This window comes from Coregonus lavaretus, assembly GCF_964263955.1.
Source record: "Coregonus lavaretus genome assembly, chromosome: 18".
NCBI lineage: Eukaryota > Metazoa > Chordata > Actinopteri > Salmoniformes > Salmonidae > Coregonus > Coregonus lavaretus.
The window spans coordinates 24772134-24841505 of NC_140005.1; the positions used below are offsets into that span (position 1 = coordinate 24772134).

The window sequence follows — 69372 nt, forward strand, 5'->3', positions numbered from 1 at the left end:
AGTATTATTCTTGCAGAATAAATCCTTACAACAGCCTCGAGTGCTGCCAGGAAGTAGTAGTTATTAAAGCTAAGTAGTATAGTGCGTAATATAAATTATGGTAATTATTGTAGGAAATATGAGCTGCTAAGGGCACTGAATAATAAGGAAATGGGATTTGATGTCAATGTGCAAGTCAATGAACTGACATATGATGCGATGAGGGTGATGAGAAATACTTTCAAGTCATACAGTATCTTTTCTTCTTTACATATATTTTTTTATTTACTCTCCTTTCAGACAAATATGACATTTGTGTTGTTATTCCCAGTCAGACACAGAGGGCACAAAAACTCATTGTCTAGATAAATGTATTTATTCAGACAGCCTGGTTATCATACAGCACTGTCAAGCAACGCAAACGAGGAAAAACAAAACCCATACAGTATATGCACAAAACTTCATTTTCCTGAAAAGTCTGATGTAATATCAAGTGTATTTTTATAGCGATTATTATTTTTCATGTAGCTACTCCCCCATAAAATGTACATAATTGTAGTCTTAAATACACTAATGTAGTAGTGATGTGCTATTATTTACTTGTTAGATTAGTCATGTGTACAGAATATATTTCGTGTTGCTGGTATGAACCTTTTTGTCCCCGTTAGCTACAATATGATCTATTTGAATGTCATTTTCACAGCAAAAATAATAATTTCTAAAACAGTTGACAATGTTCCCATACACAATTATTTGAAGGAGTTACGACAAAAGAAGCATTTAATGAGTATCAGGTTGGCAAAATAGGGAATTTCAGTGAAGACTTACAGAAGACCGACTCTTTTACATGTACATATATTGGAAACTTAAGTCATTTTATTTCAAAAGTGCTTTTAGATTAACATTTAATTGCCATCTAATTCATTCAGATTACAAGCAGCAATGTTTGTACAGTAAAAGTTTCTCTTCATATACTTTTGCATTTGACAAGTATAGTAATTGCTTGTATATCTATTCATACAGTGCCTTCATAAAGTATTCACACCCCTTGACTTTTTCTACATTTTGTGGTCCTCTGTAGCTCAATTGGAAGAGCATGGCGCTTGTAATGCCAGGGTAGTGGGTTCGATCCCCGGGACCACCCATAAGTAAAAATGTATGCACACATGAATGTAAGTCGCTTTGGATAAAAGCGTCTGCTAAATGGCTTATTATATTATTATATTATTACAGCCTGAAATTTAAAATGGACTAAATGTAGATTTTTTTTGTCACTGGCCTACATACAATACCCCCTAATGTCAAAGTGGAATTATGTTATTAGAATTGTTCTTTCATTAAAAATGAAAAGCTGAAATGTCTTGAGTCAATAAGTATTCAACCCCTTTGTTATGGCAAGCCTAAATAAGTTCAGGAGTAAAAATTTGCTTAAGTCACAATCATTTGCATGGATTCACTCTGTGTGCAATAATAGTGTTTGGCTTGTTTTATTTTTATTGCTACCTCATCTCTGTACCCCACACATACAATTATCTGTAAGGTCCCCTCACTCGAGCAGTGAATTTCAGACACAGATTCAACCACAAAGACCAGGGAGGTTTTCCAATGCCTCGCAAAGAAGGGCACCTATTGGTAGATGGGTAAAAAAAAAAGCAGATATTAAATATCACTGTGAGCATGGTGAAGTTATTCATTACACTTTGGATGGTGTATCAATACACCCCGTCACTACAAAGATACAGGCGTCCTTCCTAACTCAATTGCCGGAGGCCAATGGTGACTTTCAAACAGTTACGAGTTTAATGGCTGTGATAGGAGAAAACTAAGGATGGATCAACAACATTGTAGTTACTCCACAATACTAACCTAATTGACAGAGTGAAAAGAAGGAAGCCTGTACAGACAAACAGTATTCCAAAACATGCATCCTGTTTGCGACAAGGCACTAAAGTAATACTGCAAACAAATTGGAAAACCTAGAGGAAAACCTGGTTGTCTGCTTTTCACCAGACACTAGGAGATTAATTCACCTTTCAGCAGGACAGTAACCTAAAACAAGGCCAAATATACACTGGAGTTGCCTACCAAGAATACACTGAATGTTCCTGAGTAGCTTGGTTACAAGTTTTGACTTTAATCTGCTTGAAAATCTATGGCAAGACTTGAAAATGGCTGTTTAGCAATGATCAACAAACAACTTGACAGAACTTGAAGACTTTTAAAAAGAATGTGAAAATATTCTACAATCCAGGTGTGCAAAGCTCTTAGACACTTAACCAGAAAGACTCAAAGCTGTAATTGCTGCCAAAGGTGATTCTAACATGTATTGACTCAGGGGCGTGAATACGTATGTAAATTATACATTTCTGTATTTCATTTACAATAAATTAACCAAAAAAATTAAAACATGTTTTAACTTTGTCATTATGGGGTATTGTGTGTAGATGGGTGAGAAAAAACAATTTAATCCATTTTGAATTCAGGCCGTAACACAACCAAATGTGGAATAAGTCAAGGGGTATGAATACTTTCTGAAGGCACTGTACATTATCTGGGTCGTTCCACGAATAGAGTGCCTTTTGCGTCCCTTTAATATTTAAACAAACTGTGCACCAATATTGAATTTTAAAAGCATGTTATATTAAATGTGCCATTTAATATAGACCACATAGAAAATTCAATAAATCCGGTTTTTATATTAATAAAGACTTGCTAAAGTGCCAGAAGTCACAGTTTTGACATGTCCCTCTTCATGTTTTTCCGACTTCTAGGAAGGTTTTAACCCACTTAACCACAAAATGTCTCCAGGTTCTCACCATCATTGTAAAGCCATAGTTATGTTTTTGCTTTGACAAAGTCATTTCTGAAGATTATTATTTATTTAATGTGATAAGTGATTAATCACGTCCCTCATTTTAAAGTCAACCCTGGTGAGTGAACAGAACTCTCGTTTTAATATGGTGAAGTAATTCCTTTAATTTTTCCCCCGAAATAAACATTGAATAGTCAAATTATAGTGTAAAACCAGGTGAGCTGGTTCTACTCTTTTTGGCCATTTTCTGGTGTTTTGTGGTGGAAAACTGAGCCCTTTGAGCATACCACGTCAAACCTGTTATCCGTAGACAGATAGGCTTGAAATACTTTAACAGCTCAACATTTTTTGTGCCCCTCCATGTTGCACACAACAAGCTTCCATTCCCCCTGTCACAAGGGGATTTATGGCTGATTTAAGATGAAAACCTCAACCCTGTTACTCTGATGGCACTTTATTGGCACTTACTGTAGTCCTTTTTTTATTTAACTCCTTGAGATGGGAAAACATGTTTTTTTTTTTATTAAGTTGAACATGTTCTTTATGTCAATGTTAAAATTAGGTGAAAGTAAAAATGTTTTATCAAGTTACACTACCCAAAATGTACTCTATTCGTGGAAAGACCCATCTATTTATATAATTAAAGAAGGGTGATGGTCAGTAACATGGGCTAGGTGCCATGCAAACAGTCTACTGTGACAGAAAGCAAATAATATAGAACAGGAAACATGATCCCAAAGCCATTTGCAAAAGAGTAAACTCAACTCCCACACTGCAAGACTCGCTAAAACCCATGTTTTATCATCTCTATAAAGTCTTAAAACAAAAGGAGATGGCAGATAATTCACAGCACCACTTGGGAGAGATTTTATATACACAAGCTGATGGCATAAAGATATTGGGGTGTTTGATAGATGTATTTTCCTTTAATAAGCTTCTCTATGGAGAAGGGAGACGTTATTCCTAGCATTACTCATAGCCCTCTCACAGCAGACAAATTCAAACAAGGCGACTTCAGTTTCCAACCACCACCTCCTCATCGCTCTCTGTCCTATCTGCACTCCCTTTGGGATCCTGGGGAGGAATGGCTGCACAGGGGCGTACCGCTCCCAACCAGGACATATGTAGGTGGGCGTGTGTGTGTGAGTGTGTGTGTGTGTGTGGGCTGTGCCCCCTGGCTGTGGCCTCCAGACCTTGGCCCTACCCAGCAGCACACATAACCTGGTCTTGGGCTCACAGCATCTGCCATTCGAAAGCAAACATGACGTTGACCACCTCCAGGCTGCGGGCGATCTCCTCCAGGATACAGTGCTGCTGCCACAGCTGGTGGAGCTTCCGGTACCGCTCAGGGCACAGGTGCAGGGGGTTCCCCCTCCTAATCTCACATTCACATACAGTCCGTCAGTGACACAGGTCTCACATAACATTTGCTTTAAAATATGCTATTCTTCTACAGAACGACATCAGAGATACATGTAATGAATGTTTCAAAAGAGAGGAGATGTGGCCAGCTTACCCCAGCTGTGGGTCAGTCTCTCCGTAGTCATCAAGATAAGGGGCTGGGTAAGTGCTTCCTCGTGTCTTACTGGCCATCAGGACCATCTCACACTCTCTTATCCTAATCAGTGGGGGGAGGGGGAAACAAAGCAATCAGCAGAAGCTTTATAGAACATTTGAACATATTTAACCACATGCCCACCCTGTCCCTACAAGGAACCCTTGTCCCCGACCCACCTGAGGAACATGCCCACTCCAGCCCCACAGGTGGCAGCGTGTGCGGTGCAGGCGCCCACCTCCTCCCCGTCAAGCTGGCTATGACAGCAGGTGCTCTGGGAGCACAGGATGGTCCCACAGAAGAGGCACAGGGTGGGGTGCTTCCTCTCATCATCTGTGGAGTTAGGACAACTGCACAGGAGGGCAGAGAGAGAAAGAGGACTGTCTCCACTGGAACTCAACAGCTCTCCCATAATTTAACCAACGTTTATGAGAATCCAAGTAAGACAGTGGTGCCTACTTACTGAAAGTGACTGGCTTGATTGAGGAGCGCGCTGTAATCCTCAGGAAGCTCAATTAACCGATTCCTTTTCCTGGGATAACTGCAATAATCATTTTATCAAAGATTCAGTTATTCATAGGGCAGAAAGGAAAACAAATCTTAAATACTTCATTCAGTTACTAAGTGAATTTGAGCTTACCTGATTGTCTGCATTTCCCCTTTTAGTGCATTGGTTACAGCTGGGTGCCCACACCATCTGAGAGACAGAGGCCATCAGTAAAAAATATTTCTTACATTACATCAAACAATTACCTTAGAAACATAGCTACCATCACAAATCTGATAATAAGAACATCAGTTAAAGATGTATAAATGTTCTATTCATTTCAATGTATTTTGGCTGTGACTAACAGGTTATTGATATTACCTCTGTATTAAGGGAGAGACAGTCCCACGGTGCTCCTGGAAGAGCTGGAACACATTGGAGGGCAATGCCAGATAACTGCACAGCGCCTCCACCTGGCCTTGAGAGGTAACTGCAGCCGAAACAGCATGAATGGTTCAGTCAGTGAAACCCTAACCCATTCAATCCCCTTATACACCACAATAGTCTGAGCCCTGAGATACCTACCTGTAGTACTGGCGAGCTCCTCTGGAGGGGGCACCCCTGTAAGGCAATTGAAGAAGAGGGCAGCGCAGCGCAGGAAGGGCGTGACCCCTCTCCTCACTCTGTCTGCCACTGAGCACCCAGACACATCTGACCTCAGCCTGGACAATAAGACACACAGTCACATAATCTGCTTAGGAAAACAATGGACCTTTGACTGGATGAACATGAATGGAAAATGTCCAAAAACGACCCAATGCACAATTCACACACATACAGTATATTACATAAAAAAATACAGAGAAAAGGCAGGCAGCATTCCTTCTTACCCGCCGGTACATTGTGACACAGTGGCATAGAGCTCTGCTGCTGCCCTCGCCTCCTCTCCCTCCTCTCCCCCAGACACTGCTGTGTAATCTGTGGAGGAGAGGAGGACCTGCACCACGTGGGCCATGGTGACAAGATGGAGGATGTGGAGGTGGTTGTAGGCAGAGCTGACAGCAGAGGGCTGCAGGTCCACCGCCTCCTCCTGGTAGAGCGCTGGAATGGCAAGCACCAGCCCCACCTGACAACACACAGAGAAAGGTTGGTTATACCCAGAGCGTGTGGAAGACCTACTGTATGCAGCCAACAGAACATTAACTTCCTTCATTGGTGACTTACCAGAAGGTGGAAGAAGTCTACTTCTAGAATAGAAGGTGTGCTCTCTGAACTCATGGTGGGTAACAAGGCTGTAGGGAGAGAGAGCCAGAGGAGGCAACCAAATTAACTATTACATAAAATACCAAATCACACAAAATGAGATGACAATGTAAGGTGGATGGATATTGTGTGCTGGGTGGTGTTTGAACACGTACATCCTAACATGTCTGTGAAATGCTTCTGAATGACAGCCTGGGAGCTCTTGAGGCGTTGGGTTGCAGAAAACTGAACCACAGCCTTCAGGCCCGCAAGCTGAAAAGGAAAGCAGAGTTACTGTGATAAACCCCCCCGAGGGAATAGGTGAAAACCGGTCAAACACAGTCCCTCCTCTGTAATATATCTGACCTACCTGTCTGTTTTGTAAAGAGCCAAACAGTGTCTTATCCTCTTCCTGCAGCAAGTTCTCTGTAGGAAAACAAAAACAAAAAACATCCTGAGTAGTGGCACAATTAGTTCAGCTAGAAAAAGGATTGAAAAAGAAACAGATAGAGTAAAGAAGAAAGACGTGGGACTGACCAATGGCCTGGATGGTGAAGGCACAGGTGTTCCAGGACATGACGGGCACGCCGGGACACAGCTCGTTAGGGGCCGTCTGCAGCCCCACCCTGTGCACCGTGGTGGCACACACCACCAGCATCTCTGCTATGCTGTCAGAGTACTTCCTCCTGAGGAAGATCAACAGGGGGACATCTTTAGAATATCTCAAGTACTTATTACATTACAGAGCATGTGGTGAGTGGATACATAATATAGTACACTGTCAATAACATGGAAATGATGTTAGTGTGTGTCGTGCGCTACATTTGAATAAGCCATTGAGAGCTGATGGTTGTGTGTGTGTGACTCACGGCTCTTTCACTCCAAAGCTGAGGATGGAGCGGAAGTCTGGCTGGCCTTCCCCACAGAGGGCAGTGTCTCCATCACTGCTAGTCTGACTGCTGCTTTCTGGACCACAAACACAATGGAGTCACACCTGCAACAGCACTGGGCTCGCTCCACTAAAATGACTTTGTGAGATCACACAGCTGTCTTTACCTGGTCCCTGAGTGACAGACCGGAGTCCTTTGATCCTGGCAGAGAGGATCTGGATCCAGCGAGGGAGGGTGAGGAGCTGTCCCACCAGCTCTGCATTCTCACTGCAGACAGGACATAAGGGACAGGCCGGTTAAAACTGATATGTTCACTATTTGGCCATAAATCAGATTTAGTTTTATGGATACTCCAAAAACATATCTAAACTCAGTTAGTCATTTAGGAAGTGGCAATAAAGTACGGCATGGCGAAACGGCATGGCTAAAAGGAAGACATACTAGTTGAGTGTGAGTGGTTCCAAGGGGATGAGAGGAACCACAGTGTTGCACAGGGACTTGCAGAGCGGGCACATGTACTCCCCGTTCTCCAGGTCAATGATGAGCTCAGCATGGAGCCGGTTCCGAGTGGTGTTCTGGACTGCCTCAAAGTACCTAGAACACACAGACAAAAAAACAAAGATGTAGGTATAATCTTTCTTTAGGTCTTCAGGCCCAAGATAGTATGTTGGAATCATCATCCCTATGATTCATTGATAGACACGTTACTGCAGTGACTCACTTCTGCCAGCAGATGGCGTGCATGACGTGGCCACAGCTGCCAGTGTGAGTCCCCACAGCCAGGTCAGGTGGCATGAAGAGGGGGTACAAGGTCTCTGTCACACAGAACAACACATTAACATCTTTAATCATTTCAACAGTAATGCAAAAAGAGATGACAGTGGTCAGAGAGTATTGTGTACCACAGGACATCAAAAGGAGGAGAGTGTGAAAAGGGCACTAACCCTTGTTGGCCAGAGTCTTCCCCCGGCACTGTGTAAGCACGGTGGACCTCTGGACACAGGCGGTCAGCACCATGGCTGGGGAGCGGGCCTGGACCTCCTGCTCCTCCTGACATAGGATGCAGGTCAGCACCTCCCGCTCAGCCGGGGTGGAGCCCCGTTGAGGCCCCACAGCCACGCACAACTCTCCCAGCTCCATGGCACAGCTACAGGATAGGAGGAAGAAACATGACAACACACTTATCAGTTATACAGTTGAAGTCGGAAGTTTACATACACCTTAGCAAAATATATTTAAACTCAGTTTTTCACAATAACTGACATTTAATCCTAGTAAAAATTCCCTGTCTTAGGTCAGTTAGGATATACACTTTATTTTAAGAATGTGAAATGTCAGAATCCTACCAAATACTTCTGACCCACTGGGAAGTTTACATACACTCAATTAGTATTTGGTAGCATTGCCTTCAAATTGTTTAACTTGGGTCAAACGTTTCAGGTAGCCTTCCACAAGCTTCCCACAATAAGTTGGGTGAACTCCTGAGTGGCGCAGTGGTCTAAGGCACTGCATCGCAGTGCTAACTGTGCCACTAGAGATCCTGGTTCGAATCCAGGCTCTGTCGCAGCCGGCCGCGACCGGGAGACTCATGGGCGGCGCACAATTGGCCCAGCGTTGTCCAGGGTAGGGGAGGGATGTAGCCGGCAGGGATGTAGCTCCAATGGCCGGCAGGGATGTAGCGCAGTTGATAGAGCATGGCGTTTGCAACGCCAGGGTTGTGGGTTCGATTCCCACGGGGGGCCAGTATAAAAAAAATATGTATTCACTAACTGTAAGTCGCTCTGGATAAGAGCGTCTGCTAAATGACTAAAATGTAAATGTAATGTAAATGTGAATTTTGGTCCATTCCTCCAGACAGAGCTGGTGTAACTGAGTCAGGTTTTTAGGCCTCCTTGCTCGCACATGCTTTTTCAGTTCTGCCCACACATTTTCTATAGGATTGAGGTCAGGTCTTTGTGATGGCCACTCCAATACCTTGACTTTGTTGTCCTTAAGCCAAGCCAACTTTGGAAGTATGCTTGGGGTCATTGTCCATTTGGAAGACCCATTTGCGACCAAGATTTAACTTCCTGACTGATGTCTTGAGATGTTACTTCAATATATCCACATAATTTTCCTTCCTCATGATGCCATCTATTTTGTGAAGTGCACCAGTCCCTCCTGCAGCAAAGCACCCCCACAGCATGATGCTGCCACCGCCGTGCTTCACGGTTGGGATGGTGTTCTTCGGCTTGCAAGCATCCCCCTTTTTCCTCCAAATATAACAATGGTCATTATGGCCAAACAGTTCTATTTTTGTTTCATCAGACCAGAGGACATTTCTCCAAAAAGTATGATCTTTGTCCCCATGTGCAGTTGCAAACCGTAGTCTGGCTTTTTTATGGTGGTTTTGGAGCAGTGGCTTCTTCCTTGCTGAGTGGCCTTTCAGGTTATGTCGATATAGGACTCGTTTTACTGTGGATATAGATAGTTTTGTACCTGTTTCCTCCAGCATCTTCACAAGGTCCTTGGCTGTTGTTCTGGGATTGATTTGCACTTTTCGCACCAAAGTACGTTCATCTCTAGGAGACAGAACGCATCTCCTTCCTGAGCGGTATGACGGCTGCGTGGTCCCATGGTGTTTATACTTGCGTACTATTGTTTGTACAGATGAACGTGGTACCTTCAGGCATTTGGAAATTACTTGTGTCATGCACAAAGTAGATGTCCTAACCGACTTGCCAAAACTATAGTTTGTTAACAAGATATGTGTGGAGTGGTTGAAAAACAAGTTTTAATGACTCCAACCTAAGTGTATGTAAACTTCCGACTTCAACTGTAGATATCCTCCTAATCACTAACCTTCACTCAAGGAATCAACCCAATTCAAATTTGAATTCACTCTCCTTCCTGCAGTAAACTTGAGATACTACTAGGCAAGCTAGAGTATATTATTAAATAGATTTTCCAGTACTTTTGTATACTTTTCAGCCAGTAGTTCTGAAAGTAGCGCTCACGAACCAAAAATTGTGTACTACGTCATATATGTGCAGATATGTGCACCATGTCATTGCCCTTTCTCTCTGCTGCTTATGCATCTTGCTAGCAGTCACTCAAATGGCGAGGGGCTGAAGGTCATTGGCTAAAACTCAAATTGCTAGGGGGCTGGCCCACATGGGAGAAAATGTAGGGAAAATGGCACAGCACAGCTTTCAGAAAAACTGTAGCTTACAAACTAGGGGTTTCATGGCTAATTGAGGTAAGACGGTAATTCTGCTCATAGATTATGCATGTATGAACTACACATTGACATATCCAGCCCAAAGCGAGAGGTTTAAAAAATACTTAGTAGACGCCAAAGTTCCGGAGCATGTCTTTAAAGGAAGGGCAACACTCTGTAGTCTCCCTCATGGCCAACAGCTCTCCCTACCCCCTCCTCACCTCTCTCTGGAGGCCACAGGTTCCCCCTGGGAACTCTCTGGCATGTTGTCATACAGCATCTTGTGTGACTCAATGAAGTTCTTCTGCATGGCCGACATCTGGGCCATGATCTTCTGGCGATGGAGCTTGGCTGCCTCTGCCTTCCTCTTCCGCTCGGCTTTGTCTTTGTCAGGGATGATCTGAGTAAATCAGACAGAAGGTGAGGATTCTTCACTGCAGAAATGTTACATGACAAAAAAGGTGTAAAAATGACCCATGTTCTGTTTTTACCTCCTCTGGCTTGGTCTGCTCCACGCTCATAGAGGCTGCTGGACTGGATTTCTCCCTAAGGCACTTCACCATCTCAAACATCTACCAGAAAGAGAAATATGATCATTTAAACAAAAAGCTGTACTGTAAACTGTCTAAAATCTCAGTTGAAACGAGATGATCAAATCTCTTAACAGGACAATGAAGTTAACCCACCTGCAGTGTCCACTTAATCATATCCTTCTGGGCTTCCAGGGAAGGAAGAGCCGTCATCTTGGACAGGAGGTGGAACACAGATTTGCCATGCTCTGAGCCGATCTCTGAGAGAGTAGAGAAACAGAAAATGTCTCAAGAACAAATGTATATGAAGTGTACCCTAAACCAAGAATAATCCAAGAGACAAACATTTAAAGACAAAAAGTAGTATCTCTAGTACACTCACTGCGAGCCTTGAGGCTGAAGTCAAAGGTGACCTGCTCCACAGTGCTGGCTCCCAACTGGGTCTTCTCCTCCAACAGACCCTGGCCTATAAGGTGCAGGGCCTGTGGGGGGCACACACAGTTACAGTTCATATGGTTCATATAAAAAGGAAAGAGAAAGAGAGAGCGAGTGGGATAGAAATAAATGCGAAAGGTACCCTCTGGATCATGGCCTCTGTCCAGTAGGTGGCCCGGTCCTCCACAGCTCTCTGCAGGACTCGTCTGAGGATGTGGATGAGGATGTCACAGCACAGCAGACCCACTATGCTGGAGAAAGCTGGGCAAAAGGGAGGGGGGACAGGGGGACGCAGGGCTGGGCATGGACAGAGACAGACAGTGATGAATCATAAGCAAATAGTGAATCACCTACAGGGATTGGCTCATAATAACAGTGTTCCTTTCTATGTAAGTATGACGATAAGTTCCATCTCACCTTTGTCACAACCCTCCTGAGTTCTTCTCTTCTTCTGAGCATCTTCCGCCTGGAGCACAGAGTGCAGGGGTCACAAGATTACACATTAGCAAATGGCAGCAGCCAAGGGAAAAACAGCTTTGGAAAAAAATATATAATATGCATGTAGCCTCTGTACCAACATATACAGTGACTTGCGAAAGTATTCACCGCCCTGGGCATTTTTCCTATTTTGTTTCCTTACAACCTGGAATAAAAATAGATTTTTGGGGGGTTTGTATCATTTGATTTACACAACATGCTTACCACTTTGAAGATCCAAAATATTTTCTCTTGTGAAACAAAAAAGAAATAAGACAAAAAAACAGAAAACTTGACCGTGCATAACTATTCACCCACCCAAAGTCAATACTTTGTAGAGCCACCTTTTGCTGCAATTACAGCTGCAAGTCAATTGGGGTGTCTCTATAAGTTTGGCATATCTAGCCACTGGGATTTTTGCCCATTCTTCAAGGCAAAACTGCTCCAGCTCTTTCAAGCTGGATGGTTTCCGCTGGTGTACAGCAATCTTTAATTCATACCACAGATTCTCAATTGGATTGATGTCTGGGCTTTGACTAGGCCATTCCAAGACATTTAAATGTTTCCCCTTAAACCACTCAAGTGTTGCTTTAGCAGTATGCTTAGGGTCATTGTCCTGCTGGAAGGTGAACCTCCGTCCCAGTCTCAAATCTCTGGAAGACAGGTTTCCCTCAACAATTACCCTGTATTTAGCACCATCCATCATTCCTTCAATTCTGACCAGTTTCCCAGTCCCTGCTGATGAAAAACATCCCCACAGCATGATGCTGCCACCACCATGCTTCACTGTGGGGATGGTGTTCTCGGGGTGATGAGAGGTGTTGGGTTACCGCCAGACATAGCGTTTTCCTTGATGGCCAAAAAGCTCAATTTTAGTCTCATCTGACCAGAGTACCTTCTTCCATATGTTTGGGGAGTCTCCCACATGCCTTTTGGCGAACACTAAACGTGTTTGCTTATTTTTTTCTTTAAGCAATGGCTTTTTTCTGGCCACTCTTCTGTAAAGCCCAGCTCTGTGGAGTGTACGGCTTAAAGTGGTCCTATGGACAGATACTCCAATCTCCGCTGTGGAGCTTTGCAGCTCCTTCAGGGTTATTGTTGGTCTCTTTGTTGCCTCTCTGATTAATGCCAACTTTGCCTGGTACGTGAGTTTTGGTGGGCAGCCCTCTCTTGGCAGGTTTGTTGTGGTGCCATATTCTTTCAAAAAAAATTTAATTATGGATTTAATGGTGCTCCGTGGGATGTTCAAAGTTTCTGATATTTTTTTATAACCCAACCTTGATCTGTATTTCTCCACAACTTTGTCCCTGACCTGTTTGGAGAGCTCCTTGATCTTCGTGGTGCCGCTTGCTTGGTGGTGCCCCTTGCTTAATGGTGTTGCAGACTCTGGGGCCTTTCAGAACAGGTGTAAATATACTGAGATCATGTGACAGATCATGTGACACTTAGATTGCACACAAGTGGACTTTATTTAACTAATTATGTGACTTCTGAAGGTAATTGGTTGCACCAGATCTTATTTAGGGGCTTCATAGCAAAGGGGGTGAATACATATGCACGCACCACTTTTCCGTTATTTATTTTGTATAATTTTTTTTAACACTTTTTTTTTTTTCATTTCATTTCACCAATTTCGACTATTTTGTGTATGTCCATTACATTAAATCCAAATAAAAATCAATTTAAATTACAGGTTGTAAAGCAACAAAATAGGAAAAACGCCAAGGGGGATGAATACTTTTGCAAAGCACTGTACCTTGCTATGCTGAGATTTAGAATAGTGAAAGAAGAAGGGATTGAATTCCGGCAGGCACTCCTTTTTCACTTCATACAAGCCGTGTCCAGAAACACCTGGCTTCCTAAATAGGAGAATAAAGAGTCAGTGAAAAAGCTCCTCAAACGTTAGTCTCTGCTGAAGACGTTATTTATTATTTTGATTTGTATCATTATGGTCAAGATGACCTTAAGTGTTACACTTACTTGAAGGTGGCAACTTTTGGGATGACAGTTTCCAGGCCAGTTTCATGGCTCTCCTACAAACAAAGACAGTACATTGTTGCAGTATAAAAGGGGATGAAGAAGTGGTACCAGTATTAGTGCTTTAAGGCCTTCTCACACTGTACGTTGAATTCAGTCTTTTAGGATTATAACATGTGATTCAAAATGCAAAAAGGCACTCGCACATCTGAGCTATCTTTGTTGCATGGTAACAATTGAATAACATGAAAAAAAAGAAGAAACCTGCACACTGCTCTTGGTAGTATCACTGATCTTTATTAAGCTTTATAAGAGCTCTGACGAAGGCCCTCAGGCCGATACATAAAGCTTAATAAAGAGCAATGATACTAGCAAGAGCAGTGTGCGCGTTTCTTCTTTTGTCTCAGGATTATTACATGTAACACTGTTCGATGTTACCAAATTAAAATCTTGATATCAACCTGGCCAGATTGTACCATTTGCTTCAGTGTAGTCGTCACATTCAGCGATTGGTTTGCGAGGTTACGTCAGCCGACGTAGGTTACATCAACTGCAGTGGTGTATTTGATCTGTGCATGTGCCAGCACCAGCAGCGCTAGCCTTCCTCTTATCGTGGTCGCCACTAGTTAACACCGCCACAAAGTCATAAACCCTGCCTATACAAGATATCTTCTTAAAATTTGATTTTAATCCTAATCCTAACCTTAATCACACTGCTAACATTATGTCTAACCCTAACCTTAAATTAAGACCTCAAAGCTGTATTATCTAGTGGGAACCTCTTATGCGCGAGTGAAGTGAGTTCAGAAAAACTGAAAGTACGCATCTTAGAAATAGTTCACATGCAAATATTGCATGTCCGACTCAAAAATATGCTTCCCAAAAATAACATGGTCGCTGTGGAAGAAAGTATATTTTGATAGCCGATTTAGCGCATTTATCAAAATTCCATCAAATAGCTTGATTTCATGTGTCATGTAAAAGATTATTTGGGAAATCGTTCTTCTTGCAAAGCATGTAAACGTTTAAATTGAGCTATTACATTAATCTGACTATTCAATCGTATTATTCTGTGCATACTCAGTGTAAGCCGTGTTCCTATTGGTCAGTCACCGAGATCGGCTCGCAACAGCAGCCACAATACACAATAAAAGCTAAACATTTCTGACATTGCCAGAACTTTGTCAGAGCCTACGCCACACGTAGTGGTACTTAAAATCGGCAGACCTAGACCGTGTCACACAGAACCGGCCAAGATGTCTAACAATCGTTTACGACCTAAGAATTTGCTTGTGACATGGACATTCCGTCTGGGACGGCAAAATCCTGGTATAAGACGGCTAAAATCGTAGTCTGTGTGGGCCTTTAAAAGTGTAGTATAGGTCCACGTTCTCACGTTCTCTGGCAGGCCCTTGACCAGGCTGCTGTGAGCCATGGGCTGGATGCACAGCAGGTGGATCACCTCCCTCATCGTCACATCCTCTTTGGTCACCTGACTGATCCCTGGGACATACCGCTCCCCTGGGGACACATGGGGCATGACATACAGAATGAGACACCCCTCAACATAAACAATAACTGCCATATCATCTAGCCAACAAGATGTCACTATACAGTCAACTTACTAACTACACATTAGGATTTCGCCAGACATTTACTTTAGTAGATATGTTATTTAGAAAACAGCTTAGGGACGTACCAACAATGATGATGAGGAGGTAGAGCATCTCTTCTGTTAACCGGTTCCACTGTTTCAGCAGTTCCTGCACAGGAGGATTGGTATTTTATTAATTGACCATTTTGCCAAAATGTAATACTTATTTACTTGAACCAATAGCCATTAGTCGCTCTTACTTGGTCTTTGCTTGAGAGACTTCCATTGAACACATCAAAGAGCTCAAATCTCTGCAAGATCAGCATGATGAAGTGGTTGGGGTCCATTTTGGAAGCAGCAATCTGTACAAAGTTTTGAGAGGAGACTTCCAATTATGTAGTGGTAGTCAGGAGACTCCATAGAACAGGGGTGTCAAACGCCCGGCCCGCGGGCCGGATCAGTCCCGCAAACGGGTTTAATCCGGCCCGCGAGATGATAAAAAAAAAAATCAAAAAATGTAAAGTATAAAAATGCGCTGCAATTTTTCTAATAAAATAAACTGCTGTTCCAATTGCGTCCACTAGATGGCGCAATAGCAATTGTGTTAAGCAAGCAAACTGTTTATACCGGGGCAGAGCAAGTAGGTCAAGCACGTGCAGCCAATGAGCTACTTTGTTTTGCCCGCGATATTTATTACGGCTTCTACTTTTAACATTATGTGCTTTGGCACCCTCATTGCCCCAATATGTCTCTGTCAAAAAAGAGAAAAGTGGACGCAGAGTGCAGAGTGTTCCAAGAAAAATGGTAAATCCTATTTATTCACGGAATTGAATGGGAAAGCTGTATGTTTGGTGTGTTCAGAGCATGTTGCAGTGCTGAAAGAATATAACCTTTGTCGCCACTATGTGAGTCTTCATGCCGACAAATATGACAACTTTCAAGGACAGCGGAGATGAGAGAAGGTGAATGAACTGTTGGCGGGTCTGAAGAAACAGCAGTCTGTGTTTACTCACAGCCGAGACATCAGTGACGCTGCAGTGAAAGCTAGCTACCTCATTGCTAATGAAATCGCAGTGGCTTCAAAACCATTTAGTGAGGGTGAATTTGTAAAAACATGCATGATGAAGGCAGCGGAGATTGTGTGCCCTGAAAAGCGTCAGGCTTTTGCAAATATCAGCCTGACAAGAAACACAGTTGCAGACAGGATTTCCGATCTTTCAGTGGATTTGGACAGCCAGTTGAAGCAAAAAGTAAAGTCATTTATTGCGTTTTCGGTTGCAATTGATGAAAGCACGGACATTACAGATGTTGCACAACTGGCCATTTTTTCATCCGCGGAGTTGATGACACATTGACCGTCACCGAGGAGTTCGTGGAGTTGGTGCCGATGACAGATACAACGACAGCAGCTGATATTTTTACCGCACTCGTCGGCGCGCTGGACAGGGTCGGAGTGGACTGGTCCCGCGCGGTCAGCCTGGCTACAGATGTGACAAAGTTCAGAGAGAAAGTGCAATCTGCAAATGGAGGACGTGATCTTTTGACTTTTCACTGTATTTTGCACCAGGAGGCTTTGTGTTGCAAGTCATTAAAGATGGATAACGTCATGAAGGTGGTCATCAAACTGTTAATTTCATCCGATCCAGAAGCCTGAATCACTGTCAGTTTGACAGCCTTCTCAGAGAGAAAGACCACATCTATGGCCTGCCATACCACACTGAGGTAAGATGGTTAAGCCGAGGTGCTGTGCTGAGGCGTTTCTTTGATTTACGAGAAGAAATTGAACAGTTCATGGAAGAAAAGGGCAAACCAGTGTTAGAATTTCATTCCGCAGAATGGATGCAGGACCTTGCATTTATGGTGGATGTTACAAACTTGAACAAACAGCTGCAAGGGCGCAACAAAATTGTCACGCAGTATTATGACAGCATACATTCTTTCAAGTTGAAGCTGTCATTGTGGGAGACGCAACTTGCCGGTGGTGATGCAGCTCACTTCCCCTGTCTGAAAAATGTGTGCGCGACCCAACATGTGGCAGACATGAAGCGGTTCAAAGATAAAATAACAGGACTGTTACGGGAGTTTGAGCAACGCTTTCAGATTTATGTTTATATGTTTTTATGTTGATGTGCTATTGTTTTTAATTGATTTTATTTGTATATTTAACCTATTCTTGACTCTGTGGTTCTTGCACTTGTTTGGGGAACAGGATTTCATTATTTTTATCTACATTTCTGCCTGAGAAATGACACCCAGATATAGTTCTGTGATCTGTGAAACAGTTCTGTTAATCACTGAGGCATTGTGTGTTTGTGTGTTCTTTTTCTTTAGAATTTTCAAATAAACTTGACGTGTTTTATGATTAATAGTGATGTTGTGCTTGTACTATTTTGGACACACTGTCCTCAGGCTCCAGCTTTATGTTGTATGTTGATCGTATTAAAACAAAGAAAACAATCTGAAGTTGTTGTTTTTAAGTTATATATACCATGATTTTTCCGGTCGGGCCCACTTGGGAATAGATTTTCCTCCGTGTGGCCCCTGAGCTAAAATGAGTCTGACACCCCTGCCATAGAATAAAAAGGAGGTGAGTGCAGAACAATGTTGCTGTTGTTAAACACTAACCTGTAGCATGATGACATCCTTGTCAAACATCTCATCCCTGCATTTTACATCGTGATAATAATACACCTGGAAATGACAAATAATCATACTTTGAAACACATTAAAGCAATCACAAAATGTGAAATCAATCCGTGAAAAGTTCAGGTTTTAGCAACAGTTGACACCATCAGTCCATCCAAGCCATCACATCCCACCTCTCACCTGGCTGACGAGCGAGAGCCCGTTCCTGCGCCACATCTCAGCTGAGACTTGGGCAGCCAGCACCACACAGCGCAGAGGGTGCTCCGCAAACCAGGTGAAGTCACAGCTCTCCTGTAACACATAGACGGCTCTGTCTTTTAGCAACAGCAGTGGGAAGAAGATTGTCTGCAGTGCACAAGCTGGCAGGCTGACTGATGATACAAAGCTGATTCTTACAGACTTACGACAGATAAAAACACAAGAAAACTTGTCACAGATACTTACTGGATCCACAAATTCGTGGAGGCGTTTGACTGCCCCTGTACAACACAGCTGTACATACAGGCCTGGGGATCATAAGGAACAGGTATTAGAGGTTCCGCAAATCTCAAGATGCACCAAAGAACACAAGAGTGAAGGTGGAATGACAGCATAACCAATAGGGCTGGGATGATACCAGTATCGCGATAACTTCTTTAGGAAAGCAGCCCTAATGTTGGAAACAAACATCATTATGTTGTCATCCAGAGTCACATTTATTTATTTTTTCTCCAAGCTATAGCACACAATATTTTTCATACAACAGGTTTTTAAAGAGAGTCTGCTTTGTGTTTTCATTTTTGCCATGCAGAAAAAATTGCGATAGTGGTCTCGTCCTGGCCCTAATAACCAATAGGTATGCTGTGTCATCTTCATTTCCACAACCCCAACTACTGTCCCAACACATAGAGCAATTCCCCAAGGCCCATAGGGGCAGACAGATGGACAGTATGGTTCTTCTCACCAGCGAGCGCCCTGGAGATGGGCAGGTGTATGCTGACAGGCTCCTGGGACACCTTGTAGGGGCTGACATGGAGGATGTGTTTACACATGTAGTAGTCTGTGGCCTCGCTTTGAAAGGGTTGGTTATTGCAGCGCATCAGCGCCCTGTGGCACTCCTTGAAGGACAGGAGGAGAACAGTCTCCTGGGGGGCAGAGATACCGGTCAAGTACACAGGAACATACACTCTTAAAAATATTCAGCCATTCATTTATCAGAGATTATGAGGGATTTGGGGATTTTTAAAACCATCGCGTAAGGACTTACATCAGAGGAACACCATTCCTGGAACATGACGAGGATGTGTCGTAGCTGTCTCTGGATAGAAAACCCAGCCTCCCATTCAGGCTCGACCTCGATGTGCTGACCAAACTGCCGCTTCACCTCCTCCATACCCTACCAAGAGAACAACCATCTGATGTATTTCATGATGGAGGCAAAGACTGCAAGTAATTTCAAAATCCCTAATGCCGGACAGTTACCCCAGAGTGTAAAGCGACTGAGTGTACCTGCATGCAGTTGAGGAGCCCCAGGAAGACCCTGAACCCCTCCAGGAACTGGGTCCTCAGCTCCTCAGTCCACACCGAGGGCTTGCTGATCAGAATGTACCTGTGGAGTAGAACACATTCATATTACAGATAAGCATCAGGCAGCTATAGCAAGATACATATTCCTAATGTCAGAGACAGCGGTGGAAAAAGTTCCCAATTTTCATACTTGAGTAAAAGTAATAGAAAACGACTCAAGTAAAAGTGAAAGTCACCCAGTAAAATACTACTTGAGTAAAAGTCTAAAAGTATTTTGTTTTAAATATACTTAAGTATCAAAAGTAAATGTAATTGCTAAAATATACTTAAGAATTAAAAGTAAAAATAATTTTAAATTCCTTATATAAAGCAAACCAAAGGCATAATTATCTTGTTTTTTAAATGTACGGATAGCCAGGGGCACGCTCCAACACTCAGACATAATTTACAAACGAAGCATGTGTTTAGTGAGTCCGCCAGATAAGAGGCAGTAGGGATGACCAGGGATGTTCTCTTGATAAGTGTGTGAATTAGACAATTTTCCTGTCCTGCTAAAGCATTCAAAATGTAACAAGTACATCATTTTCTTTAGGAATGTAGTGAAGTAAAAGTAAAAGTTGTCAAAAAAATAAATAGTAAAGTAAAGTACAGATACCCCAAAAAACATTCAAGTATTTATTACTTAAGTACCTTACGCCACTGGTCAGAGATTAAGCTGAGTAGTATGTCACACCCACCTGAGGTCGTGGAAGATCACCTGGATCCGGAAGAACTTGTCTGAGTTGTATCCCTGGAAGTGGAAGCGATGGTTGGGATCCAGGTGCTCCCAGAGCAGCTCCATGACGGTGTCAACGATCACCTTGATCACATTCCCTTCCTCAATCAGCTGCCTGGCCTGAACAGAGGGAGAAGGATACAGTGGTATGTGAGCTAAGCCTGGCAGATTTTATTTTTTAAATCTTCACATTACATAAATCGCCATAGCTCTCACCAGAGTGGGTACGGTGAAGATCTGCACAGATAGAGCTGTGATGGATATGCTCCTCTCATGGTCATCAAGGATGTAGTCTTTCTGCAGTTGTTTGTAATGCTGAAAGACAGTGACGGCAGAAGGGTGGGACGTACAGCATATGTTAGCCACATAAATGTAATGTAAAGGTTGCATTTATTTTAAACATATCAGTGTACTACTGACTTGACATACCTTGGTGAACTCAATGGCAAAGAGCCTCTTGTACTCTGTCTCCATCAGCAGGCTACAGAAGATCAACTCATGGATGATCTTACGGGCTCCTGGTGGAAAGAAGAGAATGGGCTTGAATGTGATGGACTGGAGGCAAAACAGAGGTGCATCTTAAAGTAGAGAAAGATTGATCCATACTCCCAGGTCTACTTGCCTTTGTACAGCCTGGCGTCGTGCAGCATGAGTCGGCTGATGAGGCTGGGCTGGTCCCCCTCTGAGCTGGGCTCCAGAGCCACCTGGCAGAACACCTGCCTGAAGCCCACTGAGTAGCCGATGATCTGCGGAAACCAGGTGCCCAGTCGCATGGCGAAGCTCTGGTGGGCCATGACCGCTGAGTGGAGGATCTCCACACGCAGGGGCTGCAGGGAGATGTGTTCTGAGTGGGACTAAAAGCACAACACAGAATACTGCAGGGGTTAGAGGTCAGAGGCTGCAGGGAGATGTAGTCCAAAGTGGGACTACAACACAACACAGCGTTTAGCAGGGGTAAGAGGTCTGACTCAAAACACTGGAGGTGATTAAGTTCTATGGCAACATTTGCATATTGTAGTTTTATAAAAGGCTATAATTTACCCTGATGAGGTCCTTGGCTTGTTGGCAAGACCGGAGCTTCCCTCGCTTCACTGCCCGGCGACCCTGCATTCAAAACAGAATGATCAATTTCAAGTGCAAAGCTATAACAACAACCAGAGTTCAACGTTGCAGCAGAATACATTTGTTTTCAGTTTTTTCCCTTTATTGACAAATCTAGATGCTTTAAATGAAAGTAATGAAGAATGCCGGAGAATGACTGCAGACAGTACCTCTTTGTCAATGAGGGCTGTGTGAGTATGTGCCTCACTGTGGTCACACTGAACAGAGCGCTGAAGGGTGTAGATCACGTGATCATATGAGTGGTGCTCATCGTTGTACAGTACACAGTAGTATGTGTCCTCCTTCACCCTATGAGAAATCACATTGAATGTCATTCTGGATTTAAAACTACTGGTGTAGTGTGGATACGTTTAGTGCTATGGTTATCAATAGAAGTAGGCTAGTACCTGGGCTGCAGTTCTGCTGCTAGCTCATAGCTCTCCTCCCACACCAGCAGATCTGTAGCGTAGCGCAGGAGAACCTGGAAGAGCTTCTGGGCACGCTCACGTAAACCAGGCTCTAACACACACTCATCCTACAGAGACAAAAAGTATGCATTATCAGTCACACGAATTTTGTACATTTACATTTGAGTCATTTAGGAGATGCTCTTAACCAGAGTGACTTACAGGAGAAATTAGGGTTAAGTGCCTTGCTCAAGGGAACAGACAGATTTTTCACCTAGTCGGCTCTGGGATTCAAACCAGCATCCTTTCGGTTACCGGCCCAACGCTCTTAACTGCTAGGCTAGCTGCCGCCCTATGGTATGGTGCCATCTGATACACACAATTACGTCTTGCACATGTACCACCCTATCAAATCTGTTATTCTTTCCCCACTTTTCTCCATTTTGTTTTCTCCAGGTTTCAGATTTCATTATTTTCACTCTCAAAATCAGTTTTAAATAGAAAAACAACAAAATTGGTCTCCCCCACCAATTTGTGCACATTCATTGTTTCATAACTTCATTGTGTGAATTGTTTGCGTTTGATTGTTAGTGTATATCAATTCCCCTTTACATATATCACCAGTAGTACATTTACCGTTAATTCCTATCATTTCTAATCTACAAAGTTTGTTACTTTGGTTACAGTAATTTCTGTTAATGCATTCAATATTATTCCAGTCTTCCGTTATCATTGTCGGAGTGGACACATTGTTTGTACATTTTTACATTTTAGTCATTTAGCAGACGCTCTTATCCAGAGCGACTTACAGTTAGTGAGTGCATACATTTTTTATTGTTCATACTGTAGAGTGCACAAACTAAGCTACACTTGTGAGAAACACGTTTTGGTTTATTTAATTCCATTTATGAGTTTTGTCAATTTAGTAATTGTCTTTTGTTTCGAGCAATGTTGAGTAAGGACGCGCACGCATAGAAGTAGGCCTATAGGCTACCTGGCCTGCGTGCAAATGTCGCCATATACAGTGCATTCGGAAAGTAGTCAGACCCCTTGACTTTCTCCACATTTTGTTGCGTTACAGCCTTATTCTACAATGGATTAAATGAATTTACACACAATACCTCATAATGACAAAGCGAAAACAGGTTTTTATAAATTTTTGCAATGTATTAAAAATAAAACACAGAAATAGCTTATAAGTATTCAGACCCTTTCCTATGAGACTCGAATTGAGCTCAGGTGCATCCTGTTTCCATTGATCATCCTTGAGATGTTTCTACAACTTGATTGGAGTCCACCTGTGGTAAATTCAATTGATTGGACATGATTTGGAAAGGCACACACCTGTCTATATAAGGTCCCACAGTTGACAGTGCATGTCAGAGCAAAAACCAAGCCATGAGATCAAAGGAATTGTCCGTAGAGCTCCGAGACAGGATTGTGTCGAGGCACAGATCTGGGGAAGGGTACCAAAACACTTCTGCAGCATTGAAGGTCCCCAAGAACACAATGGGCTCCATCATTCTTAAATGGAAGAAGTTTGGAACCACCAAGACTCTTCCTAGAGCTGGCACCCCGGCCAAACTGAGCAACCAGGGGAGAAGGGCCTTGGTCAGGGACTGGCTTCGGGACAAGTCTCTGAATGTCCTTGAGTGGCTCAGCCACTACGCAGCTTCAGTGAGCTCCAGCCCAAGTCAAGCACTGCTTCTTATCCATTGAGCAAATAGCCTACAGCTGTGTCTGTCCCGAGCTCACTGGCGCAGGAAACTCTGAGGACCCAGAATTTTTATATATAGGCTATTTTTACGTAGTTGGCAATGGAAGTTACTTTTTAAAGTTATCATTTTCATTTAGATTTGGATTAACCACATGACAATGATTTTGAGATATGAAGACGTTATTTTAAAATAAATGAAACGGTTTCACGAAAATGTGCATATGAAAACCATAACTGGCACGCAGATCCGTAGAAATGGTAAGATAAATTGGCATTCAACATGAGAAAGGTTGCCGACTCCTCGTGTAGCCTATTACCGGAAACTTCAGGAGAGTAATGGCAGAATCTGCAAAAGTCAGCAGGAGCGGGAGGAGAATAGTTGGGTCAGGTGAAGGTTTTATTCTTCTGGTTATCTAGATCTCTGGTGCCCTCGAGGCATTTGTATTATTTCATCAAACCGTAAGCTTAAAGCATCAGACAAGCTCAATGCAAATAGTTGATTTTATTAAAACACATAGGGTGTATCTATATATGGAAAAAGACACGTTTAAAAATGTTGACTAATCGATTGGTCGAAAGAACAGACGACTTTCGGTCGACCAAGATTTATTTTTAGTTCCATAATCCTAGCACGCAATGATTACATCAAGCTTGTGACTCTACAAACTTGTTGGATGCATTTGGTGTTTGTTTTGGTAGTGTTCCAGATTATTTTGTGCCCAATAGAAATCAATGGTAAATAATATAGTGTCATTCGAGTCACTTTTATTGTAAATAAGAATATAATATGTTTAGTGATGGTGAGAGATTAGCATGTCTTGACGGTATGACATTTGTGCTTCTGTAACTTTCTCTCATCATTATTCACGATTCATTCAGGACTATCCGTAATCCGGCGGTAGGCTACGTGTTACATGTTTTCAAGGCTATTCCTTCCTATTCCATCTGCAGTCTATGGCTGCCTGAATAAATAATTCACTTTAGGTTATTTAATAACTCAATGGTCAAATAGGAAATCGGAACGAATGTAATTAATTTATAAGTGCAGCGCTTATAGCACAATATATTTTGATGATCAAGTTAAAAATGAATGCTTGTTCATATGTAGGTGTAATAATCCTATCTATTATCATATGTATAACAATGTATATTTGTTTCATTTGGTTTTGTATTCAGTTAGCACAGTATGTATTAATTCATATGATCTCATTTTAGAAGTGATGTTCTCTACCCTGACACCCAAGAAGACTCAAGGCTGTAATCACTGGCAAAGGTGCTTCAACAAAGTACTGAGTAAAGGGTCTGAATACTTATGTAAATGTCATATTTAAATATACACTACCTGTCAAAAGTTTTAGAACACCTACTCATTCAAGGGTTTTTCTATATTTTTACTATTTTCTACATTGTAGAATAATAGTGAAGACATCACAACTATGAAATAACACATATGGAATCATGTAGTAACCAAAAAAAAGTGTTAAACAAATCAAAATATATAGTTTATATTCTTCAAATAGCCACCCTTTGCCTTGATTACAACTTTGCACACTCTTGGCATTCTCTCAACCAGCTTGTTCTAAAACTTTTGACCGGTAGTGTTTATAGATTTTTTTTTTTTATATACATTTGCTTTGTTATTATGGAGTATTTTGTGTAGATTGATGAAGGGAAAAAACGATTTAATCCACTTTTAGAATAAGGCTGTAACATAACAAATTGTGGAAAAAGTAAAGGGGTCTGAATACTTTCTGAATGTACTGTAAGACCACAATAAGCAGTGTACAGACTATCAAAAAGAACACAAACGTTAGATATTCAACACATAGGCAAAATAACACATAGGCAGAGCTACAGTCAGTGGGTCTGTTTATCCATTCTAGACACCATGTCATACTACCATGTCAAAACAGGGGATAGAATCTATCACTAGACATTAGGCCTTAAAGCTTTCTTGTTTGAAACCCAGACGGTGTTGTCATGTGATGAGTCACTAAAAAGCAGCCTACAGGGCAGCGGCCAGCCTTCAATAGAGGCACCTGCTGTTTATGGAAAGAGGCAATGAAACACATGGGCCTTATGTGTTTGCTCACCACTCCTGAACTTGATATTATCAGAGGAAGGCCCACACCTGGGCTGGGCTGCATTCAAGACTGCAGGTCCTAAGTAATCAGTACTCAACCACTTTTGTTGCATGACTGTTCACCACACTGTTCAATGACTTGAATGCCCCTCCATTTAGGCCTATTCATAATTGTTTCTTATCAAGGTTATCAGCAAAAACCATTCCACGTTGATATGGAAACATTGTTGATGGATGATATAACATAACATAATTGGACCAAATTAAAAAGAACGTCACTAGCCAGCCTTTATCTCCTGCCCTTATTTTCCATAAGGCCTCGCTGCAACCACCCACCCTCTGTCTCTGTCATTCCAGCTCTAATTCGTTTTGTGATGCAGGCTGCCCAAGTGTAATTTTCCCAGACACTTTCTTGTTGAAGGCCAAAAGCGCATTCTCCAACTCAAGACAGGAAAAGGAGCACACTGACGTCATCAACACAGAATGGGAAAAGAAAATAAAATGTGAACCCCCCGCCCCCTCTTCCGGCTGTTATGAAACGCACCGTTTCCATGGCAGTGGCAGCCCCTGGGTCATGTTTGGAGCAGCAGGGCCCAGTCTTCCAGGCCTCCAGATCCCCACAGTCACAGAACCCCCCTCCTGATGAAGCGTGCATCTATAAGAATCACACAACATCGAGGATCAGTAATGGACAGGGACAGCAGGAGAGATTTCATGAGATGTTATCAACACTTATATTAACACTAAACCCTTCCAAAACAACATACGTTTTAAATGGGAACCTACTTTATAACGATGGCCCTTGTGCACACTGTCCTGGAAGCAGTCCATGCACAGTACGCATGTGGGATCTATCGCACAGTCCCTGCAATCAGGCCCACAGGAGGTTAGAGTCGTAATTTGATCACACTCATCTCTACAGTTGGCTTGAAAACATGCACACATGCACAGTCACACACTAAAACCTGATACAGAGTTCACTTAATTATTCATTACAGCCAGTTAGGCTAAGTACTGTAGTGTTGTAGTGTGTGAGGTGACCAAAAGGTAGGCCTATTAGCTAATTCTAAAACTGCAGTTTTGGCAAATCAAGCCTAAATAACTATTTTGATGTATTTACATAGATCTTTGAACCACATTATTAGTCGAGTTAAGAGAAGGAAAAAAATAAGAATAATCACCTTCAGAGCTTATATCTAATCGGGTTGCTAAAAAGGTCATCGCCTTACAGTACATTCATTCGGTCAACAGATTCTTCATATTTCTGTTTCTTGACATTCCATCGCCTTACAACTACTGACTGAGTTGGTTCAGGAGTTATGAAATCTCTGTCTGATTAGCAGGTGTCTTAATTAGCATTAATGCATGACAATCAGTAAGCTGGTTCTGACCTGCAGGAGTAGACAGTCTCCCCCTCCTTGAAGACACGTCCACAGAGCTGTGAGGCGGCACTGCCCTGCTGGAGCTTCTCCAGGCCGGCCTGAGGGTCCTCCCCGAACAGGAAACACTCCAGTGGCTGGAGGAGACGGCTCTGCACCACCTCCTCCTCCTCCTGAGACTTGGACTCCACCTCCAGGCAGTAGATCTGTGGCACCTGCTCCACCACGAAGCGGAGCATCTCTGCCCCGCAGTCCGCAGCATCCCACCATCTCTGCAAGACATGGGAGGGAGAAGAGCAACATCCGGGTTAAATACACACCACACAAGACTCTCTACTTGAGGCAGCATAATATATATATAGATGATAGTACATCAAAAGGAGGTCTTGAACCGCTTTCTTCTTAAATGATCAGAATATGTTTTTTATAGTGTTCTGACTAAAAGCATTTACCCTAGCAAGCTCAAATTAAAACAAACACTTTTTTTAAATAGGCAGGGTTAAGCCATAATTATGACTTTGTGGCTGTGGTAACTAGTGACGACAGCGGCGAGATGGTCAGGGCTTGAAGGGATACAGCTTGTCAAATAGATAACTAGCGAGCTAAAACGTTAGCTAATTAACGTTTGCTAAGCTAACGTTAAAGTCACAGATCCTGACAACCAAGATTATCCGTTGCTGTGTGACAACGTAGCTAGCTAACTAACTAGCACCAAGAACATCCTAGCTGTGTGAACACAGTATAATTCAATTACCAGATATATCTTAACTAACTAGCTAGCTAGCTAGATAATGTGATGCCCACCAAAATAGTATTCTTGCAACATTAGCTAGCTACAGTAGCTAGTAAATGTTGCTAGCAGGTTAGCAAACTGGCTAGGGGTGCGTAGAAGAGCGTCCACCAAGTAAAACGGGAACTCAAATATCGTGTAAAACCATATCAACAGTAAAATATAAGTTAGATCAAGATAAGAAAATACGCGTGCAATCTATACAAATTACATTTAAAGCATACCTTACTGAGCTCCAGCCCGTTTAACGATTTTTCACCTTCCGCCATATTCCATTTGCCGTAAAACTGTTGATGCCAGGGAGTGAGACGTTCTGGAGTTATTTTTGCGACTGTCCTCGACCTCGCCTAGTCATGGCTAGAAGGGATCCAGCTTTTGTGAAATTAACGTCCAATTTGACTTTTCGTAGCAGGTTAGGAGAACTTACGCTGCAGGTTAGGAAAATTAACGTAGCGGGTTAGGGTTAGCTAAAATGCAAAACCTTTCAACGTTTGACGTTAATTTGACAAACGCTGTATTCCTTCTAGCCATGACCACCTCGCCGCTGTCGTCACTACTTACCACAGCCACAAAGTCATAATTATGGCTAAACCCCGCCTATTTAAAAACAATTGTCTTCTTAAAATCAGATTTTAAACTTAACCTTAACCTTAAATTAAGACCAAAAAACAAATTTTTTGCTTTCATGAAATGTTACTATATCTTTAGCCATTTTGACTTTGTGTCTGTGGTAACTAACTTAGTGACAACCCATCGGCTCTTAAACTTTGCAATGAAAATAAATGCTAACTAGATATAATACACAGATAGTATTCATGAATCTGATTTTACACTAAGACGTTTATATTATTGTTACTTCATAGCTATCTGTATTGCAAAACTCTAGCCAGCTAGCTAATTTGACAAGTGTCAACAATAACAAACGAATACTGCGAGTTGATTGGTTGTTTCGTCCTGAACCCAGCAGGGTCGAAGGTCAGAGCACATTCTTTGGTCAGAGTATGACGTTTAGCAGGACAATTAAACATGGAGTCCATCTTTCATGAGAAAGTAAGCTTGGCTGTTTTCTTTCGATTATTAAGTTCACCTTATGTGCATTCCGACCGTTTTAAAATAACTATGTTTGCTAGCTAGCTAAATTGCACTAATTTACAGCTCAAGTATCTTGAGGGATTTGCCTTCTTGCTAGCCAGCTTTATAAATTATAGCTAGCTAGCTAGTTAGCTGAGTTATCTTTTTGTCCCAGTTTCCAACTTGTCTCAACTTTTACTAGAGCTGGCTACGTAACTTGATAACGTTAAATGTAAGTTAGCTAATTACAAAATGCGCCCTCAGTGCTTTGAACTGCTATAAGTGTGTGAATTAGCTAGCTAGTTACATGGCCTATTTATAGCTAGCTAGCTATAGTTTGCGTCGTTTCACTGGCGTAACTTCTGTAAATTAGCTGGCTAGCTAGTTAATAAACTAGCTAAGTTACCTAGTTAGTTAATAAACTAGGTTACCTATCTAGTTACAGTAGCTGCTGTTGACACATGTTCTATCAGTCTGTGGTACAAGTTTGATTTATTCATTCATTCTCATTTACAGCAAGAGGGCTCCCTATGTGCTCAGCATTGCCTTAACAACCTTCTGCAAGGCGAGTATTTCACACCCGTGGACCTATCGTCTATCGCCCATCAACTGGATGAAGAGGAAAGGATGAGGATGGCGGAGGGTGGTATGGGGAGTGAGGAGTACAGAACCTTTTTACAGGTATGGGAAGGGTCTGGGGTTTGTTATACAGTAGTTGTTTATTAGTAGCTGTTAGAATGTTAATGCTCTTTATTTGTATGTATTTGCAGCAACCATCTGGTAACATGGATGATAGTGGTTTCTTTTCTATACAAGTGAGTAACAATTTATTTTAATTTCACCTTTATTTAACCAGGTAAGCCAGTTGAGAACAAGTTCTCATTTACAACTGCGACCTGGCCAAGATAAAGCAAAGCAGTGCGATAAAAACAACAACACAGAGTTACATATGGGGTAAAACAAAACAAAGTCAAAAATACAACAGAAAATATATATACAGTGTGTTCAAATGTAGCAAGTTATGGAGGTAAGGCAATAAATAGGCCATAGTGCAAAATAATTACAATTAGTAGTAACACTGGAATGATAGATGTGCAAGAGATTATGTGCAAATAGAGATACTGGGGTGCAAATGACCAAAATAAATAACAATATAGGGATGAGGTATGGGGGGGCATGGGCAAGTTGCAGCGGAGGGTGCAGAGCTGGTGACCGGGGTAGTGGTAGCCAGGTGGAAAGCATGGCCAGCCGTAGCAAAATGCTTGTTGAAATTCTCGATTATTGTAGATTTATCGGTGGTGATAGTGTTTCCTTGCCTCAGTGCAGTGGGCAGCTGGGAGGAGGTGCTCTTATTCTCCATGGACTTTAGTGTCCCAAAACTTTTTGGAGTTAGTGCTACAGGATGCACATTTCTGTTTGAAAAAGCTAGCCTTTGCTTGTGTATATTGGTTCCTAACTTCCCTGAAAAGTTGCATATCGCTGGGGTTATTCGATGCTAATGCAGTACACCACAGGATGTTTTTGTGCTGGTCAAGGGCAGTCATGTCTGAGGAGAACCAGGGGCTATATCTGTTCTTAGTTCTGAATAATTTGAATGGGGCATGCTTATTTAAGATTGAGAGGAAAGCACTTTTAAAGAACAACCAGGCATCCTCTACTGACGGAATGAGATCGATATCCATCCAGGATACCTGGGCCAGGTCAATTAGGAAGGCCTGCTCGCTAAAGTGTTTTAGGGAGCGTTTGACAGTGATGAGGGGTGGTCGTTTGACCGCGGACCCGTTACGGACGCAGGCAATAAGGCAGTGATCACTGAGATCCTGGTTGAAGACAGCAGAGGTGTATTTAGAGGGTAAGTTAGTCAGGATGATATCTATAAGGGTGCCCATGTTTACGGATTTAGGGTTGTACCTGGTAGGTTCCTTGACAATTTGTGTGAGATTGAGGGCATCTAGTTTGGATTGTAGGATGGTCGGGGTGTTAAGCATATCCCAGTTTAGGTCACCAAGCAGTACGAACTCTGAGGATAGATGGGGGGCAACAATTCACATATGGTGTCCAGGGCACAGCTGGGGGCTGAGGGGGGTCTGTAGCAAGCGGCAACAGTGAGAGACTTATTTCTGGAAAGTTTGATTTTTAGAAGTAGGAGCTCAAACTGTTTGGGCACAGACCTGGATAGTATGATAGAGCTCTACAGTAGATTGCAACTCCACCCCCTTTGGCAGTTCTATCTAGATGGAAAATGTTGTAGTTGGGGATGGAAATGTCTGAATTTTTGGTGGCCTTCCTAAGCCAGGATTCAGACACTGCAAGAACATCAGGGTTGGCGGAGTGTGCTAACGCAGTGAATAACTCAAACTTAGGAAGTAGACTTCTGATATTAACATGCAAAAAACAATGCTTTTACGGTTACAGAAGTCAACAAATGATAGCTCCTGGGGAGTAGGAGTGATACTGGGGGCTGCAGGGCCTGGGTTAACCTCTACATCACCAGAGGAACAGAGGAGGACTAGAATAAGGATATGGCTAAAGGCTTTAAGAACTGGTCTTCTAGTGCGTTGGGTACAGAGAATAAAGGGGGCAGATTTCCGGGTGTTGTAGAATAGATTCAGGGCATTATGTGCAGACAAGGATATGGAAGGATATGAGTACAGTGGAGGTAAACCTAAGCGTTGGGTAACAATGAAAGAGAGAGCATCACTGGAGGCACCGATTGAGCCGGTCTCCGTGTGTATGGGGGGTGGAACAAAGGAACTATTTGAGGCAGTTTGAGAGGGACTTGGGGCTCTACAGTGAAATTGTATAATAAGAACTAACTGGAACAGCAATAGGCAAGGCATATTGACATGGGAGAGAGGCATAAAGCAATCACAGGTGTTATTCGAGAGCGCTAAGACAACAACTGGTAATGGCGATGAAAGTTTGGGTTGAGGCTAAACAGATAAACAGGACAGGGTACTGTGTAAAGGAACAGTCCAGCAGGCATCAGCTGTGCAGCTGAGTGATCATAGGGTCCAGTGAACAGCAATATGTGAGTCCGAGAGCAGTTCGAATTGGTGCTACAGCACAGGCTAGCAGGAAGCACGGCTGTTGTTTGCGTGTGCTAGCGGGCCGGGGCTAGCAGATGGATCTTCGTGGTCATCGCAACAGGAAGCCTGTTGAAACCACAGACGATTACGTCAGCAGACCAGTCGTGATGGATCGGCGGGGCTCCGTGTCGACTCTAGGAGGTCTCGTCCGATTGACAGAGAGGTAGATGGGCCTGACTCGAGGCTAGCTCAAGGCTGATTAGCCAACAACAACATCCATTTGGTTGCAGCTAGCTAGTTGCGATGATCCGGTGTTAAAGGTCCACTGATTCAGTGATTCCGACAGAAAAACGGATATGTTCTGGGTCGATAATGCGCTGTGCAGACAGTGCAGACTGGCCGATAATAGTCCAGGCTAGAGCTGGCTGGTAGGTAGTGCAGGCCACGGACAATGGTGAAAAACCGCTAACGGTGGCTAATAGCAAGTAGCTAGTTAGCTGGCTACTCCCGTCCGGTAGACAGAGAGGTAGATAGCCGGGATATGAGCCTGGCTCGAGGCTAGCTCAAGGCTAACTGATGCTTGCTTCGGGGGCAGTGGTGATTAGCCAACAGCAACATCCATTCGTTGGCAGCTAGCTAGTTGCGATCCAGTGTTATTGTCCAGTGATTCAGTTATAACGGCAGAAAATCCGATGTTCTGGGTGAAAACCGCTAACGGTGGCTAATAGCAAGTAGCTAGTTAGCTGGCTAGCTAGTTTCAACTGGAGATTCTAGATAAAAGGTAAGTAAATAATAGAATCCGTTCCACATTGAGTGAGGCGGGTTGCAGGAAAGTATATTTAGTAGAAGGATGAAAAGTGTGATAGGGAAATATGTACGAAAAACAGGCTATTTACACGGACACACACAGAGTACACGACCGCACTGCTACGCCATCTTGGTTCAGATGGCGAACTGTCATGCATTATAAGGTGAAATAAATGAAATAATGTATTGTGATCCTCATGATAACACTGTGTGTGTGTGTATATACACGCACACACTACCGGTCAAGTTTTAGAACGCCTACTCATTCAAGGGTTTTTCTTTACTTTTACTATTTTCTACATTGTAGAATAGTAGTGAAGACATCAAAACTATGAAATAACACATATAGTAACCAAAAAAGTGTTAAACAAATCAAAATACATTTTATATTTGAGATTCTTCAAATAGCCAACCTTCTCCTTGATTACAGCTTTGCACACTCTTGGCATTCTCTCAACCAGCTTCACCTGGAATGCTTTTCCAAAAGTCTTGAAGGAGTTCCCACATATGCTGAGCACTTGTTGGCTGCTTTTCCTTCACTCTGCGGTCTGACTCATCCCAAACTATCTCAATTTGGTTGTGGAGGCCAGGTCATCTGATGCAGCACTCCATCACTCTCCTTCTTGGTAAAATAGTCCTTACACAGCCTGGAGGTGTGTTGGGTCACTGTCCTGTTGAAACAAATTATAGTCCCACTAAGCCCAAACCAGATGGGATGGCGTATCGCTGCAGAATGCTGTGGTAGCCATGCTGGTTAAGTGTGCCTTGAATTCTAAATAAATCACAGACAGTGTCACCAGCAAAGCACCCCCACACCATAATACCACCTCCTCCATGCTTTACAGTGGGAAATACACATGCAGAGATCATCCGTTCACCCACACCGCGTCTCACAAAGACACAGCAGTTGGAACCAAAAATCTCCAATTTGGACTCCAGACCAAAGGACACATTTCCACTGGTCTAATGTCCATTGCTCGTGTTTCTTGGCGCAAGCAAGTCTCTTCTTCTTATTGGTGTCCTTAAGTAGTGGTTTCTTTGCAGCAATTCGACCATGAAGGCCTGATTCACACAGTCTCCTCTGAACAGTTGATGTTGAGATGTGTCTGTTACTTGAACTCTGTGAAGCAATTTCTGAGGCTGGTAACTCTAATGAACTTATCCTCTACAGCAGAGGTAACTCTGGGTCTTCCATTCCTGTGACGGTCCTCATGAGAGCCAGTTTCATCATAGCGCTTGATGTTTTTTGCGACTGCACTTGAAGAAACTTCAAAAGTTCTTGAAAATGTCCGTATTGACTGACCTTCGTGTGTGTGTATATATATAAAAATCGCACTCTAAATATGCTCCCAACAATTTAATGGGTAAATCTAACCAACGTTTCGGCACGCAGTGCCTTCTTCAGGGTTACATAATGAATGCTTGAACCAGGTTAGTGCAATTAGTGCAACAAATCAAATCTTATTTGTCACATGCGCCAAATACAATAGGGGTATATCTTACCGTGAAATGCTTACTTACAAGCCCTTAACCAACAATGCAGTTCAAGAAATGGAGTTAAGAAAATATTTACTAAATAAACTAAAGTAAAAAATTTAAAAGTAACACAATAAAATAACAATAATGAGGCTATATACTGGGGGTACCGGTACCAAGTCAATGTGTGGGGGTACGGGTTAGACGAGGTAGTTTGTACATGTAGGTAGGGGTAAAGTGACTATGCATACATAATAAACAGCGTGTAGCAGCAGTGTAAAAACAGTGCAATGTAAATAGTCCAGGTGGCCATTTGATTAATTGTTCAGCAGTCTTATGGCTTGGGGGTAGAAGCTGTTAAGGAGCCTTTTGGACCTAGACTTGGCGCTCCGGTACCGCTTGCCGTGCGATAACAGAGAGAACAGACTATGACTTAGGTGACTGGAGTCTTTGACTAGTTTTTGGCCCTTCCTCTGACACCGCCTAGTATATAGGTCCTGGATGGCAGGAAGCTTGGCCCCAGTGATGTACCGGGCCATACGCACTACCCTCTGTAGTGCCTTACGCTCAGATGCCGAGCAGTTGCCATACCAGTCAGTGATGACACCGGTCAGGATGCTCTTGATGGTGCAGCTGTAAAACTTTTTGAGGATCTGGGGACCAATGCCAAATCTTTTCAGTCTCCTGAGGGGGAAAAGGTGTTGTCATGCCCTCTTCACGACTTTCTTGGTGTGTTTGGACCATGGTAGTTTGTTGGTGATGTGGAAACCAAGGAACTTGAAACGCTCAACCTGCTCCACTACATCCCTGTCAATGTGAATGGGGGCGTGTTTGGCCTTCCTTTTCCTGTAATCCACGATCAGCTCCTTTGTCTTGCTCACGTTGAGGGAGAGGTTGTTATCCTGGCACCACACTGCCGGGTCTCTGACCTCCTCCCAATGAACATTGTGAGGGGTGTGTCATAGTAATTGGGGTAGTGAGGGATGGAAAATAAAAAATGAACTGTTAAAAAAACAGTTTACAATATGTCAAGATTACCTCATAACACTGACAACTCTATTCTGTGATGTCTCCATTAGGTTATCAGCAATGCATTATCAGTGTGGGGTTTGGAGCTGATCCTCTTCAACAGCCGGGAGTACCAGAGCCTTATGATAAACCCAATGTAAGAACCATGTGGATGTGATACAAATCTTCATAATCTGTGTATGATGTTGTTTTGTTTTCTACCTTTAAATTTCACTTTTCACACATTTTTCATATGGTCTATCTATATCTTCTTGGCACATCCCTTAAAATTTGAAATAATGTCCTCTCCTGTTTCAGAAATGAAAAGGCATTCATATGCAACTACAAGGAGCACTGGTTTACAATACGAAAACTTGGGCAACAGGTATAAGTTGAGATTTTACTATTTATAATGATTTCCCTTCAGACATTTTGGCCCAGTTGATATAGCCTGCTGATTTAACCCTATTTGTCAATGCAGTGGTTTAATTTGAATTCATTGTTGACTGGACCAGAGCTGATATCAGACACATACCTAGCCCTCTTCCTTGCACAGTTACAACAAGAAGGTAAAACAACCTGACATATGTGATTCTTTTATTTGATTGTTTACCTTTTTGTGCTGTTGATTTCTCAGAGTTAGCTAGTTGGTCAAAGGCCTGTCTTCTTGCAGGGTATTCCATATTTGTGATCCGAGGAAATCTCCCGGAGTGTGACGCAGAGCAGATTCTGGGGATCATGAAGGTGCAGCAGCAACAGAGACCCAAGCTGATTGGAGAGGACGAGGCTCAGTCGAGTAGTGGCATGGGGTAAGAGGAAGATGCCTACAGAGAGAGAGTAGGTTTCGCCAAACCACAAATTACCACCATTCCCTCATACTGTCAGATTCATGTATCATCTTGAACTTAAACCTCTAGAGTTATTTGTAGTTGGTAAGGGGAGAGAATTAACCCCTATGATGAATCCCTTTGTGACACTGACAATGCTTTTCACTCTGAGCAGCAGATCATCAGGGCAGGGTAGTGTGCTGGAGACAGGCCCTGGTGTGGTAGAGGGGGTGGTGGATGAGGATGAGGAGGAGCTGAGGAAGGCCCTGGCCCTGAGTAGACAGGGCATGGAGGTGGAGGATGAAGAGGCTGACCTTCGCAGGGCCATACAGCTCAGCATGCAGGGTAAGGCTTTATTGGGTAAGCAACAGTAATAAAATCACACATCACACACAACCGCTTTATGATACATATCCTGGTTTAGACCTGTGTATATAAACAGACTGCTAACATATTCATTATGCAATTTGCACCATGTATGGCAATGTGATAAAAGTATCCCCAAACTAACACTAAAATTAGTAATTTGTCTGTCTCTGCCTAGGGGCAGTAATGAGCAATACGTCAAAGCCAAAAGGGGGACTTGTTGCTAAAACGACATCGTCCGGCCAGGCACCAGGGAGTACTACAGGAGGAGCACCTCCGAGTGAGAAACTCTCAGCTGAGGAACTGCGAAGGAGGAGACAAGCCTACTTTGACAGGTAAGCGCTGCACCATCTGGAATATTCTTCTTCTGTGCGTGTTCATGCGTGCATGGCTGTGTGTTTGTGTGGTTACAAAAAAATAACCAGACTAGACAACGCTAACCTGTAGATCCACTGTTTACCATACAGACAGTCCCAACAGCTGGCTCAGCCCACTTCACCTCAGCAACCAACAGAAAGCACAGGTAAGGGGGAAATTAGCTCATACAGTAATACTTGCATTGCTGAATAATAATAGGTTGAGATTCAAAGAGCATTCTCCCTTCCCTCACCTTTTCCAGGATCTGGGAAGAGTGGCAAAGAGGAGGATGCACAAGCCAAATGCAGCCAGTGAGGTGGAGGGCGCTCCAGCAAAAGCCTACGTTGACTACTACCTGCCTCGACTGGTACCCCCATCATGGGGCAGCCTCACCCCCTCCTCTAACCCTTCCCATAAGCGAAGGTATAGCCGGCCAGAAGGCTGACACGCCTCCCTTGGCTAGTTCACTGACAGGTTGTAGAGAAGAGAATAGCAACAAACAATAAAGAAAAGGTGCTAGTCTACTCTAACACAGAAGTGACGCTGAGGCCGGGAAGAGGGACGATAAATAATTAAAATGCAGTTATTCCAAGTCTGTGATGGCTTTTCTACCACAGCGCCTTCTATTTCTAATTTTTGTGGTTTGTTTTTTATTCCTACGCTTGTTGTTTTCCACTGGGAGGGGTCTTAATGGAGCCTACCGTGCCGAGGTGTGTTTGGTGGTGTGAGGGGTTGGATGGGCAAAATGGTGAGGTGTGTTACCAGAGAGGAAATCAAGAATTACATAGGATAATCCTCTAGCCTTCAGTATGGGAGTGCTACATGGAACCACTAGTTCAATAGAGGTAGAGGTTTGATAGAGACCATGATAGTCTCTTGCCTTCTTTCACTTGGGTCTTGTAAGAGGTCACCATTCCCCCCCAAAAAAAAAAAATCATAAAATAATAGATTTATATTTAGTAGTGAGGTGAATTCATTTTTTGCTGTATTACTGCATCATCAAAATAAACATATTAATAAACCAGCATTTTACAGGCCTGATCCGACTTGCCCTAGCGACTTAATTAACCACCACCCTGGTTCTAAATTCCTTAGTCATACATTTTTTTTAAATTGTATTTGGTCTTTTTGAAGTAGTATAGACAAACACTTTTAATACAGTGATAAAATGATCAAGGGTGTTTACAATTATCGTATTTACATGGAATTTTCCGGTTTGGATGCACCAAATCCCTCTACATCCCATGTAGAGTTTGAGCTGTGCTCAAGTTGACTTCTCTGGTAATTCCCTGATTTCATTCCCTTTTTCTTGAAATTGTTCTTTTTTTATTCGAGAACAATTTGAACTAGAGTTGCGGTGCCACAATGCTTTTAGGTTTTTTAATGATTGCATCATTTTCACTTCTTGACATTCTTCAATAGGCACTAAACAATCTGTTTCTTATACTCCACAACACAATTTTATTACATCATTCTCTTTCATTTGCTGTATCTAAAACTTTTCTTTCCAGGAATAAAATGATATTTGCTCCAACTGAAGTCTTCAGGAATCTTGCTTCATTGATCTATAACCATGGCTGAATTGTTTAATTAAATCCTTATCCTAAATTGTTTAAGTTTAATAATTTCCACCTTTCAAAGTGGGTACATGAATTGTCAGTACCAAATTTACTTTCATCTGGAAATAAACTAAAATAAGACTTTACCAGTTTGAGTAAACCTAACCCATGGTTAATAGTTAACCCTAAAGGCACACTTGCACTTTGTATCCCCAAATAGTAGATGGAAGGTTTTGACAAAATACCTTGCTGATACCCAAGCTGAAAGGTAGGTCTGTTTTTGAGAAGTATGCAACTATTTGTAAGAATAAATCACATTTTTATTTGTCACATGCGCCGAATACAACCGGTGTAGACCTTACAGTGAAATGCTTACTTACAAGCCCTTAACCAACAATGCAGTTTTAAGAAAGAATACCAAAAGAAATCACAAAAAAATACAATATGAAATAAAAGTAACAAATAATATATGTATATACAGTATTATATAAGATATACAGTGTTGCTTTCATTGTTGACATGTGATAATCTTACTTATTTGGAGTTGTGATGTTGAAGTCCCCCAAATAGCTAACCAAATTAGCTGACAATCGTTCTGAAATTACTAAATTGAAGTTTTTCATTTTTCTGTCTGTGTACTTTTTGTATGCGCTCTGATACAATGCATTGATTTAAGTCATTGATCACATAACCAATCTCTTGCCATTTGTCCAGAAGACTTGTAAACATGACATACTGTAAAGTCCAAAAGTATTTGAACAGTGACACATTTGTTGTTGTTTTGGCTCTGTACTCCAGCATTTAAGACTATGAGGTTAAAGTGCAGACTGTCAGCTTTAATTTGAGGGTATTTTCATCCATATTGGGTGAACCGTTTAGAAATTACAGCACTTTTTGTACATAGTCCCCCCATTTTAGGGAACCAAAAGTATTTGGACAAATTGTGTATTAAAGTAGTCAAAGGTTTAGTATTTGGTTCCATATTCCTAGCACGCAATGACTACATCAAGTTTGTGACTACAAACTTGTTGGATGCATTTGCAGTGTGTTTTGGTTGTGTTTCAGATTATTTTGTGCCCAATGGAAATTAATGGTAAATAATATGTCATTTTAGAGTCAATTCTATTGTAAATAAGAATATAATATGTTTCTGAACACTTAATCCTGAAATAATTGTGAATAATGATGAGTGAGAAAGTTACAGAGGCACAAAGATCCTATCCCCAAGACATGCTAACCTCTCACCATTATCAGTAGGGCTTCTGTCACTCAACGTTATTCACGATTCATTCATGATTATCTGTAATCACGGTAGCATCCACATTAAAGTAGAAGTGTTTATAAACATATTCTATTCTTATTTACAATGAAAGTGACTCCAAAATGACAATACATTCGAGCCACCCTTGTTTCTAGGACACCATACACAAAATTAATAATTTGGCCAAATATTTAGGAAGAGGTCATTTTATGGAGTCTGTGGAAGAAAGCAAGTTAGGTAAAAAGTTAGGTAATTCAAATACATTTCATGATGCTGGTATCTAAACCAAAGTAGATCATTTTAAGATTGTTCTATACATCAGTTGGGGTCTCTATAAGCTTCAATATGAGGTCCTAAACCTAGCATGAAAGTGCATCCTTGAAGCTGTGGGCTAATACAGTGAGGGAAAAAAAGTATTTGATCCCCTGCTGATTTTGTACGTTTGCCCATTGACAAAGAAATGATCAGTCTATAATTTTAATGGTAGGTTTATTTGAATAGTGAGAGACAGAATAACAACAACAAAATCCAGAAATCCAGGTGTCTTTTATACAGGTGACGAGCTGAGATTAGGAGCACGCTCATAAAGGGAGTGCTCCTAATCTCAGTTTGTTACCTGTATAAAAGACACCTGTCCACAGAAGCAATCAATCAATCAGATTCCAAACTCTCCACCATGGCCAAGACCAAAGAGCTCTCCAAGGATGTCAGGGACAAGATTGTAGACCTACACAAGGCTGGAATACAAGACCATCGCCAAGCAGCTTGGTGAGAAGGTGACAATAGTTGGCGTGATTATTCGAAAATGGGAGAAACACAAAATAACTGTCAGTCTCCCTCAGCCTGGGGCTCCATGCAAGATCTCACCTCGTGGAGTTGCAATGATAATGAGAACGGTGAGGAATCAGCCCAGAACTACACGGGAGGATCTTGTCAATGATCTCAAGGCAGCTGGGACCATAGTCACCAAGAAAGCAATTGGTAACACACTACGCCGTGAAGGACTGAAATCCTGCAGCGCCCGCAAGGTCCCCCTGCTCAAGAACGCACATATACAGGCCCGTCTGAAGTTTGCCAATGAACATCTGAATGATTCAGAGGAGAACTGGGTGAAAGTGTTGTGGTCAGATGAGACCTGAGATGTGTGCAAACCTGGTGGCCAACTACAAGAAACGTCTGACCTCTGTGATTGCCAACAAGGGTTTTGCCACCAAGTACTAAGGCATGTTTTGCAGAGGGGTCAAATACTTATTTCCCTCATTAAAATGCAAATCAATTTATAACATTTTTGACATGCGTTTTTCTGGATTTTTGTTGTTGTTATTCTGTCTCTCACTGTTCAAATAAACCTACCATTAAAATTATAGACTGATAATTAATTTGTCAGTGGGCAAACATACAAAATCAGCAGGGGATCAAATACATGTTTACATGAATTCTGATTATTTCAAGGGATACAAAACATCCTGAAATATATGTAAATATATTTGTTATAAAGAATACTATATATATATATATATATATATATATATATATATATATATATATATATGCTATATTTCCCTTAATGGGGTGATGCTGAATGTTAAACAAGGCTCAACTTACCCCACTCGCCCCTATTTACCATTCATTTCTATTGGGCACAAAATAATCTGAAACACAACCAAAACAAACTGCAAATGCATCCAACAAGTTTGTAGAGTCAAAATCTTGATGATGTCATTGTGCGCTAGGAATATGAGACCAAATACTACATCTTTGATTACTTTAATACACATTGTTCAAATACGTTTGGTTCCCTAAAATGGGGGGACAATGTACAAAAAGTGCTGTAATTTCTAAATGGTTCATTCATATCATTTCAATGTGCTGGAGTACAGAGCAAAAAAAAATGTCACAGTCCTAATACTTTTGGACCTCACTGTAAATACTATTGCAGGTTGGGATCGCATAACTCACCAAAGAACTATGATGATGAAGGTGGGACTCCTTTTCCTCCTGACCCATGTCTGCACCCTCACCCCTGTCTACCAAACTCAAGAGCAGAGCCCCAACATCACAGACCTGACCTTCAAGAACATGGACTTTGCCATGAATCTCTACAGGAAGATTGCTGGTTACCATGATAATAACATATTTTTCTCACCCCTGAGCATATCCACAGCTTTTGCTACCCTCTCCATGGCAGCACAGGGTCCCACACGAGACCAGATACTGAAGGGGCTCAACCTGGCCTACCTAGATCGGGACAACCAGCCAGACATAATTCCAGAGCTCTTCCAACACCTCCAAGGGAACATCACACAAGATGAATCATTGAAACTGGACCAGAGCACTGCCTTCTTTGTTTGCCTAAAGTGTGAGGTAGAGAGTGACTACCTTGACCAGATCAAGAAATTCTTCAACGCTGATATAAAAAATGTGGAATTTGCAAATACAAAAGCTAGCGTTGGCATGATCAATGATTACATAATGAGAAAGACTGATAACAAAGTCAAGGAGATGGTCTCTGACTTGGATCCACTTACCCAACTTATCCTCATCAACACCATTTTCTTTCAGGGTGAGCAGCTATGTCATGCATTCTCTGATTTGAGCAGTTCCACTGTATAACAAAAAAATTTTTACATTTGACTTGTTTACGTTTAGTTTTCACTTGTGTCTACCATAATTGCGTCCCATCAGTATATCTTATTTCAAGATGTTGTGTTTTAATACATTTCACTTTCAAAGTTAAATTACATTGCCTAAAATGCAACAATAACACTTCCCACTGGGCAAAAACTGGTTGAATCAATGTTGTTTCCATGTAATAAAAAATAAAAAGCAATGTGATGACGGTGAATCAACGTGGAAAACTGATTGGATTTCGAAAAAGGCCCTTTTTTAAAACTTAAATCTATTGGCATGGTGAATTTTTTTGTTGATTTCACATTGAATTCACGTTAGTTGACAACTCAACCAAATGTAAATCAAAACTAGACATTGAACTGACGTCTGTGCCCAGTGCGTTTTGCTTTCCAATAAATATGCTTTGTCATATTTGGAACTTAGGTGAATGGCAGATGCCCTTCAACCCCAATCACACAGAAATTCAACGCTTCTATATTGACAACTACAACATTGTCCAGGTGCCTATGATGTTTAGAATGGAGGATAAGTTCTACACAATGGAAGACTTTCCCCTGAATGCCAAGGTGCTGAAGCTGCCATACCGAAATGGTGTTTCAATGCTTATCCTGCTACCCAACAAAGGCCTGGATTATACCACAATAGATGACGAAATCACAGCTGAGAGATTCCTCAGATGGATTAAAAACCTGAAAGAAAGGTAAATAGAAAGTATATTTTGTGACGAAACACTGCAAAATTCCATAGGTTTTCTAAGAGGTGTTTTGTATTGAATACCAGTTCTTCTATGTATGAAAGTTACTTTTTTTTAAAGGAAACTAGAAGTTCAACTGCCCAAGTTCAAGATGGAGCAATCCTACGCCATGCACAAAATCCTACCAGATTTGGGTATATCCAGAATCTTCCATGACACCGCTAACCTCACTAAATTGAGCAAAGACCCAGGCCTGAAGGTGTCAGAGGTCAGTTCTTGGATTAACAAACCAAAATTGCCTTAACCAATTTCCATCTGTATCAATTGAGAAATTTGCAATTGTATTACTCACAATAACAAATAACATTATTGCAATAATAATGTGGTTACAGGTGTTGCACAAGGCAGTGATCGAGGTGGATGAGAGAGGCACCACTGCAGCCGCTGCCACAGACAGCGGCATTATTGGATACGCCTTACCCTCTTCCTTCATCGTCAACCGACCCTTCTTCTTTTTTATCTACCATGAGGTCACTAACAGCTTGTTGTTCATGGGCCGAGTGATTGACCCCACCAAAAACGGAGTCTAATGAATACAGTGCATTTGGTGCGTGGAGAGGTGTTACATGTAATATGTTTCATTTGTATGTATTAAAGGTGAACAGATATTCATTCAACTGGTTTGGTGATCTTCCTGATACAGACTAACAGTAACAGTAACATTTCAATCCTGAGTCCTTGGATTAAAGGCATGAATCACATATTATCCTAAAATTAAGCAAATATGACCAACATTCCATAACTCAAACTCACATTCCAGCAAGAATCTCTGCTCAAGCTGAGTGGTTAACAATGACTGTATATGACCCTGGTGGTTACTAATAACGTGGCAGGAAATGTATTACAGACTACCTGGCTGTATACACGGCAGAGCTGATGGCTGGCTGTACTGTTGGCCTTGCAGTCGGTGGAGGAAATCAAGCTGGACAGAGTAGTTATTTGCTCTGACTCGTGCAGTATTGATGAGTCTGCAGTCCTTTAGCTCATGTAGCAGACAAGACCTGCTGTATGAGGTACTACAAACCCATGGCTGGGTGAGACAGATGGGTATACAGATGAGATGTACTTGGGTCCCAGCCCATGTGGGGGTGGAGGGGAACGAGGCAGCTGATGTGCTGGCTAAACAGCCTCTTAGCAGAGGAGGTGGACGTTGAATTTTCAATGAGCAAGGCAGAGGCAAAAGGCCTGATATGGACAGTGGTGGTGCAGAGATGGCAGGAGCAGTGGAATAGAGACATTAAGGGCAGGCATCTCTTCCCTGCCTGGTCTCATAAACTAGACGTAACATAGTAAACGTACATCCGAGACACTCAAATTAGTATGATATGTTATGTTTGGTATGGTTACATAAGATAGAAGGTTACCTAACGTGAACGTCTAGCAACCTAAAGGTTGCGTGTTCGAATCTAATCACGGACAACTTTAGCAATTTAGCTAATTAGCAACTTTGCAACTACTTACTACTTGTTAGCTAACCCTTCCCCTAACGCTAACCTTAACCCTTTAACCTATCTCCTAACCTTAACCCTTAACCTCAGCTAACGTTAGCCACCTAGCTAACGTTAGCATTAGCCATTAGCTAATGTTAGCAACAACAAATTGGAATACGTACCATACCATATGTTTAGCAAATTTGTAACATATTGTACCAATTGCAATTCGTACAATTTCATACAAAATGGATGATGGACATCCACAAACTAATACATACTATACGAAACGTAACATATCATACTGATTATAATATATAATAAATAATATGCCATTTAGCAGACGCTTTTATCCAAAGCGACTTACAGTCATGTGTGCATACATTTTTATGTATGGGAGGTCCCAGGGATCGAACCCACTACCCTGGCGTTACAAGCGCCATGCTCTACCAATTGAGCTACAGAGGACCACCTGATTAGAGTGTCCCGGATTTACTTTTACTATGTTACGTCTACCCCTGAGTCAAGGTTGCTCTTCCAAATACAGAGAAAAGTCAGTGATAATAATAAATAATAATAATGGGAGAAGACAGCACAAGACAGAAGAGAGGAGGATGCCTTTACTAGACTTAGGGTGGGACACAGCCGGCTGAATAAGTCATTACATCTCAATCAATCAATCAATCAAATGTGACATCAGCAGATGTCACAAAGTGCTTTTACAGAAACCCAGCCTAAAACCCCAAACAGCAAGCAATGCAGATATAGAAGCACGGTGGCTAGGAAAAACTCCATAGAAAAAGCAGGAACGAAGGAAGTAACCTAGAGAGGAACCAGGCTCTAAGGGGTGGCCAGTCCTTTCCTGTGCCGGGTGGAGATTATAAGAGTACATGGCCATTAAGGCCAGATCGTTCTTCAAGATGTCAACAACTACAGACCAGTATCCCTTCTTTCTTTTCTCTCCAAAACTCTTGAGCGTGCCGTCTCTAGCCAACTCTCCTGTTATCTCTCTCAGAATGACCTTTTTGATCCAAACCAGTCAGGTTTCAAGACTGGTCATTCAACTGAGACTGCTCTTCTCTGTGTCACGGAGGCTCTACGCACTGCTAAAGCTAACTCTCTCTCCTCTGCTCTTATCCTTCTAGACCTATCTGCTGCCTTTGATACTGTGAACCATCAGATCCTCCTCTCCACCCTCTCCGAGTTGGACATCTCCGGCGCTGCTCACTCTTGGATTGCGTCCTACCTGACAGGTCGCTCCTACCAGGTGGCGTGGCGAGAATCGGTCTCCGCACCACGCGCTCTCACCACTGGTGTCCCCCAGGGCTCAGTTCTAGGCCCTCTCCTATTCTCTCTATACACCAAGTCACTTGGCTCTGTCATATCCTCACATGGTCTCTCCTATCATTGCTACGCAGACAACACACAATTAATTTTCTCCTTTCCCCCTTCTGATAACCAGGTGGCGAATCGCATCTCTGCATGTCTGGCAGACATATCAGTGTGGATGACGGATCACCACCTCAAGCTGAACCTCGGCAAGACGGAGCTGCTCTTCCTCCCGGGTAAGGACTGCCCGCTCCATGATCTCGCCATCACGGTTGACAACTCCATTGTGTCCTCCTCCCAGAGTGCAAAGAACCTTGGCGTGACCCTGGACAACACCCTGTCGTTCTCCGCTAACATCAAAGCGGTGACCCGATCCTGCAGGTTCATGCTCTACAACATTCGTAGAGTACGACCCTACCTTACACAGAAAGCGGCACAGGTCCTAATCCAGGCACTTGTCATCTCCCGTCTGGATTACTGCAACTTGCTGTCGGCTGGGCTCCCTGCCTGTGCCATTAAACCCCTACAACTTATCCAGAACGCCGCAGCCCGTCTGGTGTTCAACCTTCCCAAGTTCTCTCATGTCACACTGCTCCTCCGCACACTCCACTGGCTTCCAGTTGAAGCTCGCATCTACTACAAAACCATGGTGCTTGCCTACGGAGCTGTGAGGGGAATGGCACCTCCTTACCTTCAGGCTCTGATCAGACCCTACACCCAAACGAGGGCACTACGTTCATCCACCTCTGGCCTGCTAGCCCCCCTACCTCTACGGAAGCACAGTTCCCGCTCAGCCCAGTCAAAGCTATTCGCTGCTCTGGCACCCCAATGGTGGAACAAGCTCCCCCACGACGCCAGGACAGCGGAGTCACTGACCACCTTCCAGAGACACTTGAAACTCTACCTCTTTAAGGAATACCTGGAATAGTATAACAGTAATCCTTCTCTCCCCACCCCCCCCATTAATATTTTTTTTTAAGGGTGGTTATCCCACTGGCTATCCTAAGTTGAATGCACCAATTTGTAAGTCGCTCTGGATAAGAGCGTCTGCTAAATGACTTAAATGTTTAAATGTTCAAACGTTCATAGATGACCAGCAGGGTAAAATAATAATCACAGTGGTTGTAGAGGGTGCAACAGGTCAGCACCTCAGGAGTAAATGTCAGTTGGTTTTTCATAGCTGAGTGTTCAGAGGTCGAGACAGCAGGTGCGGTAGAGAGAGAGAGAGAGAGGGAGAGAGGGGGTTGAAAACAGCAGGTCCGGGACTAGGTAGCACGTCCGGTGAACAGGACAGGGTTCCATAGCCGCAGAGAGAACAGTTGAAACTGGAGCAGCAGCACGACAAGGTAGCATGTCTGGTGAACAGGTCAGGGTTCCATAGACACAGGCAAAACAGCAGTAGCACGACCTGGTGGACTGGGGATGGGGACATCCAGGAGTCATCAGGCCAGGTAGTCCTGAGGCATGGTCCTAGGACTCAGGTCCTCTGGGAGGGGAGAGATGGAGAGAGAGAGATGGGAGAATTAGAGGGAGCATACTTACGTTCACACAGGACACAAGACAAGACCGGAAAATGTCACCAGATAGGACAGACCGACCCTAAACTATTGCAGCATAGATACTGGAGCTGAGACAGGGGGGTCGGGGGACACTGTGGCCCTGTCTGACGATACACCCAGACAGGGCCAACCAGGCAGGATATAACCCCACCCACTTTGTCAAAGCACAGCTCCCACACCACTAAAGGGATATCAACAGACCACCAACTTACTACCCTGAGACAAGGCTGAGTGTAGCCCACGAAGATCTCCTCCACCGCATGAGCCCGAGGGGGCGCAAAACCGAACAGGAAGAACACTTCAGTGACTCAACCCACTCAAGTCGAGTATAGCGACAAAAGCCTGTCATGGCGTGACTCACCCCTCCTAGGGACGGCATGGAAGAGCACTAGTAAGCCAGTGACTCAGTCCAACTAATAGGGTCAGAGGCAGAGAATCCCAGTGGAGAGAGGGGAGCCAGCCAGAGACAGCAAGGGTGGTTCGTCACTCCAGTGCCTTGCCGTTCACCTTCGAACCCCTGGGCCAGACTACACACAATCATAGGACCTACTGAAGAGATGAGTCTTCAGTAAAGACTTAAAGGTCGAGACCGAGTCTGCGTCTCTCACATGGATAGGCAGACCAGTCTATACAAATTGATCTCTATAGGAGAAGCCCTTCCTCCAGCTGTTTGCTGGACAATAAGGAGGCCTGCGTCTTGTGACCGTATATGTGAAGGTATGTATGGCAGGACCAAATCGGAGAGATAAGTAGGAGCAAGTCCATGTAATGCTTTGTAGGTTAGCAGTAAAACCTTAAAATCAGCTCTAGCCTTAACAGGAAGCCAGTGTAGAGAGGCTAGCACTGGAGTAAAATGATCGCATTTTGGGGTTCTAGTCAAGATTCTAGCAGCCGTATTTAGCACTAACTGAAGTTTATTTAGTGCTTTATCCAGGTAGCCGGAGAGTACAGCATTGCAGTAGTCTAATCTACAAGTGACAAAAGCATGGATCAGCTTTTCTGCATAATTTTTGGAGAAACGTTTTATAATTTTTGCAATGTTACGATAATGGAAAAAAGCTGCCCTTGAAATATTCTTGATATGTTCGTCAAAAGAGAGATCAGGGTCCAGAGTAACGCCGAGGTCCTTCACAGTTTCATTTGAGACGACTGTACAACCATCAAGATTAATTGTCAGATTAAATAGAAGATATCTTTGTTTCTTGGGACCTAGAACTAGCATCTCTGTTTTGTCAGAGTTTAAAAGTAAAACATTTGCGGCCATCCTCTTCCTTATGTCTGAAACACACGCTTCCAGGGTAGGCAATTTTGGGGCGTCACCATGTTTCATCATAATGTACATCTGATAGGAATCATCCAACAGGAGTGATTATTGCCAGTAAATAGAAAGAGGAAACAATTTGTTGATACAGTGTGGGCAGTATGAGAGGGAGAGAGTGATTGAGAATATGTTTGAGAGAAAATGGTATACAGGATTTGAGTGTAAAGAGTTTATTGAGTAGAACATCAACAGATACAGTATCCAATATTTTGTTTTGTTTTCTTAGAGGAACGGGGCTTGCAGGTAGGATTTAGGTCCTCCCTGTCTCTGGTCCACACGCCATTCAGCACAGTAGGTGGCGGTAATGCACCAATAACTTTGGTTGCCAACCGCCGAAAAAACCCCACCGAAGAAGAACGCGATCACAACTGCAATGGCTGCGTCCTCGTGTCATGCATGAGTCCAGTCAAGTCGTGTGATTTATCAGATGAAAGTCCTGTAAGCAGTCAAAGGTAGTTTATATTTATTTGTACATCTTTTTATGCCGCTATATTTCATGGCACTGTATTGAATATGTATTAATTTGTGGTGCTGGCTGCGAGAAAAGTGTCATGTGGACAGCTATACAGTAGCTAACATAGCTACTGTAAATTAGTAGCTAGCTAACGTTACCATGCTGATGTGTTTTTCTTATCTGTCATTCTTGCTAGTTAGATTACACCTGTCAGCGTTTAGATAATGAATAGTTCCATTTTATTCAATTTGTTTTCATCAAATAGAGTACGTACCAATTCATGCGTTTAAAAAAATCATAACTAGATGATTTGCCTATTCAAAACGTCGCCAGAGATTTTAACTAACCTGGTATTGGTGATACATGTTTGGCCAAATCGAGAATGAATATAGTATCTAAAATGTCTGTCTAGTTGCAGGTGGTGCATTTAAATTTAGAAAATGTTCAGTTATTAAAATAAAATAAATGTTTTGCTCCGTGAAGTAATCCAACAATGTGTACGCCGCCATCTTATCTATTTCAAATCTTCTCTCATTTATCTAGACAGGTGAGTTTCATCATGACATGCGGCCCTTTGTGGTGGACCCACCTGTCTCAATCAATGAGAGAATATTTGAAATAGACAAGATGGCGGCATACACATTGATGGATTACTACATGGAGCAAAACAATTCTTTATTTTAAAGGAACATTTTCTAAATTAAAACGGACCACCTGCAACTGGACACAGACATTTTAGAAGATACATGTTTGGACGAATCGAGAACGAAGATAGTATTGCCAATACCAGGTTAGTTAAAAAATCTCTGGTGACGTTTTGCATAGGCAAACTTGTAACTCCCGGGAATGGAGTGTGCTAAATGACTGAAATGTATAGACACTTTTTGTAACAATCTAGCCTGCTCCAAGTACTGTACTAAGATCAAAATATCTAATTGGAATACACCACCATTTTTTAAATTCTACTGTTTATCATGAATGTAGTCTTCATCATGTCAACAGTGGAACTGTTCTTATCTATTCATAGGAAAATGAAGTCCAACAGGAGTCAGATTAAAAATGTACGCTCTTTCACCCGTCCAAAGTCAGCCAAACGGGGGATCCATGTGAAGGGCAGCTGGAAAGCAGTAGAGCTGGACCCCAGTCTCTTCTCTGAAGAGGGTATGGGGGGACTGGTCTGTTTTGAGGAGCTGACAGACTACCGACTGATAGATTCTGCCAAGGAAGAAACTAAAGCTAAAGATAAAGCAGAAAAAGACAAAAAGAAGCGAGAAGAAAGAAAAGAGAAGAAAAAAGCTAAGAAAAGAAAAGCAAGTGAGGGAGATAAGGATGGAGGGAAACAGGAAGAGGTATGTGAGGGAGGTAGCGACAAAAATGAAACATCTGAAAAAGCAGCTAAAAAGAAGAGGAAGAATAATAAAAAGAAAACAGCCCAACAAAATGACCCAACCACACAGGATGACATCTCTGCGGACAGTGAAGTGAAAAGTGAGGAGGTGAGTAACGAGGTCCAAAACCTTGGAAATGGTTCAGAGAAAGTTGTCAAGGAGGAAGAAAAGGTTGTGGTTAAGGAGGAAGAAGCCCCTGAAGAAACTGTGTCACAAAATGCTGTAATGTGTCCAGAGGATGCTCAGCCACAATCAAACAATACGAAGACTGATGGCAAAAAGAGGAAAAAGAAAAGAGAGGTAGAAAAGCAAAAAGTCCCAGAGTCCCAGATAGAACATGAGCAACAGACCGAGCAGGAGCAACAGACAGAGTTACCCCCTCAATGCAAAGTGGCTAAACTCTCCAAAAAGAAAGCAAAGAATTGGACCAATGCGGCACGCTCTGGTTCTGACCAAAACTCAGATGTGACAGCGTGGAAGGATCTGTTTGTCCCTGACCAAGTGTTGAAGGCACTGAGCAGTCTAGGATTCGGATCACCCACGGCCATTCAAGCTCTGGCATTGCCACCTGCTATCAGAGACCATATGGACATTGTTGGGGCCGCCGAGACGGGTAGTGGTAAGACACTGTCTTTCGGCATCCCCATGATCCATCATATCCTGGAGTGGAAGAAGAGAGCAGATGAAAGTGAGGGGGCGACAGATGGCCAGACTGAGCCAGGAACACAGGTGGAAAGCCTGTACCTGCTGACGGTGGAGGAATCTGTAGACACTGAGAAAAGTATTTCCATGGACACCAGCACAGAGGTCGCTGAGGCAGCTCCAGAGACCCCTGCTAAGTCTGAGGCCTGCACTGAGGAAACCAGAGAGCAGGGAGATCCACAAGAGCAGGGTACTGAAGATGTGGCAGAGGAAGACAAAGATGCTGCTGCTGATGAGGAGGACAAAGAAATAATTAAGGAGGATGAAGAAATATATCATGAGAATGAGAGTGACTCTGAAAAGATTGGGTGCGTCAAAGTCATTGAGAATATGGAGTTTGACTTTGACAACTCAGCAGAAGAAGAGACTCTGAAAGTCAGTGAGAAACAGCCATTGTTAGGATTGGTTCTCTGCCCGACCAGGGAGCTGGCTGTACAAGTGAAACATCACATTGATGCTGTGGCCAAGTTTACTGGTGAGTGCTAAAGGCATTGAAGCCACTGATTGTTCTTATTTATTGATTACCCTTTTTGTGATGTAGATGTGGGTTTTCAAGAATCGGATTTGAATGGGATTTCACAAAGCTATTTAAATGAATAGATTTAATAGATTTGTTTCCCTGTGTGCAGGTATAAAAACAGCGATTGTGGTGGGTGGAATGGCTCAGCAGAAACAGATCAGGATGCTGAAACGCAGACCTGAGATTGTCATTGCCACTCCAGGACGCCTGTGGGAGATGATCAAAGAGAGGCATCCACATCTGGTGAACCTAAGGCAGCTCAGGTAATCAGTAGTGGGTTTAATTTGGTATAATGCATGTTCAATGCAGGTGTTTGTCCATATCTGGCCTGAAAAGTTTAATTTTTGCTTCATGATTGTAAATCAGTAAAACAAATTTTTTTCCCATAGGTGCCTAGTCATTGACGAAGCAGACCGCATGGTGGAAAGAGGCCATTTTGCTGAGCTGGAAAGTCTGCTGGAGATGCTGAACACTGTCCAGTTTAACCCAAAGAGGCAGACATTTGTGTTTTCCGCCACTCTGACCATGGCCCACAGCTTGCCCACCCGCGTCTTGCAGAAGAAGGGCAAGAAGGTGGACCAGCGGAGCAAGCTGGAGGTCCTTATGGAGAAAGTGGGGATCAGGTCCAAACCTAAAGTAATTGATCTGACCCGGAAGGAGGCTACAGTCGAGACCCTGACTGAGACACGGATACACTGTGAAAAGGAAGAGAAGGATTTCTTCCTGTACTACTTCCTGCTCCAGTATCCAGGCCGGACTATGGTGTTTGCCAACAGTATTGACTGCATCAAGCGGCTTAACTCTCTGCTGGTCATCCTGGACCGTACTCCACTGCCACTGCATGCCAACATGCACCAGAAGCAGCGCCTAAAGAACCTTGAGAGGTTCGCTGAGAGGGAGAGGTGAGTCATAGAAGAAGGACATGTATATGCTGCAGGCTAGTTATTATCCATATCTGTTTTGAGGTATGCATTGGATTAGCCTTGAGTGGATCAGCAACTTTTTGTCTGTACCATAAACTATGTTGACTACGATAAACATTGATCTTTACAGCTGTGTGCTCCTGACAACTGACGTGGCGGCAAGAGGCCTTGATATTCCAAATGTTCAACATGTCATTCATTACCAGGTATGCCTTTTGACACCTTTTGTGGCTTCCTGTCATTCTTTGTCTCTAACAGTTATTCCTCAAATTAATAACTTTCTTGTGTGTCTCAGGTTCCCAGAACGTCAGAGACTTATGTCCACCGCAGTGGTAGGACTGCACGAGCCACCAAAGAGGGTCTCAGTTTGCTCCTGGTTGGGCCAGATGACATGATGAACTTCAAGAAAATCTACAGAGCTCTGGGAAAGGACGAGGAGGTCCCCATGTTCCCCATACAGAGCAAGTGCATGGCTGCCATCAAGGTAGGCACCTAGCAAGGCCAGGCACCTGTATTTGATCACGATGGTCGATCTGAGCTAGGAGCTGCACAGATGTACTTATCTTTCATGAAAATGAAATATGGTAAAATGTTGTTTTGTATCTGCCTTGACAGGAGCGAGTCAACATGGCCAGGAAGATAGAGAAGATTGAGTTCCACAACAGCAGAGAGAAGCAGCACAACTCTTGGTTTAAGCAAGCAGCAGAAGCTCTGGAGGTGGACCTGGATGATGATGTTTTGCTTGGTAAGACTACATCATTAAATTAGTTATCTAGGAGTGGGAGGTTGCCTCATGAGAAACCCAGAAATAAGAGGGACTTGCATAAATAGATCAGAGTAAACTGACATTTGTTTATTTTAGGGGGGAGGAAGGATGAGGAGGACGACAGGCAGCAGCAGAAGATGGTGAAGGGCATGAAGAAGCACCTGAAACACCTGATTTCTCAGCCTGTATTCAAGAATGTGATGAAGACCAAGTACCCCACACAGATGGGTAAGCTCTCCCTGCCCAACATGCCCCTACATGGTTTGGAAACGGCCTTGACCAGTGTCTCCAATCAGAAGAAAAGACAGAAACAAAAGAAGCAGCAGCAGTAGTATGTTAGAAATGAGTGTAGTCTCAATGAGAATGTCTGAGATTGAATTTATATAAATGGAAATACAGTGCAATTATTGTAACATTTTCACAAATGATTTTAAAAGATATCAGTCTTGTGTTTTTGAATAAATACTTTTTTTTGACATTAAAGAAAGTCTAGCGGAGTCTACCGCATATGCGTTCACTGTATATTACAAAACAATGCGACAAACATTTGTTTGAGAAACTTCTTAATCACAATGTACATTTATTTGAACACATAACTACCGGTAAACCTGAGATAAGTGGAGGCCTTGATCAGGCCCCTCAATGGCAATGTGGGTAGAGAATGTCATAGTGGGCTGTTTTGTATAGGAGGTGTAGGGAGGGCTCCGCTCCCTCTGGGATCGTGTGGTGGGCCAGTCGCTGTCCATCTCCTCCCTCCACGGAAGCAATGTGGATGCTAACTCCTAAGGCCTCCGACAGAGCCAGGATATCTACGTGGTCACACTCCATCGCCATGGTTTCCACTTCCTGGATAAGTCAAGAATGGACATTGTAAGTATATACCCAAGCAGAAACAGAATTGTTTTGATGGGTTGATCAAAGTACAGCTACAAAAAAATGTATCCCTAAAACACCCCAATTCTTTTCAATTTATTGCACCACCACTAGAAAGCAGCACAACACTTTCAGACATTAGTTTTGAGTGGTGAGAGACTCCTTGACGAGGTCTGATTGTCTTTGGAGAACGGTATCAGCAGCACCCGGCACACTTCCATAGCACATTAATAAAACAGAAGTTGACCGCAATATGGTCTTATGGGCAACTCATACTGACCCGAGTGCAGTAAACCTTGAGACTGGGTGCCTCCACAAAGTGGCTGAAGAAGTCGGCATGGTTTTGCAGGTAGGCTGAGGTGAGCAGCCTGAGGTATTGCACCATACTGTCAGAGGTAGTTTGCTCATTAAAGAGCTGGAGCAACGCGTCACCCTGGTCATCAGCTTCACATTGTTCCAAAACACCTACAAACTAAAAGATGAATTGTCCGCTAATTAAAACAGGCTTCAATTACATGTGTGACGGTTAAAGAAAATGTGACTTGTCATCTTTATTGTGAAGAAGGTGCATTATTCGATTTAACAAAAAATAGTACAAAGGTAGTTAAATATAGACTTACCATGTCGAGCAAGTCTTTGAAAGAGCTCTCATCAAAGCCTGCAGTCAATAACTCTCTGCCACTTTGTTTCACTGTTTCTTTGAATCTGAGATACAGAGAAAATTATACATCTTCCTCCATTATTTTGAAGTGGCAAAGCCACACAGGTAAAGGCACATTCTTGGAATCCAAAACATTCTATGAATGCACATTACACATGGCAAAATATAGGAATACTAGGAAGGAATTTACCTTTGCAAAGCTCTATCATTTTGTAACAATGATTCCAGGTGTCCAAAGCAAAGGGCTCTGTAAAAGCAATTGCCATCTCCCCTGATTTTTCTCATGGACTTATACTGGCTGCAAATCTCCTTCAAAACAAGAGATGTCGGTGAATTTGACAAATTCAAGTACTTTAATTTCACTAGCCTGTCTTACATTTAATATGTATTTGATTTGATTAACTAGTTAGTCCATTATGTAATTTGTTAACACTACTTTACAGTTTCCTTTTACAGTGTAATTTACACTGAACAAAAATATAAACGCAACATGTAAAGTGTTGATCCCAGAAATGTTCCATATGCACAAAAAGCTTTTCTCTCAAATGTTGTGCACAAATTTGTTTACATCCCTGTTAGTGAGCATTTCTCCTTTACCAAGATAATACATCCACCTGACAGGTGTGGCATATCAAGAAGCTGATTAAACAGCATGATCATTACACAGGTGCACCTTGTGCTGGGGACAATAAAAGGCCACTCTAAAATGTGAAGTTTTGTCACACAACACAATGCCACAGATTTCTCAAGTTTTGAGGGAGCGTGCAATTGGCATGCTGACTGCAGGAATGTCCAACAGATCTGTTGCCAGAGAATGCAGACCATGTGTATGGCGTCGTGTGGGCGAGCAGTTTGCTGATGTCAACGTTGTGAACAGAGTGCCCCATGGTGGCGGTGGGGTTATGTTATGGGCAGGCATAAGCTACGGACAACGAACACAATTGCATTTTATCTATGGCTATTTGAATGCACAGAGATACCGTGGACGAGATCTTGAGGCCCCTTGTTGTGCCATTCATCCGCCACCATCACCTCATGTTTCAGAATGATAATGCACTGCCCCATGTCGGAAGGATCTGTACACAATTCCTGGAAGCTGAAAATGTCCAGTTCTTCCATGGCCTGCATACTCACCACACGTCACGCACTGAGCATGTTTGGGATGCTCTGGATTGACGTGTACGACAGCGTGCTCCAGTTCCTGACAATATCTAGCAACTTTGCACAGCCATTGAAGAGTGGGACAACATTCCACAGGCCACAATCAACAGCCTGATCAACGCGCTGCATGAGGCAAATGGTGGTCACACCAGATATGACTGCTTTTCTGATCCATGCCCCTACCTTTCTTTTTTTTAAGGTATCTGTGACCAACAGATGCATGTCTGTACTCCCAGTTGTGAAATCCATAGATAAGGGTTCTAATTAATGTATTTCAATTGACTGATTTCCTTATATGAACTGTAACTCAGTAAAATCTGGTTACATGTTACGTTTTATATTTTTCTTCAATATAGTTCAATCTGTTTTAAGATACCCAAGGAATATCTATCCAAAGATGTCAGAGATCCCACAACAGACATGTAAGCTTTATGTATGTTTTAATAGCCTAATTTAGGCCAAACCTGAATTCACATGCTCTTGTGAGCCTTTTTCAAAAGCTATATAAATAGGCATTATTACCCGATACTTTGCATCTTCCACCTCCAGCAGATATGTAGATATTTCTTCTCTACTTGAAACAAACTGGCCTGCGTCCGTCTGTGAAGAAAAGTCATTGGCTAAATTAAGTCTAAAATAAATGGTTGCATGACAATAGTAAAACATGCTTTGTTAATTCCTACGTTTACATCTTTTTGTTGTTGCTTAAAGATAACATTACCATACTTGAGGCGTCTCAAAGAATAGTCGAATTATTTTCTTTCAACCTTGATGAGGCTAGGTTAGCATGCTACAAAGATAAACATGGATAGGTAGCTAGCTAAGTAGAAACCGATTTAAATGTTTTCACGTTTGTCATCCTGTCTCGCGGGCTAAGCGCGTGGTAAGACAGAACACGACTGTTGTACGCAACAAAGTAACAGTGGAATGATGAGTAACATCGAGAGACATTCTAGAATTCTTTCATTTTCGAGCAACATTCTTCTTCGATGAGGGTTAACGGCGGTTGGCATCCAATAAATGTTGCATTACCGCCACCTACTAGACTGGAGTATTACTTACTCCCTTGTACTTTGCTTTTAAAATATATATAAAAATAATAAATACATCTTCGAGCAACATTAACAACAACCGGATATTTAGAACTGCCACGTGCTTTGTGTTTAAAGGGACAGTACATTCATTGTATCCATGAGTGCACAGGCCTAGATTTGTCTGTGTACTACAGTGTAGTATTTTTACATTTGTGTTGATTACAACGACCATATGTAGTCCATTCAGTAGTCTTAATTTCACAGAACCACAATTTCATCATATTTATTTGTTTTTATTCATTTCAAAGAGGTCAGTTCAAATACATTTTGTCAGATGAACATTTGTAATATTTTTAAATGAATAAAGCAAACTAATGAACATTTGAATTCATCCTATCAATTTTTTATCATCAATCTTTGATTAGGCTATATGAGAAATGCATGTACAACTGCATGGTACAACCACAACAATTTCCTTCAGCAACTTATCACCACACTATAATATTATAACACTATTACAACAACCTTAAAGAAAAGTTAAAAGTAACTTATATTGCACTCACTCCCTTTACCATGTGTGTGTACAATACATCTGCATGGTTGTATTCATGTGTGTAAATGTTTCTCCACAAACTCGTAAAAGGCCTATTCAGCATTGCTCAACTATACAGTCCACTCTTCCCACTGGTCTTGCTGGTGCTCTTTAGTTGTGTTTTACTGTTAATGTTTTTCAGTGATCCTATGTTCTCTGTGGCACTTGTCTATCAGTTGTGTTGCTCTCTTCTCTATGTCTGCCCTCTCCAGAATGTATTCTGGAGTCTCGGGACTGGCCTTGGTGCATCATCAGGTTAATCTTAGTCTGTTTGTTTTTCTCCTTGGCTCTATCCCACTGGTTATGCAGTTCAGACAGCTCCCTGTTCGTCATCTGCCTCAGAGGGAAAGAAGATAACACAGTCTAACCTGGCCCCACACAATTCATTAACCGAAATGAAATTATTTATCATTAGCACATATAGAGCACAATGTACATGCATTTCTAAGCATGTATTTGTATGTCTGACCAGCTTGTTTGTGTTGTGCTCCTGCTTCAGACTGTCCAGGCTGCGCTGGCCCTGCTCCAGCTCCTCCACCAGCTGGCCCAGGCGCTCCACCGGATCCTGATGGGTGAGGGACAGGGTCTCATGACGCCGTATGATGGGCATCACCAGGGAGTCTACCCCATACTCCAGGTGATCTACATTCAAAGCGAACATACTTATTGTATTGTGTGGCCTGCCGAGTGGTGCAGCGGTCTAAGGCATTGCATCGCAGTGCTAGAGGCTTCACTACAGATCCGGGTTCGGCGCACAATTGGCAGAGCGTCGTCCGGGTTAGGGGAAGGTTTGGCCGGCTGGGATGTCCTTCTCCCATCGTGCTCTAGCAACTCCTTGTGGCAGCCGGGTGCATGCACGCTTACTTCAGGTCGCCAGCTGTACGGTGTTTCCTCCAACACATTGGTGCGGCTGGCTTCCGGGTTAAGCGAGCAGTGTGTCAAGAAGCAGTGCGGCTTGCCGGGTCGTGTTTCGGAGGACGCATGGCTCTCGACCTTCGCCTCTCCCAAGTCCATAGGGTAGTTGCAGCGACGGGACAAGACTGTAACTACCAATTGGAACCCTCCCCTAACCTGGACAAATTGTGCACCGCCTCATGGGTCTCCCGCTCGCGACACAGCCTGGGATCGAACCCGGGTCTGTAATGACGCCTCTAGCACTGCGATGCAGTGCCTTAGACCGCTGCACCACTCAGGAGGCCCCGTAGGTTCTATTTTAAACCTATACAGTATCTGTATAATTTCACCTGAATTCCTGCTGTTTCTGTGCCAGCTGACAATCCACTTCCACCTGCTTCTTCAAGACAAGGGTCCTCTGTAATGTGTTCACTCCTGTCTCCAGGACTCTGCTAGTGGCCTAAATGGGAAATTAGTAGTTAAATTAGCTGTGTAATTAATATTTTCAAACTTTTATGAGTAGGATGAGGATCCCGCTGCATTTCACCATAACTGGACATAAAAATGATGCACATCAAATGTACAGTGCTGTGAAAAAGTATTTGCCCCCTTTCTAATTTTCTCTACTTCTTTTGCATAACTGGTTGTGCCACCTTTATCTGAAATGACTCCAACCAAATGCTTCCTGTAGTTGTTAATCAGTCTCACGTCGCTGTGGAGAATTTTGACCCACTCTTCCATGCAGTGGGTCAAACTGTATTTATAAAACGAAAATTCTCCATATTTGAAGTCGTTGCAACTGTTTTTTTGCCGACGTTTACTAACACCAGCCATATTCAACGAGTGTTGAGCGTTCGTAAATTCATAAGTTATAATGCGCTCTGGCACACTCAGACGAGAGTGCTCTGAAATCGGAGTAGATAGCCAGAGCGAATTTACGAACTCACCCGTTGTGTTCCTGAAAGAATGGTTCCGTGCACACGAGCAAGTGAGCGACAAAGGGCTTTCCGGATTGGGTGTACTACTGAAAAAGTGTTACATGTTTCCCAGGAACCAGAGGGGAGGCAAGAGGGAATGCAAGTGGATCGTTTCTCCGTTGTCATAGCAACTGCGGAGAGGCGTTCTATTTCAGGGATGGAAATAAAATGAAAGGTACTCTTTTTTTTTTTTTTTTTTGGTCATTTAGCAGACGCTCTTATCCAGAGCGACTTACATGAGCAATTAGGGTTAAATGCCTTGCTCAAGGGCACATCGACAGATTTTTTACCTAGTCGGCTCGGGGATTAGAACCAGCGACCTTTCGGTTACTGGCACAACGCTCTTAACCACTAAGCTACCTGCTTAACCACTAAGCTACCTGCCGTACTCCATAAAAAGCATAGTTTGCCTTGATAGGTTGTTGACTGATATTGCAAACACATGAACTATGTCTCAATTTAAATAGAACAATTATTGTAAATTTCATTTTGAAGATATAGATGTCTGCATGCATGGTCAATAATTGTTAGGTATGCAACCAACTTGATCGGCACTAGCATTTTTCTTGATCCTGTTTTGACTTCAGATTATTTTCCAGATACAGTATTTATTTTTATTTTTTTAGTCATTTAGCAGATGCTCTTATCCAGAGCGACTTACAGTAGGCATGGGTCTAGTTCATTTGACACCAAAAAATGAGACATACACTACCGGTCAAACGTTTTAGAACACCTACTCATTACCAAGAAGGAGAGTGATGGAGTGCTGCATCAGATGACCTAGCCTCCACAATCCCCCGACCTCAACCAAATTGAGATGGTTTGGGATGAGTCAGATGGCAGAGTGAAGGAAAAGCAGCCAACAAGTGCTCAGCATATGTGGGAACTCCTTCAAGACTTTTGGAAAAGCATTCCAAGTGAAGGTGGCTGAGAGAATGCCAAGAGTGTGCAAAGCTGTCATCAAGGCAAAGGGTGGCTATTTGAAGAATCTCAAATATAAAATATATTTTGATTTGTTTAACACTTTTGTTGGTTACTACATGATTCCATATGTGTTATTTCATAGTTTTGATGTCTTCACTATTATTCTACAATGTAGAAAATAGTAAAAATAAAGAAAAACCCTTGAATGAGTAGGTGTTCTAAAACTTTTGACCGGTAGTGTATTTCATTCAAGTACAGTGGGGGGGGAAAAGTATTTAGTCAGCCACCAATTGTGCAAGTTCTCCCACTTAAAAAGATGAGAGAGGCCTGTCATTTTCATCATAGGTACACGTCAACTATGACAGACAAATTGAGATTTTTTTCTCCAGAAAATCACATTGTAGGATTTTTAATGAATTTATTTGCAAATGATGGTGGAAAATAAGTATTTGGTCACCTACAAACAAGCAAGATTTCTGGCTCTCACAGCCCTGTAACTTCTTCTTTAAGAGGCTCCTCTGTCCTCCACTCGTTACCTGTATTAATGGCACCTGTTTGAACTTGTAATCAGTATAAAAGACACCTGTCCACAACCTCAAACAGTCACACTCCAAACTCCACTATGGCCAAGACCAAAGAGCTGTCAAAGGACACCAGAAACAAAATTGTAGACCTGCACCAGGCTGGGAAGACTGAATCTGCAATAGGTAAGCAGCTTGGTTTGAAGAAATCAACTGTGGGAGCAATTATTAGGAAATGGAAGACATACAAGACCACTGATAATCTCCCTCTGCCGTAACCATGGGGTCAAAATGATCACAAGAACAGTGAGCAAAAATCCCAGAACCACACGGGGGGACCTAGTGAATGACCTGCAGAGAGCTGGGACCAAAGTAACAAAGCCTACCATCAGTAACACACTACGCTGCCAGGGACTCAAATCCTGCAGTGCCAGACGTGTCCCCCTGCTTAAGCCAGTACATGTCCAGGCCCGTCTGAAGTTTGCTAGAGTGCATTTGGATGATCCAGAAGAGGATTGGGAGAATGTCATATGGTCAGATGAAACCAAAATAGAACTTTTTGGTAAAAACTCAACTCGTCGTGTTTGGAGGACAAAGAATGCTGAGTTGCATCCAAAGAACACCATACCTACTGTGAAGCATGGGGGTGGAAACATCATGCTTTGGGGCTGTTTTTCTGCAAAGGGACCAGGACGACTGATCCGTGTAAAGGAAAGAATGAATGGGGCCATGTTTCGTGAGATTTTGAGTGAAAACCTCCTTCCATCAGCAAGAGCATTGAAGATGAAACGTGGCTGGGTCTTTCAGCATGACAATGATCCCAAACACACCGCCCGGGCAACGAAGGAGTGGCTTCGTAAGAAGCATTTCAAGGTCCTGGAGTGGCCTAGCCAGTCTCCAGATCTCAACCCCATAGAAAATCTTTGGAGGGAGTTGAAAGTCCGTGTTGCCCAGCGACAGCCCCAAAACATCACTGCTCTAGAGGAGATCTGCATGGAGGAATGGGCCAAAATACCAGCAACAGTGTGTGAAAACCTTGTGAAGACTTACAGAAAACGTTTGACCTGTGTCATTGCCAACAAAGGGTATATAACAAAGTATTGAGAAACCTTTGTTATTGACCAAATACTTATTTTCCACCATAATTTGCAAATAAATTCATTAAAAATCCTACAATGTGATTTTCTGGAAAAGAAAATCTCATTTTGTCTGTCATAGTTGACGTGTACCTATGATGAAAATTACAGGCCTCTCATCTTTTTAAGTGGGAGAACTTGCACAATTGGTGGCTGACTAAATACTTTTTTCCCCCCACTGTAGGCCTAGTGGTAATGGTATGACATTGGATCTTAAACAGAACAAGACACATTTACTTGATTGTAAAGTTGGACAGAAAATAGCAATCAATCCAAATGAACACAGCCTCAACCAGTGTTATTGTCTAATAATAACAGATCTTGGAAATATGCTTTGGGGTGCTCTGGAAACCGAGGTGAGTAGAAATGTTATACTGAGACTGTCAGAGAGAGCTTTGGGAATGACATAGATGGAAAAATTCAACATTCACTGCATAATACTCATGTTAATCTGTAAATATGTTTTAGCCTATATCATTTTTTTAATATACTGGAGAAGGCTTTTTACTTCCCCATAAATAGATTTGGAAAATGTCTAATAAAATGTTGCATTTCATTTTGGCAGAGTTAATCTTGTTATTTCTTGATGGTGACTGTTTATTTTCTTAATATTGAGTGATTCTCTTATGTCACAAAAGTTTGTGTATATCACCAGGGACTGTAATTCAAGCTGTTGTATGGGTGATTGTAATACTCCTTCATAACCTCTGCCGTAACCATGCAAGCCTTCAAGCCAGAGAGAGGATTTTAGTGCAGCAGAATCAAGTAGGACAAAACAAAGCTAAACATGTCCTTAAAAGGCATCACCACTGCTGGGGCTGCTTGCTCTCTGTAGTCTGGCAGCACAGATAGCTGTTTTCTCTCACATCAACACAGGAGTGCCTGGCCCTGAGGTTACTCCACATGCGGAAAACGTATTACTGTATGTTGATGCTGCTTAAGTTTGTTGTGCACTCTGTCTCTCCCATCTTATTTTGTGACTGCAGGATTTTAAAGGGACATTTTCACTTCTATGTTTGATGACTGAGACTGAGTGGAATATTTTGTTTTATGATTAATTCATTCATGCTGTTAACTACCTTCCAGGTCCCTTTGTTGCAACTCCAGGACCAACAGGCTCATCACTGGGCTATGAGGACAACAGGGAAGTGTTGCATAACCTAGTTGTTGAGGGCAACATGGTGACCACCGATGGGACCATCCCAGCCAGCCTGTCCAGAACACTATGCCAAAGACAAAATATTGATAACACAGATACCTCTAACTCTCGGACTCACCCCACTACAATCCACTCATCCGTCAACTCTTTGAGGTGAGCCCAAAAAATGTAAATGTCTTTATAATCACTCTCTTGTTCAAAATAATTGAGTGCATTATACTATATCAGATGTGTAACAATCTGCAGGATCAGGTACATGTTATTTCACGTAGTTACATCAAAGATAAAGGAAGTTAAATTCTGAACCCCTGTCACTATATGGTGGGTTATACAGCAGCCGTAGGCATCAAACTCTCTGAAGGGCATTATGTTGTATTCTGAAGCTGCAGTGTTCAAGGCTTAGACAATAGGCACTTATGCTCATATTGTTAAGATTTCCATGCTGTCAGCATTTTTGCACAAAAGCATAAGGTAAAGAAGCCACAATTTGACTTCTTCACCAAATGGGGTTGGGTTTATAATTTTGTTATAATAACATTGCAATTTTTTTACATTCTGAAGTTATTGACAATTCCAGTAGCATTAACATAACACCTATTTTAAATGTATCATAATATAAAAACACCTGCCAGTTCAGTTAGCAAATGCCATAATAAAAACGAATGGGGTGGAGAATATGGAGGACTAAAAGTGCCACAATTAAATAAATAAATACACCATTAAATAATTACTTAAATGTGTCATTAATTAATTCAAATTAGAATTAAATACATAAATGTGTAATTAAATGTATCATTAATTAATTCAAATACCGATTCATTTTATGTAAAATACATATATAATTATTTCACTATTTACATTTACATTTCATGATCCTGCATTGCAGTGATTCATGAATTACTTAAAACTGTCAAACTGACCCATCAAAGTCAGTGGGCGGGGCTAACGCGAATCTAGTCTGATCCATTGCTTTGGTCTGAAGTAGAGTAGGCCAACCTGGATAGAGACAATGGAGGATCTCCGTGAACTTTCCAGGGAGTTGGTTAGAGACATTTTAAACTTAGCAGAGGATGTAGAAGCAGGACCTGCTGACATTATCCGGAATTGATTTGTCTTGGCTTGATGCAGAGGGTAACCAATCAGGCGTTAGGTTCCGCCTACCAACTTTTGATGGGTCAGTTTGACAGTTTTAAGTAATTCAGGAAGCACTCCAACGCAGGACCATGAAATGTAAATGTAAATAGTGAAATTATTATATATGTATTTTACATAAAATGAATCGGTATTTGAATTAATTAATGATACATTTAATTACACATTTATGTATTTAATTCTAATTTGAATTAATTAATGACACATTTAAGTAATTATTTAATGGTGTATTTATTTATTTAATTGTGGCACTTTTAGTCCTCCATAGGAGAACAGATGCCCAAGGTATCCTGATGCAATTTGCTTTTATCTTTGGGCGGCTTATGCTGGAGTGCCTTGACATATATGGTATAGTAGCCACCACCCCCCACACACACATGTCATTGCAGTCCTAAAATAATCTCTGAAAGCACAGCTGAGCACTGGCTATCCTCCCCCCGCTGTTGTCATTGCTCGACCGCTGCTCTGCCCCATGTGTTCTCTACAACGCGTGTGGAGCCGCTAAAAGAATGACGAGATTTAGTTATTCTGAGTATCTGTCGCAATTTCGTTATGGTGGGAACAAGGGCAATACGTCTTTAGGTAAATTATCCAGCGATGAGAAACGATGTGCTGAGCGGCGACGGCAGAACGACATTACGTCAGAGTCAGCGGAGTGAGTATTTTGCTACTTGTGAAGCGCTGGGCAATCGGCCTATCAGTGATTTTATTTTTGTTGCCAGTGGTTAGATATAAGGGCCATAATGTAGTGTCCTTGTAAATCAAAATATATTATCATTGATGATATAAGAGAGACATATTTCCTAGTTGTCTTTTTTATACACTGAAACAGACCACACTCATTTAGTCCACGGGGATTGTACTCTTTATTTAAAAACATTAAAAACTAGATTTATGAGAGAACTTGGTATCATAAACCTGCATCTATTAACCAACATTCTGTTTTGTCTCTTCAAGTCATTTGCCTTCCCTCTGTTGTAGGGATGTAGAGCCAATAGTGTTTGCCATCCAGAGAGGAGATGCTCAAGCTGTGAAAGAGCTGTCAGTGGCTGCACCACTCAGCCTGATGAAAGAGAACAAAGAAGGATGGATACCTTTGCATGAGGCTGCATATTATGGCCAAGCTGAATGCATAAAGGCACTGATGAAAGGTACATTTTGGAAGCATAATTTCTGTCAATGGAAAGCCTTGCCTTTATTATTGGGGTTGAATGAAATAGACTGGAGGATCATGAAATGGTGGAAAGAAGACACCATACTGTTATATATTATGAAAGCTGTGGATGATGTTTAAGCATTGTGTGTTTACATTTGTGTATTGTAGCCTATGCATATATTTCTTCTCCAGCCCAACCAGGGTCAGTTGACAAGCGCACCCTCCAGGAACAGACTGCTCTTCTCCTGTCAGTTTCCGGTCAGCACTTGTCCTGTGTGCAGTGCCTTCTACAGGCAGGGGCAGACCCTGACATCAGCAGCAAGAACAAAGAGACACCCCTAAACAAAGGTACATCTCTCCAAATAGGCTATAGCATGAGAGTGGAAGATAATAGTACCTCTGTTTTTAGATAGATGTAGGCCTATGGTGAAGCATGGTGTCTTCTGCCAGGCTAACCCAATGTCCTCTGATGCCTTCCAGCGTGTGAGCGGGAGAACGTGGAAATGGTGAGCCTCATCCTGTTATTCGGGGCCACAGTGAACCAGAGGTGTAACCGGGGCTGGACAGCCCTCCATGAGGCAGTGTGCAGGGACAACATGGAGATCTGTGAGATGCTGGTTAGGGCAGGAGCCACCATTAACCCTCCTAATACCTACAGCATCACACCGCTAATAGTAGCAGTCCAGCAAGGACGTGTAGAGGCCCTGCGGTACCTCATTAGGAAAGGTAGGGTTCACTATGTGTAGTTCTGTAAGAGTCTGAGATGACATGTATGGCCACATAATGCATCCCTGCTATATGGCTGTTAATTATCACCTTATTCACGCAGACAATGGCATCTTAAAGTAATTAAGTGATGTGTTCAGTCAGTTCTTTGCGATGTGTCTGATGTTGTGTTCTTTTCCCCAGGTGCTGACGTCAACATGCAGACGTGTGACGGTGCTACAGCCCTGTATGAGGCCAGTAAAGATGGCCACAGGGAGATAGTGGAGCTACTACTATCTCACAACACAGACGCCAACAAACCCACCAAGACAGGACTCTTACCTCTACACATTGCTGCTCAGTATGGACACCATGAGTAAGTTAGAGTGCACTATATTTATCCTGTCGTGTCTGTCTGTTGTATTACTCTTATGTACAGTACTAATGTCCACTTGTTCCAGGATTGTGTCCCTGCTTGTCCCGGTCACCAGTCGGGCCAGAGTTCGCCACAGTGGGATCAGCCCCCTCCACCTGGCTGCAGAGCACAACAGGGACATGGTCACAGCCATACTGCTCAAGACAGGAGCCGACGTCAATGCCACACTATCCCACAATCGCTCCATGCAGTATTCGGATCACCGCACCACGCCACTTTACTTTGCCATTGCCAATGGGAGCAGGAAGTCAGCAGAAATGTTACTGAAAGCTGGTGCTAATCTGAGCCTGGACCCAGTCAACCCTCTACTAGCAGCTGTAAGACACGGTTGTACCAGGACTGTCTCTCTACTGCTGGAGCATGGGGCCGATGTTAACACCAGCATCCCATCCTGTCCTACCACCTTCCCTGGTGCTATTGTACTCTGTATGAATAACCTACCACTTCTCAAGTGCCTTTTGGATAAGGGCTGTGATGCCCAAGCCTGCTTCAGATGTGCTTATGGTTGCTGCCCACACCCAGCACAGGACAGCATGGGCAGCATAGGCATTGACATCAACAAATGCACCAATGACATGTCTCTTCTAACCTGCACAGAACCTGCTGTCAGCAAAGTACAGGTAAGGCAAAGTAGGCTCATATTGCAGTGATCACAATTATTATGGGAACTTGATAGACATTTTTTAAACAAGGCATGATGCTCATTATCTTTTCTTTCTGTTCATCCTAATATCCCTTAGTTTTGTGAGTTGATCTCATCACCATCCATGTGTAACTGGGAAGGGCCCATCGTAGACTTGCTGCTGGACTACGTTGCTAATGTTCAACTGTGTGCCAGACTCACCGAGATCCTGGGCGGCCGGAAGGAATGGCCCAGCATCAAGGCCAAGTCATGTGAGTACATCTAGACACATACACACACACAGGTGAGACAATCTAACACAGTGTCCCCTGTTGTTTCCTCAGTGTCATCCCGTCCACTGATGCACCTATGTAGGGTAAGGATCCGTGAGCAGGTGGGTGTGTCCAGACTCAGGTCTCTGGAAAACCTACCCCTCCCAGACAGACTGCTGCAGTACCTCAGCCTGACCAGACACAGCTTTGATGACTTCTGCCCTGATGGCAAATAAGGCTTATCAGTGTCCTGTGTTGTGCCTTATAGTATATTACCTGTTTACAGGAGTTTTGGCTGTATTTATGGGTTAGTAATTATTTCTTGATTGGGTAAAATGTGTGTAATGGGAAAATGTGTGTTGTTTGCACATAGCATGTGTGTGTTGTGTGCACATACCGTGGAAGTGAGCTGCAGTTCTGAGTGGATTGGCTGACAAATGACAACAGATAGCCTAAAGCCACAGTAGTTGATAATCTCTGAAGAAGTGCAGCGAAACTGAGCTCAAATGAAACTCAAGGTAACCTTTTAAAATACCTGTGTCATTCAGATGTTTAGGCCCAGGCAAACAAATGCAGACAATCAATGTGATGGTTTATAGAATGTACTTGTGTATTCAGCACTAATTATGTAATGTGTTTTTAAAGTGTGTTTTCAACAGACCTTGTGCAATGAGTGTATGCCTATATAATAGTCCAGTTGTTGTTGTACTCTACTGTAAATGTCAGTGCCAAAATGTATGATCCTGTATTGGAAAAGGTGCTGGAACCAAAGAAAAAAATCGAAACATCTGCAGTTTATTTAAAAATAAATGTAAATTCTCCATTTCACAAGTATTATTTACAAACAGAAAATATCAAGAAATTCTGGGGGGGAAACGTCACTGTCAGTCTGTTTACTTTTTGGAAAAATACCAGTGAACTACAAGTCATTTCGATAAATTAGTTTTAAAATCAGTGTATTTAAGAAATATATAGCCTACACGAACACCATGAGGTGATCAACACACACGCAGACCTCTCCCTCAGCATAGCTGATCACAACGAATCAAAGAATGGACAACCTCGAATGTCACTCTCCATTCATATATCAACACGTTTACTTCGATTTAAAAAAAGAAATATGTTGAAGTATAGTCTAAAATTTTCAGTTTTGTTTGGTGCTATGATTTTATCATGAATGTTATGGAAGCCAGGTGGTAGGTAGGCTAAAGGTGCAGGTGTTCCAAGCAGAGGTGGCCTATTTGGTCTGAAAGACTACTTAAGTGCTTATGACTGACTACTCTTTAAAAAAAAGAGAGAAATGCCAAGTTTTAAATAAAAACTTATGGCATTGCAAAGTAAACTAATTCATATTTACATCTTCATTATTGCTTATTGAAATGAAGAATTGCTTATTTAAATTATATTTACACGTGCATAATTGTGTTTAAATGAAGCCAAACACGCTGAAAATCGATGAGGGGACCGTGGGTTTAGTCGGTATGGGTTTGACCACGACATGCGTATGGTTCTTATGTCCGTGTGCCATGTCATGCGTTTCAGTTTCAGCCACTGGGGCTTTTCCCCAGAGTCCCACAGCTGAGTGGGGAACGACTATGTGACTCTGGAATACGTGGTGTCCATGGTACTGAAACGGACAGCAACCGCATACACTGACGTTGTGAGTGGCCACATCCAGTTTGAGCGGTTCTTTTTCGACAGAGCCAAGTCGATTGGAGTGAAACATGGTCGGTTTTGGTTCCTGGTGAGTTTTTTTTCTTTTTTCAACCCTGTTGATTCCTGTCACACCTTGGCTCTTTTTCCATCCATGCTGTGAAGGTTCTGTGTTGGTTTGGACTAACCGGGGTTCCTCCCAAAACGATGCAGGGAGTTGACGTTTCCTCATGGGTACCTGATCTTGCTTAGTGTTATCACTGTCTGCAGTTGGGTTCTGACCCGTCCTTACGTTCTCCTCGTCTTGCGCATCCGAACCCCCTTT

At 42.5% G+C, this 69372-nt stretch overlaps 7 protein-coding genes across 12 annotated transcripts in view; 4 read left to right on the forward strand and 3 right to left on the reverse strand.

Moving 5' to 3' along the window:
- Positions 1-336: 336 nt before the first annotated feature.
- Positions 337-28141, reverse strand: ubr1 (ubiquitin protein ligase E3 component n-recognin 1). The gene is made up of 45 exons (XM_084182324.1): positions 27806-28141; positions 26804-27063; positions 26199-26277; positions 25957-26067; positions 21613-21740; positions 21376-21514; positions 21146-21208; positions 20727-20958; positions 20534-20622; positions 20321-20419; positions 20067-20224; positions 19312-19411; positions 19070-19198; positions 18767-18947; positions 18268-18329; positions 18004-18114; positions 17803-17868; positions 15438-15539; positions 15283-15346; positions 14980-15104; positions 13587-13639; positions 13363-13465; positions 11547-11595; positions 11272-11426; positions 11077-11176; positions 10851-10954; positions 10656-10736; positions 10386-10564; positions 7910-8112; positions 7687-7780; positions 7407-7559; positions 7132-7232; positions 6945-7041; positions 6613-6761; positions 6446-6501; positions 6252-6348; positions 6058-6125; positions 5724-5959; positions 5419-5555; positions 5215-5323; positions 4987-5043; positions 4810-4887; positions 4526-4696; positions 4308-4409; positions 337-4166 (listed from the first exon to the last, which is right to left on the reverse strand). Exons 1-45 carry the CDS (start codon positions 27848-27850, stop codon positions 4025-4027), a joined length of 5217 nt encoding a protein of 1738 aa, XP_084038450.1. The 5' UTR covers positions 27851-28141; the 3' UTR covers positions 337-4024.
- A 405-nt stretch (positions 28142-28546) lies between these two features.
- LOC311145896 (ataxin-3-like) lies at positions 28547-38056 on the forward strand. 3 transcript variants are annotated; one of them, XM_084182264.1, is made up of 11 exons: positions 28547-28631; positions 29169-29333; positions 29423-29467; positions 35044-35129; positions 35291-35357; positions 35454-35541; positions 35646-35781; positions 35975-36159; positions 36344-36500; positions 36633-36688; positions 36785-38056. In XM_084182264.1, the coding sequence occupies exons 1-11, from the start codon at positions 28608-28610 to the stop codon at positions 36835-36837; spliced, it is 1062 nt and encodes a 353-aa protein (XP_084038390.1). In that variant the 5' UTR covers positions 28547-28607; the 3' UTR covers positions 36838-38056. The 3 variants fall into 3 exon arrangements, with proteins under 3 accessions (XP_084038390.1, XP_084038391.1, XP_084038392.1); XM_084182265.1 differs by having other exon boundaries at positions 36350-36500; XM_084182266.1 differs by having other exon boundaries at positions 35975-36144.
- A 203-nt stretch (positions 38057-38259) lies between these two features.
- LOC311146080 (protein Z-dependent protease inhibitor-like) lies at positions 38260-43339 on the forward strand. The gene is made up of 5 exons (XM_084182546.1): positions 38260-38349; positions 41282-41905; positions 42397-42673; positions 42788-42935; positions 43060-43339. The coding sequence occupies exons 2-5, from the start codon at positions 41311-41313 to the stop codon at positions 43255-43257; spliced, it is 1218 nt and encodes a 405-aa protein (XP_084038672.1). The 5' UTR covers positions 38260-38349; positions 41282-41310; the 3' UTR covers positions 43258-43339.
- Positions 43340-48711: 5372 nt separating this feature from the next.
- On the forward strand, positions 48712-53451 carry LOC311145224 (ATP-dependent RNA helicase DDX24-like; the record flags this gene model as incomplete). 4 transcript variants are annotated; one of them, XM_084181452.1, is made up of 9 exons in its annotated part: positions 48715-48818; positions 49364-49610; positions 49848-51385; positions 51540-51693; positions 51820-52332; positions 52484-52559; positions 52649-52837; positions 52969-53098; positions 53216-53451. In XM_084181452.1, the coding sequence occupies exons 2-9, from the start codon at positions 49567-49569 to the stop codon at positions 53449-53451; spliced, it is 2880 nt and encodes a 959-aa protein (XP_084037578.1). In that variant the 5' UTR covers positions 48715-48818; positions 49364-49566. The 4 variants fall into 4 exon arrangements, with proteins under 4 accessions (XP_084037580.1, XP_084037577.1, XP_084037578.1 ...); XM_084181453.1 differs by having other exon boundaries at positions 48755-48818; positions 49507-49610; XM_084181454.1 differs by lacking the exon at positions 49364-49610 and having other exon boundaries at positions 48712-48818; positions 49906-51385.
- A 298-nt stretch (positions 53452-53749) lies between these two features.
- On the reverse strand, positions 53750-56815 carry LOC311145227 (ubiquitin thioesterase OTUB2-like). The gene is made up of 6 exons (XM_084181458.1): positions 56536-56815; positions 56337-56414; positions 54844-54962; positions 54613-54697; positions 54273-54464; positions 53750-53965 (listed from the first exon to the last, which is right to left on the reverse strand). Exons 1-6 carry the CDS (start codon positions 56536-56538, stop codon positions 53759-53761), a joined length of 684 nt encoding a protein of 227 aa, XP_084037584.1. The 5' UTR covers positions 56539-56815; the 3' UTR covers positions 53750-53758.
- Positions 56816-62493: 5678 nt separating this feature from the next.
- On the forward strand, positions 62494-68217 carry LOC311145226 (ankyrin repeat and SOCS box protein 2-like). The gene is made up of 9 exons (XM_084181457.1): positions 62494-62814; positions 62979-63204; positions 65185-65354; positions 65552-65707; positions 65840-66085; positions 66269-66440; positions 66526-67120; positions 67241-67394; positions 67467-68217. Exons 1-9 carry the CDS (start codon positions 62796-62798, stop codon positions 67628-67630), a joined length of 1902 nt encoding a protein of 633 aa, XP_084037583.1. The 5' UTR covers positions 62494-62795; the 3' UTR covers positions 67631-68217.
- A 603-nt stretch (positions 68218-68820) lies between these two features.
- Positions 68821-69372, reverse strand: part of LOC311145228 (protein FAM181A-like) — a gene marked incomplete at its 3' end in the record, with an annotated part of 898 nt that continues 346 nt past the window's right edge. The window contains exon 1 of the mRNA XM_084181459.1: positions 68821-69372. This exon is cut by the window's right edge and continues 346 nt beyond it. Coding sequence (XP_084037585.1) covers positions 68821-69372 — 552 coding nt within the window.

Coding starts and splice junctions, on each gene's coding strand:
- ubr1 (XM_084182324.1), bottom strand. CDS start 27,850: ATGGCGGAAGGTGAAAAATCGTTAAACGGGCTGGAGCTCAGTAAG. Junction 21,209..21,375: donor CAGCCCTCATTGACAAAGAG/GTACTGTCTGCA, acceptor TTTTGAATGCAG/GGTCGCCGGGCAGTGAAGCG. Junction 4,888..4,986: donor GGGGAAATGCAGACAATCAG/GTAAGCTCAAAT, acceptor TGATTATTGCAG/TTATCCCAGGAAAAGGAATC.
- LOC311145896 (XM_084182264.1), top strand. CDS start 28,608: ATGGAGTCCATCTTTCATGAGAAA. Junction 29,334..29,422: donor AGTACAGAACCTTTTTACAG/GTATGGGAAGGG, acceptor ATGTATTTGCAG/CAACCATCTGGTAACATGGA. Junction 35,130..35,290: donor AGCCTTATGATAAACCCAAT/GTAAGAACCATG, acceptor CTCCTGTTTCAG/AAATGAAAAGGCATTCATAT.
- LOC311146080 (XM_084182546.1), top strand. CDS start 41,311: ATGATGATGAAGGTGGGACTCCTTTTCCTCCTGACCCATGTCTGCACC. Junction 41,906..42,396: donor CAACACCATTTTCTTTCAGG/GTGAGCAGCTAT, acceptor TTTGGAACTTAG/GTGAATGGCAGATGCCCTTC. Junction 42,936..43,059: donor CAGGCCTGAAGGTGTCAGAG/GTCAGTTCTTGG, acceptor ATGTGGTTACAG/GTGTTGCACAAGGCAGTGAT.
- LOC311145227 (XM_084181458.1), bottom strand. Junction 54,963..56,336: donor TGGAAGATGCAAAGTATCGG/GTAATAATGCCT, acceptor CTTGTTTTGAAG/GAGATTTGCAGCCAGTATAA. Junction 53,966..54,272: donor TCAAGGTTTACTGCACTCGG/GTCAGTATGAGT, acceptor TGACTTATCCAG/GAAGTGGAAACCATGGCGAT.
- LOC311145226 (XM_084181457.1), top strand. Junction 66,086..66,268: donor GCGGTACCTCATTAGGAAAG/GTAGGGTTCACT, acceptor TCTTTTCCCCAG/GTGCTGACGTCAACATGCAG. Junction 66,441..66,525: donor GCTCAGTATGGACACCATGA/GTAAGTTAGAGT, acceptor CACTTGTTCCAG/GATTGTGTCCCTGCTTGTCC.